Genomic DNA, 69738 nt, shown 5'->3' with positions numbered 1-69738 from the left:
GATACCTGGACTTCTTCTCTGGCATCGTCACTGTCAGTGTCGGCCACTGCCACCCGTGAGTCGCCTTAGAAGTCGGGGTTTCCACCCCAGGAGAATATATGGAGGACAGGCAAATGGCCACGTTGGTGATGCGGGGCCCTGATTAAAATTCTCTCTCCTGAGGCCCATCCCAGCTTATGGCTGACACACTCTCTGCTGTTTCCTGGGTAACAAAAAATCTGAGCACTGCACTTTTTTCTTGACCATGCAAGTTTTAGTCATCCTCAGGGCCCGTGCCATGGAGGGGACCGTGTAATTGGACTGCTGTGCGTGTGTGGCTGCGGGAAGGGAATCTCCGCACTGGTAACTCTTCCCAAGAGAAGGATGAGGAGAGGCAGAAGGAAGAGGAAGAGAGGCAGTTCTCACAGCACACGTGTGGAGCGGAGGGAATGAGGAGAGATGAGAGAGCAGTTCCAGCTAAGGATCTTCGTCAGCTACTCTGAGCCATAGATGAGGAAATGGAGGGTGACAGGAGAAGGGTGCAACATGGGTGGGGATTTCCCTTAGGAATATATGGGCCCATTAATCATGAGGTTCTCTGCTACCTTAGGCATGAGCCCAACTAACAGCGTCTCCTGAGAGTCTCCTCCGCCCACACCTAGAAGGCCACGCACCCTCCCAGCAGGACTGCCAGTACCAATCTTCCCCCCTCCCACCCCACCCCACCCCACCCCTCCTTCCATTCCACCTGCACGTGGCTCTCAGGTTTATTTTGTTGAGCAATCTTTGGCCAAGTGTCTCTTCTGTCTGGGAGTTTATTGGCACACCACACTTTTCTAAAGGGGGTTTCATGGAACACTGACCACAGGAGAGGTTTGTTAGTAAGAGATGCTTGGAAGAAATAAGCTCAGGAAACACTATAAACTATCTCCCTCCTGGGGAGAAACTGTGCAAATGAGACTGTTAAAGGTACCAAGAAGTCTTGCAGTCCAGAAATCTGTTTGATCTTGCATTTCTCAAAACTGGTCAACTACTAACTGATTTTCGAGGTGGGACAGTTACTATTGTTAATAACAGATTGGTGTGTAACAAAACTCAGCCATTGCTGTTCTTTAAATCAAGATCAGACAGCTGCATCTGGCTCTTCCAGGCATTCCAAGCCGAGTCCTACCTGCCTATCTACCCTTAGTTCCCACTGCCCGTCAACATGAGCCTTCTTTCCGAGAATGTGGTTTCATAGTTACAACATGTTCAACTTTCACCACTGCTAAGACCCAGATATCGGAATCTTCTTCGAAGGAAAGGAATATTGACCTTGTGTGCATGTGCCTGACGGATCTGTAGTTCTTGAAAAAAATAAAAAGGGAGACACCCAGGCTTGCATCTAGAGTCTCTAGCTTCCAAACCATTGAACGTGTAATTAATAAGAATGCCTCATTGGGAGAGACTGTAAGCCCAAACTTCCTCCTACACTATGAGTTTCTTTTTTAAAAGATTACCATGTAGGCTCCTTCATTGCCTTTGGAGGCCACGTTGCCAGTCACCTCTGGTGGTTGGAGTTCTTTCTCATGTGCGGATGGAATGTTTGCACTCCGTGGTCAGTGTGTGAGGAACGTGGGCCTGCAGCCTGGGTAACTCTGCTCCTGGTTTGCCAGGAAGGTGAATGCGGTGGCGCAGAAGCAGCTGGGCCGCCTGTGGCACACCAGCAACCTCTTCTTCCACCCACCGATCCATGAGTATGCAGAGCAGCTCTCGGCGCTTCTCCCCGACCCTCTGAAGGTATGGTGCTCCTCAGGGAGGGGAGCCTGGGGATCCCAGGGGAGCTGCCTGGCCCGCAGGGGCATGGGCAGAGAATCTGGTGTGTGACCTGAACAGTGAGCTGATAGCTGTCTCTGGAAGCAATCGAGAAGGAAGGAGTTGAGGAATCGCTGGTGAAACCAGCCAGGGTTCACTTCCTCTGCTCCAGCTTCTGGTCACTTCCTCTTAGCTGGAGGCCCTCCTCCTCCCTCCACTCTCTCCTTTATGTTCCCCCGGAGGTTTTCATCTCTTTGACTCATAACCCCTCCGCAAAGCCATTTGCATTTTTTTTCTTTTACAAAGAGTGGAGCCATTTTCAAATTTAAAAAATATATACACTGAGTGGCCAGATTATTATGATCTCTGAACACATAATAATCTGGCCACCATTCAGTTTATTTAGTCTAAGAGGCACTTAGATATTTTTACGAAGTGAGATTCTTCTGTATCTGAAATGATTGGATTTTTTAACTGAATTGAGATGTTAAAATGTTGACTCAGATTTGCAATGAGTTAATACATAGGTAGTACCTAGGACAGTGCCTGTGTTAACTATGATTCTTATTTCACTCTATTACCCGGATACCTTATTTACTATAGTAGCTGGAAGACATGAAAGTTGGAATAATTGTAACCAAAGTTCAGCCCAGACATGTTTATGGAAGAGCAGGAGTCAGGAAGTCAGCGGGGCACAGCACACGCCTACTGCTCTGGGTCCCCACCCAGGAGGACGCACACCCTTCCGTCACTCCTTTCTTTTGGCCAAGATGGACTGCATTTTGTTCATTTGCTTGTTTTTCCAAAGTCACACACAGCTCAGGCTTCAATTCCCTTCGGGCTGCAGGATCAGGGAGCCTCCTAGTCTCAGGCCCTCAGGTCAGGTTAGGGTTCGAGTTCAGGTTTGGGTTAGTTAGGTTCAGAAATCAAGAGATCTGGTGCTTGGTTCCACTCAACCACTAACCACTGTTTCCCTATCTTAGCATTTTGCAGAGCAAAAGACAAAGCCAATGAAAATAAAAAAACATTTCATGACTGGGACAATCCCTGAGCCATTTTTGCATCTCCAGCACTTAGCAGCTGCTCACTGAAAAGCTGTAGAATGAATACAGTCAACAAGTGACAGAACTGCTAGTCTGAAGGAAACCCTCCTTAATAATCCAGGCTGGGACATAGTCTTTAGTAATTTTGAATTAATGGATAACAAGAAAATAAACTGAAGTGTGAGGCCACATGCCTTTCTTTCCCTGCAGGTCATTTTCTTCATGAACAGTGGCTCAGAAGCCAACGACCTAGCCATGCTGATGGCCAGAGCACACTCAAAGAGCACAGACATCATTTCGTTCAGGTAACCACACCTCAGAATACCCAACTTGAATGGCAGTGACTTACCCCAACACTAAATGTCTAGCTGTAAAATATAGCATGGAGGGGTATGTTTCTAATTTTAGGCTTTAAGGCAAGATCAGTCAAATGAATTTTATGACTGGTGACCCCACCAAATTGGCCTGATCCAAAGTAGGGGTCCCTGACTGCGTAACCAATAGTGTGAAGTCTATAGTGTCACAGATCTCCTGTGGAAGTGAAGGTCACATCTCAGCTCTTTTTACTTGGAAGATGTACTTTGATGACGACATATGCCAAGAATTACTGGTCTCCACTTATAGAAACTCATGACTCTACCATAGGACCGGGGCCCACTTAATCTCTGCTTGTAATAATGAGCCGGTTGGCATTCATAGTGCCAGCTGCACCGGGTTTCCAGGTTTTCTTCTTTTTAAGTTCATACTTCTGTTCCTTTGGGTGACTTTTGAGAACTGATCATTTATTAGGTTAATTATTAACCTTTGATGGCTAAATTACTAACGTTAAAAATAATAGAACACTAAGAATTTTGCTTACAGTTGCCTCCGTCGGGTAATTTTATATAGCACATTTAAACACTATTATAGAAAAGTTTATGCAAAAGACAGGAGTGACATATAGTAAAAGTTGATAGAATGAAGAAATAGTCTCATTCTTTCCACTGTATGGCCATAATTTCTATCTAGATTTGAAAGAAGATTTAATTTCAGCACAATTTTATTACCAAAGCACACCCAATAGTATAGATTTCACATAAAAAGCACATGCAGGGATAGCAGGCTTGAGAAAACATTTGCTATCAAAGAAATATGACTATAAAGAGTTGTGATGGATATTTTACCTAAAGGAACATTCCTGAAGATGTATGTCCAGGCAAGTATTAGCCTATTAAAAATAGTAATGGGGCCACTAGAGTTCATAAGATGTTTGTGTCTCCTCTTTCAAGATAGATGACCATCTATTTGCATAGGATTGGTCTTCATTCAGAGTCCTAGATCTGCATTTTGAGTGATTTTGAATTGGGAAATTGCCCAAACTCATTTGAAGCCAAATAGATGACTAGGATGATTTATACTGAATAGGATTATTTCAGGTTCAAGAAGAAGTAACACCTGTTTCTTCTATGGCAGATCAGGTAGCTTTTAAGGCACTTAAAAAGGAGTCTCCCACAGTGTTGAGCAATAGCTGCATCACAGGAAGAAATATTTGGCTTCTCAAGGTGACTATTTCAAAGACAAATACTCATTAAATATATGGGGTGAGGCAAAAGTAGGTCTACAGTTGTAGTATGCGAAATATAATTTATTCTTATACTAGAGGCCCGGTGCCACCAGTGGGGTCCCTCATCCTGGCCTGCATTTTCTCACAATCTGGGACCCCTCAAGGGATGTCAGACTGCCGGCTTCAGCCCAGTCCCCACAGGCCAGGCTGAGGGACTACACTGGTGCATGAATCTGTGCACCAGGCCTCTAGTAGGCTTGTAAAATCTTTGGTTAACTTCTTCCTGCCCTCCCCGCCCACCCCCATTCCCTCTGAGATTCATCAATCTGTTCCATGTTTCTATGCCTGTGCATTGACCATCTGCCCCCTGGTGGTCAGTGTGTGTCACAGCTACTAGTCAAATGGTCAACGGTCACTTAGAGCCTGATATATAAAATTCATGCAAGGGGCTCAGCCCCTGCAAGCATGGTGCCTCGGCTTTGTCTGGAATGTTGTCTGGATGGTCCTTGCAGCTGTTCAGTCTAATTAGCATATTAGCTCTTTATTATATAGGATAGATTACTTATTAATTATTGTATTATTTTCCATACAAACAGCTGTAAAGCTATTTTTTCTCCACCTGTATAATTTTTGTCTTGTTGCTAGAAGAGGAGTCTCCCTACTTTATAGTAACAGAGTAAGGCAGGTGGTAAGGTCAGAGTTTTTGGCTAGATGGTCTCCAAAATTTCTCCTATCATTTCAAATCTATGACACCAGCAGGAAAGATAAACATGTTAGTTTGCCTGACATGGACTTAGAAGATTTCTTAGAAACTACTGGAATTGCATGAAATGGTGTTCCATTGCATCTCCATGGCCTTCCAGGGTTTTCTCTGTTGTCCTACTCTGTGCTTCACAGGCCAGAGATCAAAGAATAATGAACTTACCTCTGTCCTCCGTCTGTTTTTTCTCTGCAGAGGAGCCTACCACGGATGCAGTCCTTACACAATTGGCTTATCAAACGTAGGGCAATTCAAGATGAAACTCCCCAGTGGGGAGGGCTGCCAATCAGTGAGTTTTGAGACTTTTCGTCTTATTTCTCTAAAGGCTGCTGATTATGTGGAACAATTGATCAGATTTTCCAAATATTGGCCTTAGAAACCAATATAAAGGCCATCATTCACCGGGGGCTTAGTTTAACTTAATTGTCTGAAGACCATTGTGGGGAAGTGTTCCTTAGAAAGACCTTCCAAGTCTGAGGAATAATAAATAATAGAATTTGTAAAATGAGTTTTGCTCTTAAATAAAATCAGGTAGATTTCAATAAATGCATTACGTGCATAGAATGTCTATAAAGTCGCCCCGGTCCCCACCCTTTCAGCATCAAGCACCTAATTATTGTTGCTCTTTCGATGCCCCCGCTCACCAAACCCTTGAGCAAGTTGTTTCAGGCTGACGTTGAAACCAGTTTCCTTTGTACAGGGCCCACATAACTTTTTCTAAGAAAACAATTACCTCTGCAGAGCAGAAAATTAGGTTTTCATCCTTAGTGGGAGAGGAATCTTGATAGCAAATTAAGAAACCCTCTTGCCTTGATTGGCACCATGTGATCCCCCAAACTGGCTGTCTTCTGCTCATGTTTTGCCAAACTTCTTCTCTTGTCCTTGCAGACAATGTGCCCAGATGTGTTCCGTGGTCCTTGGGGAGGAAGCCACTGTCGAGATTCTCCAGTGCAAACCATTAGGAAATGTAGCTGTGCACCAGGTCCCACCGGGCAGGGAGGGCGGTACCTGGTGGAAGATCAGGAGAGATAAGTTGCTTGGAGAGAGGCTGATAGATTTCTGGGGGAAAGTGAGGAAGGAAACCAAACTAGGAAGCAACCCCTCCTTGAATTACTTCTCATGCCTCCTGCCACAGTCCTATCTGGCTGTTAGGAAAAGCACCTCCTGCTCCCACAGCCGAGCTAAACACAGACTGTCACCTGGTAGTTATTTAAAGAAGCCCTATTAACTCCCTTAGCAGTAGCTTTGCTACTGATCTTAAAAGAGAACACGGTTGGTGGGCTCATTTGCCCAGTTTCAATGGGAGGAGGGGAGAGGGAAAAGAATAATTTTAGCAATCTCAAAACTCCAGTCAAGAAGCTCCCCCAGGGACTCAGAACGCCAGCCAAAATGAGAACATCTGTCAACATGTAAGGCCATTCTTGAAAGCTGCTGACATCTCTGGCAATATTTTGAAGGCCTTCTCACATGGAAAGCTTCTGTTTGCCAAACGCATTGTCTTTGCATTCTTTACATGGGGGAGGAGGCAAGGACATGGCATCTGTTCTTTGCTAATCACCAAGTCCCACCTCCTATCTGTCGCCATAGATCAGAACTATAGATCAGAACTTTTTCGGTAGCTGCTCCTCAGTCGTGCCCAAGGGAAGAACTGGATGTCCAGCTGAATGAGCTTGAAGAAAATAGTAGGCGTCACCCCGCGTTGAGAGGGAAAGTGCAAATGGAAGTCTTTAAAAGCAGCTTTGAAAAGAAGAGCAGTCATAGGCATCTTAAAATTCAGATGGGATAAGGCAGATGGAGATAGAAAGATGGAAGCATGAGCATTGGGTCCAGAGGTCATGGGCACAGAACATAAAACCATAGGAATTTTCCAGCTGTCATTCAAACCCTGTACAGATGAAGAAACCAAAGTCCAAACCCAGGAAGCAGAACAGTTAGGACTTGAACCCAAGTCCCTGACTCCAAAGCCAGTGCTCCCAAACCTCTGACACCCTGGCTCACACTACTATCCCAGCAGGGTAAACCCAGGCTTTAAAATAACTCCTGTCCTGCTGGCCGGGGTTGAAGAGACACAGGAAGTCAGTAGACCTGGGTCCCACTCCCCGTCCAACCATGGTGCAAAGAGAAAGCCCCATCATATGCATAAGTTTTCTTATTTGTAAGGTGGAGATAAGAATCCCTGCTCCTTGACCTTTAATCCCAGGACTTCATGAGATTGAGGCAAGAGAATTTTTGTAGAAGAAGGCAGACAGTAGCAAGGCCAAGTACAATCAGACCTGGATATCTTATCTACATGGCATCAAGAACCAAACACACTTGGGTGCACCTCACAGACATCCATATGACTGCAGAACCACCAGCACAGAGCACTCAGAGACGGTCATTTCCTCCCCCTCCCTCCCCGGTGTCCCCCTCTCTCTCTATTCTCTCTGCCTCCTCCCTCTTTGAGGTCTTTTCCTCAACCTTAGGCCAACTAGATAGAAAATACCAGAACATCTCTAGTGGTGATCTCTCTTTTGGCAACTGGAGGCTAATTGATAGTGACCGATGTTTGTTCCTGCTTCCCTGAATTTGTTCTTTATCTGTTTTCCTAACTCATATTTTCAAGAGACAAGGCTGGCACCATATCTTTGAATGGAATTGGAATGCAAAAAGGATTTTAGCCTCTGCTAGTGCTTTTAGGGCCTGAGAAGTCAGGCTTTGTTTCAAAGAGGTTTATTCAAATATGTTTACAAAAACATTCCAACGTGCAAAGTCCTTGGGGCAGAAAGTTCCCAGTTGTCAGGTGCCTCAGGGGGTTCCCTCAGATGCCAATCTTGACAGAAGAATTTTCACCTCAGAATTATGCCATCACTCCCCACACTGACCTAAGCAGTGGTCCGTTTTGTGAGCCTGATATCCTGGCAGGTGGTTATGTGGTAGATTCCATTATCCTCCTTCACCCCCTCCTGAGGAACTTTTATTTCCAAGTGTTCGTTCCAGGCCCTGAATGTCAGATAAAATTCACTGGTCAAATCACACTGACCCACAATGTCCTCAACCTGTTACTGTTCATGTCACTCTGCACCTTTTGCAAGACAAGTTTTCTTTTAATTTTTTTTTCTTTCTTTCTTGGCTCCGCGTTCTGCTTAACTCTTTCTACATCATCAGCTGAGAAAAGAACTCTTCCTTCTCTCCGCTGTTGCTTGGATGGTACCCAGCAGAGCATCCACTCTCCACTGCCTTGACGTTGTCATGGTGACACCACTGCATCAAACCTCTCTCCAGGGCCAGCCTGACCTGGAGTTTCAGCAACGAGCCTGTGAAATGAATAAAAACTCTTATGACAGTGGGTGGTCCCTCTCATCGCTGAGCTTGTGGACAGTGGGGGTGGCATCAGGAAAAGTCTAGTGCAGAGCCAAACAAAACACTATCTTCTCTGGGTTTGGTTTTGTCCAAATTTAAGACATTGGGTTGATTTTTCTCTACCCTTTGATTTTTCTAATTATAAATGGGCCTGATAAACATCCATATTATATCTTTTGGACATATGTCTATCTATCCTTTAAGGTCATCCTAGGCTGTTTTCTCTTCCTTTCTTAAAAATAAATTCCTCATCTCTAGAGGCCTAGATTTATTTGTCTACTATATCCTGCACATCCAACAATGTAACTGATGCTAACCATGTGCTTTCCGAGTTTGCTACCCTTTCCATTACTTCCTTCTTCACACCCCAACCCCCAACTCTAACTAACTCTCTGTCAAGCACGTTTTCCCAAACATCACTTACAGCCTAAAACAAATGTTGGGGCCAGGTAGTGATTTTCTTGTTTTCTCAGTGAAGAGCTGGAGTATAAAATAGATGCATGCTTCAGTGATGAGGATGATGACTGAAGGTCTCTGTTCCTCTAGCCTTCAGGAGACAGGCTGCAGGCATGCCTCTGAATGTTAGGATGGTAGCAGGTGACTCGTCTTCCAGACTTGCACTGTCACTTTCATCGCATCCTCATTGCTCTGGAGATCCCTCTACTGTCCACAGATACGAGTTGTTACGCTCAAAGAACCCATGGTGCTATTTAGATCCAAGTTACAAGTGCAGGTAACAATTCTGAAGGTTCAGTCATATGTGGATGTGTCCAGCCGGGACCTTTTCCAGAGGGAAACGCTTCCTCTCTCTCCCTCACTGCAAGGATGGAAGTCATCCGGCTCTAATAGATTCCTCTGTAGACTGAATTCTAATTGTTCTATAAACACACTTACTAGCTGAAGACTGAGGTACTTCATGACTTTAAAATTGTAAAGCAACTTAAGTATCAATAAAAGGTACATAGAGTTATTCTCAATTAGATTAAATCTCCTCCCACCATCACATTGGAATGAAATCTGTGCAGCTGAGAGGATGGGTCTCCTTAGCGGAAGCAGCCCTCTATAGCAAACTCAATGGCACTTCCGGGCATTTCTCCCCCAGACAGAAAGGACGGACGGAGGGGTTTGTTTATGCCTCTATGGTTGCCTTCGCTGCGCTGCTGGAGCCAAAGTGCAAGCCATTCTGACAAAATGCTCCCCCTCCAGAAATCAACGCCCTCCCACCCTGCTCTTCTGTATTGCGGGGGACTCTGGTCCATTTGTGCTTCCTGTTTTCTTTTGTCTGTGTTTTCCCCGCTCCTCTGGGTGCCACTTGCACACCCTCAAATATGTGGGGGGCTTGTTTCTTTGTCGGTTTGTTATCCACAGACTGCTGCCAAGCTAAAGACCAGTATATCGAGCAGTTCAAAGATACTCTGAGCACCTGTGTGGGCAAATCAATTGCTGGATTTTTTGCAGAACCAATCCAAGTGAGTATATTAGCCTGAGATGTTAACTGAATTTACAGTTATGAGTTTTAACCCATACATTCTAGAGAATTATGAAAGTATTTAACCATTGCTGTGTCCCTCTCCAAAGTCAATTTCTTCTCTTGGTCCCCTTGGAAAAAAGAGAGCCCATGATTTTCAATTGACTTATAAATATACCATTTTCTGAATGTCTGGGCTGAACAGATAGAGAAAACCATTAAACTCCTAATATTCTGAAAAACAGAAAACCCCAGCAATGTTTAGTGCTTAATGCCCACAGTATGAGGAGAGGCCTTCTTACATGGTGGGACAAAAAGTAGATTTGCAGTTGTTTGCATGGAAATAATACAATAATTAATTAGTCATAATACAAGAATAAACCCTGTGGTTCACATACTCACAACTGTAAATCTCCTTTTGCCCCACCCTGTATGACCTCACTAAGTCCCCTCAATTTATTTATTCTCATTCTAATCTCAGGAAAGCAGACAGTTGGATTTTTTCCCAGAAGGCATGGCATAGGAATAATGGCCTCTCTTTTCACCCATGGTTGAAGCAGTTCTAGAGACTGTGTTAAAAATTGCTGGGATTGCAATTCCTGTCAAAATGGCAGAGTAGGTGTCTGCCTCCTCCCATGGCCACAGCCAAGTTCCCACAAAACTGCAGAGCGGTCGGTCGCCTGGAGACCCACTGAAGAGGAGCTGGCAGAAGTGCTGTCACTACAGGTAGAAGATGCTAGAGCAAGACAGAAAAAAAAACCCTTTTATTTTGAGTATAAAAAAGTGGCTAGAATGACTGATGTTGAAAAGCTATCTTCCTTGTCTTTAATACCTTCCAAGGCTGTGCTGCTGTGATAGGCCTTCTGTGCTTGGGCTCTTGCAGGGGGTGAACGGGGTCGTCCAGTACCCCAAGGGGTTCCTGAAGGAGGTCTTCCAGCTGGTGCGGGAGCGAGGAGGCGTGTGCATCGCGGACGAAGTGAGTGGCCCTGGAGTAGTGGGCACGGGGGCAGCAAGATGCGGGGAGAAAACCCTTTTAATGCCCCTCTGTATTCCAGGCAGAGAACAGCCAGGGTGGGTACAAGTTAGTGGAGCTTCTGCTCATTGGCCGGCTGATTGATTCCTGGATTAGTCAGTCTTTTGAACAAGTACAGACAGCAACTTGAAGTCTAGCACATATTGCCATCACCGAAAATAGCTTTAAATTCACGTTTGGGGTTACATCAGGGGCCACTTAAAAACCACAGGGGAAATTTCATCTCGTAATCAAATCTTCCTCAAGTGCTTGTTGCCAAAGAGTATTAACCAGCCTGGCTGCATTCACCTTACCTTAGTAACAAAACTTGTTCGGAAATTATATTAAAAAAGAAAAAAGAAAAAAACCCAGCCTCTAAGTCAGAAGAGGGCCAGCACTGGGGATATTAAAAATATAGTTCCCCCAAAATTCTAAAACAGCTGGAGTTAAGAAGGCCTTGCTGGAACAGCACACTGTCTGAGGGGACGACTTTGGAGAACAGAATTCATAGCTTCTGTGAGCTCTGGCCTGTGTGTGTTTAAAAGAGACGGGTTTACTTATAATCACACCTCATAGTGGAGTCTGTTCAGAAAGTAATGTTTGCCTCCTGAGAATAGCAAGAGGGGGATCTGTGGCCAGCGGACGGCGGCCAGGCTCATTGGTCCTGATTCCTCCAGCAATGGCAGCCGCACCAAGAGCAGGTGGAGAACTCCGATGCTCCGCGCCGGTTTCAGACCTGCCGTCTTTGCCTGAACCATTTTCCTCAACTACTCAAGCCAAGGCAGACTTCAGGCTCCCCTCAAATTTTTGTTTTGTTTTGTTAATCCTCACCCGAGGATATTTTCCATTGATCCAATGATTTTTAGAGAGTGTAGAAGGGAGAGAGAGAGAGAGATCAATTGATTGTTTTCCACTTACACCCTGATGGGAACGGCGGGTGCAGGCAGTGGGAACTGAGCCTGCAACCGAGGTATGTACCCTTGACTGGAACAGAACCATCTGGACCCTTCAGTCTGCAGACCAATGCTCTATCCACTGAGCCAAACTGGCTAGGGCAGCTTTCAAATTTTTTCCTGCAGTTTCTACATGTGCAGCTGGGTCTCTGGTAGCCTCAGAGGGACTGGACAGCCCCACCGCCCCTTTGCAACCTGCCGACTCAGGGTTAGGGACGTCAGCCAGTCAAAGTCCCAGCTGAAGAAAGCTAACCTGTTGTTAAAAAGAAGAAAAAGCTACTCAATGGGTTTGCAACTCGCTCCATCAGTGAAGAGAATGAACTTTGGAGTCAGCACAGCCCAAAGCTGCTGACTTGCCCTAAACAGAGGGAAGGCAGACTGGATTCAAGGGATCTTGCAGGGTTTTCTAAGAGACCTGGCTTTGTCACTTGCGAGAACATGATTGGAAACTAACACAAGGTGACCTTGAGAAGGGCAGATGGAATGACCAGGCAACGCGAAGACCGGCTGGAACTTTCTGAGCACTCCCTGCGTGCCAGGCGTGTTGGTCACGTCAGTCCTGCTAATGCTCCCAGCAGGTCTGTAAGGTCCGGCCCATTGTCATCCTTCCTGATTTTTAGAAAACTGACTTGAACTCCAACCCGGTTCAACCACCTGCCAGGGAGAGTCACGCATTGAGTAGGGCCAGAGCCAGAACTCAAACCCAGGCTCCAAGGCCACCATAACCACGGGGCCACACTGCGGCTCCTGAAGGGACCGTGGTGCAGAAGGCAGAGGGGGGGCAGGAAAAGGGGGAGCGGGACGGGAAACACACAGATCACCTTGAGGAGCGAGCCCTGCTCTTCTCTTCCTTAAAATGAGGAATTTGGAACCAGAGAGAAGACCGGCCTCCCTCTGTACCGGTCCGGCATGAAATCGGTTTACATGTGAAATTGACAGCTTTTAGGCAAGGTGAGCCCAAGCACAGTTCTCTCCACTACTCGTGCTCCCTATCTCCACGCATTAGCATATGTGGGCCTTAGCATGAGTCATCCCTGTTCCCGTGAAAGATTCCGTGAAGCTGACATTTCCTCTGTGACTGCACATGGTGTGCTGTCCTACATCATTTCATGCAATGTCCAGGCAATCTGGTTTTCACCATTTACTTTGATTCTTAGACAGATGGAAGACAACACGAGCAGATTTTCCACAAGCTCTTCCTACATGATCTCATTTGGGCAAATCCAACAGCTTGCCCAGCGGCCCAGAGCTAGGAAGCGGGAGATGCCCAGGCTGGGGCCCAGGTCTGTCCGACCCTGGGACTAAGCTCGGCTCCATTATTTGCGTCCTGTAATTCTAACCCGTGGAGCACCCCCTGGAGAGAGGGGAGCCATAGAAGGACTCCGGAAGGAAGCTCTGTCAAGCACATTCAGAGTCAGCAGCTCCACGCCTTGGTCCCCACCTGCAATGTGTGTGTTAGAGAGACTGAGTCCAACAGACAGGCCAAGAGACTGAGAGCCAGGAAGCTTGGCCAGAAGGCCCTGGCCAAGCCCACACGGCGTTGGTGTGGCTTTGTGCAGTTAGGCACTCGGCCACGCCATTCATTCTACAGACCCTAAGTGTCTGCTTTTACCAGGCACTCGGCGGTGTTCTGGATCGAGGGAGGTGTAAGATCCAGTCCCTGGCATCAGACAGATACTCTGGTGCTGACAGTCTAAGGCGGGAGGCTCCAATGGCAGAGGCGGCAGGTTCTGGTGGCAGCATGCCCAGATGCCTTGACTGGGGGCCCTACTGGCTCAGGAAAATCCACCTAGACCATGTGATGATGAGGAAGCTGTGCTTTGAAGACGAGAGGAATCAGTGGGATGAACACGGGGAGGAGTCTTCTAGAAAGAAGGAACAGCATGAACAAGACAATGAAGATCAACTTTCGGTCCTGAGTTCCATGGCTCAACTGGGTCCTCCTGGTGATGGAATCCTCGGGAAGAAAAGGAGGTGGCCGGGAAGAGGAAGGCTGTCCTATCTGGGCTGGTGGCAGGTGCCCCAGCCCCCACCTGCTTCTGTGACTGCTGCCTCACCCAGCTACCCAGCCAGGGGCAGGGACTGCTCCTCCAGGCTCCTCCCTGCTGCCTTGCACACAGAAGCCGCTAAGTCTTGCTAAATTGTACTGATCCTTTCCACATGCACCGTTTGTGTGGCCCTCACAGCACGCCTGAGACGCGTTGCTATTAGCATTCCTGCTCATTGGAGTCAACACAGGTCCAGAGTGACTGAGAAACACAGCCAGGCACACAAAGCTAGTCAATGGCTTGGCGGCCTAGAAGCTCAGCCACAGATGAAGTGTTTTGTCAGTGATAGTACAAAGGTGGCGATGACAATGGCTGACAATGGCTGGCAATGAGGATCCTGAGGAGGAGGAGACCCAAGGGGGGGGGGGGGGGGTGGTGAAGACCCCAGAGTGAGAAAATCCAGCATTTCCAGTGATTTGGGATTTGCGTCCTCCAGGTGCAGACGGGATTTGGAAGGCTGGGCTCTCACTTCTGGGGCTTCCAAACCCACGGCGTCCTGCCCGACATCGTCACCATGGCCAAAGGGATCGGGAATGGCTTTCCCATGGCAGCGGTTGTGACCACGCCAGGTAGGCCCTCCAGCAGCGTGTGGTTGCTGCTGGCCTCGTGCACCGGCGATGGGAGAGAGCATGCGTATTGAATGTGTTTGGGTTGGAGACTGTGATGGGAACTCACGTGCATTTCCCAAGCCATGAAAAAAGAAAGAAAGAAAGAAAGAAAGAAAGAAAGAAAGAAAGAAAGAAAGAAAGAAAGAAAGAAAGAAAGAAAGAAAGAAAGAGGAGCAGTCTGTCAGCCAGATAGGGGCCCCTCCTGCCTTGCTGTAGGGGGACTAATTCTCGTGCCTCCACCATGAAATGCAGGGTTCAGGCACACTGCCAAGGAGTAGAGAAATGAGCCACCAACCCAAGAGATCCTCGTTAACCAACCTGAAACCAACCCTGACATTGCCAAGGGAATATTCTGGAAGGAAACGCTAACTTGGTCTCGCCACATTAGGAAGCCATAGACTCAAGGTCCTAAGTGTTAGATGTGCCTGTGGCTGTCTCATCCATAAAATAGCTAACTATAGCACAACCTCACCTAACCAGACATGAAACTTAGCTGAATTCTTCATTTTAGAGAGGTCTGACAGAAAATAATTTTTATGAAATTTTCAAAATCACTTCCCCACATGAGGCTCTGAAGGCTACGTACTTAGGTGCCTGGTGACAGCTCAGAGTTTTTATTAAATGACTTTAGGTACAAAAACATGGATGAAGAATGTCAAGTATAACGAGCTGAATATATACTCACCCTGAAACAATCCAAAAATTCTATTACTAAATCCTTGATGTGAGCAATTTCCCCCCCTCTTAATCCCCAAAGTGAAAGACAGAAGAAAAAAAAAAGGCTTTATTAATTAAATTATTAAATTAATTATTAAACTTCCAAATTAAATTTCTCAAATCAAGATTTAAGGCACTTCTCAGTTCACATGGCACGTTCAAGGCTGTGTTAGCCAACTCCCCATTGAGTAGACAAGCTGTTTCCTTGTTCGCCGTAGTTGGTCAGCCAGGGATACCAGAACAAGATACCACAGGGAGCGGCTTAGCCAGCAGACGTTTCTCTCTCCCAGTTCTAAGACCGGGGGTCCCAGATCAAGGCGCCAGCAGAGTTAGTTTCTGGTGAGACCGCTCCCGCAGATGGCCGCCTTCTTGCTCTGTCCTCAATGTCCTGTTTGACAGAGAGCGAGAGAGCTCTGATGTCTCTTCTGAGGGCACCAGGCCTGTGGGATTAGGGCCCACTCTTATGCCCTCATTTGACCTTAATGACCTCCCTCCAGGCCCTACCTGCAAATGCAGCCACGTAGTTAGGATTCCACATAGGGACTTCGGTGGGGCCACAATTCCATCCAGGCCTCCACTCTCTGTGAGTGAAGAATGAGTTGGATATGATGTCGCTTACAACGTTCCCCAAATGTTGTGATGGGATGTTATAGATGGGGTGTCCCCTTCACCCACCTTCACCTTCTCCTCCTAGAGATCGCCAAGTCTTTGGCGAAAAGCGTCCTGCACTTCAACACCTTCGGAGGGAACCCCATGGCCTGCGCCATCGCATCGGCCGTGCTTGAGGTACGTGCCAGCAGCCGTGTGAACGTCACTCATGTCACAAAACGACAACCTCAAAGCCACACATACATTCTCATAACTTTATCATGTCACATTATTGGAGAGGAGGGCTATTAGTTCATGAATTAAAGTCAGATCCCCAGTTTTTATTTTACTAGTTTATGAATTAAAGTTCGACTCCCAGTTATTATTCTGACACCTGACCGTCTTTTCTTAATTATCTAGTCTTGGTGATCAAAGTATTGAAAGGGAAATATATAAGAAACCTCACATGCATGGGAAATGTAAGCTTTCCCCAAGCCCTGAAATGTCTTTGCTATTGAGTGGTATTTTATGGACAGCTAGCAATCGCTGTCTTTAATGTCATTCCTTTAATATCTTTAAATAAACAAGCTCTTTTTCCTTATGTAGTTTAATTTTGGCTCTTTTTTATATATTCTTTCTTGTTTTAAAAAAAATTATTGATATCAGAGAGAGAAAGACAGAAATATCAATGATGAGAGAGAATTATTGATTGGCTGCCTCCTGCATGCCCCCTTCTAGGGATGGAGCCCACAACCTGGGCACCACCAGGAATACAACTGTGATCTTCTGGTTCCTGGGTTGATGCTCAACCACTAAGCCACACCGGCCTGTCTTCTTGCTTTTTTTTTTTTTTTGTATTGTCATAAATTAAAAGTCTACAGACAGCGGATCTGAGTGCTGTGTGACTACCAGGTATTGTAGCTACTGTTTAGCCCCTCTCCATTGATTTTGCCTGGGGTCACATTTGTAGGAAAAGACGTCTTAAATGCCCTCAAATGTTAATAGCTTGAAAGCACTGGCATAAATGGGTTTAATGCATTTCTGAAAGAATGCTCAAGAAGTTGGTAGCAGCAGTTGTTTGAGGGGAGGGAGACTTGGGGGTTGGGGGACAGGGATCAGCAAGGAGGTTTCTACTCTGCAGGCTGTTACACTTTCTGATTTTTTAACTAGTCCCATGGTTCCCCTGCTCAGAAACTGAAGTTCAAAGTATTTTTAAACAAAAAACAAGTAAGAAAGAGCTATCCTTGCTAATTAAAAAGTAACTCCAAATACGATTAAAGGATGAAATGAGCAAGTGTGGATCGGATGTGTCATTTATTTCATTTTGTAGACACCGCCAACTTTTTTTTAAAAGTGCTGTGTCACCTCAACTACTTAGAAAGTAGAGGACTTGGATGAACAGAGAGGTATTAAAAATGTCTGGGTTGCCCACAGTGGTGCAGCGGCTGTCAGTGAGATATGAACACAGCACATGCTGCACGTACCACAGATCCCAGTCTCTCTGTGGGCACATGAAGGTGAGAATCCTGTTGTCTGTCCCGGTGCCCTGGCTCTGGGCCACATGGGGCTCAGCTCAGCTCAGCTCAAGAGGCCAGGGCCCTGCAGGGAGGCCCCTGGGCACTGCCAGCCTGTCTGCTGGGGGCAGCTGGGCGAAGGCCAACAAGCTGCCAGGAGGGCAGGCGTCTGTGGCCTTTCTGCCCCCAGAGCACTTGTCTTCCCCCTCGGTCGCCCAGTGTTCAGCAAAGCCGGGCAATGCAGAGCTCAGGACTGTGGGAGCTGTTACAGACATGGCTTGCACCCTTTCCTGGATTCTCAGCCACCTGAAGATGAGGAAGGATGGGAATAGCCCCGCTCCCAGCACTCACTTTCTCCTCCCAGAATTCTCTCTGTGGCACGGGCCATAGCCACACTGGATGTGGCTTCCATTCGCCTGGCCGGCTTTCTGTGAAGAAGGCCGCCTACACTTACCTCTCCTCACCTCTCCGTTTTGGAACTTTGCTTAATGCAAGGGTGTTCGGGGCTTTCTCTCCACAGGTGATCAAAGAGGAAAAGCTGCAGGAGAACAGTCTAGAAGTTGGCACGTACCTATTACTGAAGCTGGCTGAGCTGCGGGATGAATTTGAAATCATCGGTGACGTCCGAGGCAAAGGCCTCATGGTGGGAATAGAAATGGTGAAGGATAAGGTAGGTGCTGGCCTGCGGCTCTCTTCTCCTCTCTCTCTCTCTCTCTCTCTCTCTCTCTCTCTCTCTCTCTCTCTCTCTCTGGCTTCTGGGGCAGCAACAGGCCAATAGCAAGCATCGGCCCAAAGCTGGCTTCATGCATTCTCAGGGGGAACCACAGGGCGGCAGCAATGCTGGGTGTGCACAAAATGCAGGCAGGCTCTCAGAGTGCCGGAGGGGTGAGGGTGGGATTTGGAAAAGGGAACTGGTCTTCTTGCCACACTAGGCAAAGAGCATCGCTTATGACTGAATATTTAGAACCACTAATGTGGGCAAGGCAGGAAATAATTGGGGGAGGGGGGAAGCAAGTGGTCCAGAGAGCTAGTGGAAGTAAGGGGAAGGGCTGGGAGAAGGTTGTGGTAATGGTTTAGGCAGGGTAAGGATCTTAAAGATCTGTAGGTAGGTGTGTGGGTGTGTGTGGTCACAGGACAGACCCCCGCTCCAGCTGGGGGGTGGGGGGGAAGGCGGTGGGGGGACAGTGAGGGAGGACAGCTCGCAGCAGGTGCCAGAGCTCCAGTCTTCCGCCTGCAGCCGCGCTGGTCTCAGGAACTGGGGAACAGACCGGGATACAAACAAACACCAAATAAAATTGATACCTAATAAGACCCCAAAAACCCAGTCTGGCAACGAACAGCTTCATCCCATTGCCAGAGAGAGGGATAAGAGGGAGCAAGGAACGCGGACTGCTTGGGCTGCTTCCCTTCCTCCTGGGGGTAAGTCCCTAACCAGCCACCACCAGATGGAAATGTTCCCTTCACAGGCCAGCCGCCAGCCCCTGCCCCGGGAAGAAGTCAACCAGATCCACGAGGGCTGCAGACGGATGGGCCTGATCATCGGCAGGGGAGGCCTCTTCTCTCAGGTGAGGGACGGGCGGGTGACCTGTCGCTGTAGGTGGGCACCTCCCTGACGCCCCAGGCTGCTGGGTCACTTTCCAAAGGGTGTGCTGGAGACCAGCCCCTCTAGGCGTCCTGCTCAGGAATTTTCAAAATGAAGTGGCAGTGGCACCTGAGGGCCACCAGGGGCCGCTGTGTCCAATGATTTAGTAGTCACCTTTCTGTGAAGAACAGTCCAGAACCAGCAAACCAGAAGATTTACAGCGTGGGTCATAGTGAAGTCATAACTGTCATGCAATAAGCAACGTGCCTCATGAGTGAGTGCCCTGAGGTCTGTAAGAGAGATCCTGGTTGTTCTTCACTGAGCCCTGGGCTCTGACTTTGAAAACCCTAAACCCCCTAAGACATAGTAGCCCCCGGGGCCGGAGCAACCTCAGAGTGCTGGCAGGCCAGGGGACCCGGGTACAGGGGAGGACTGGTGTGGCCCTGGCCGTGCATGCGGGTTGCTGCTGAGACTGGAGCAATCTGCCCCTCATCCCTCACGCCGCAGGACGCTCACAGGACTGGCTAGGGGCAGAGGTCTAAGGTATAGACCAGTGTTTCTCAACCTTCCTAATGCCTCGACCCTTTAATACAGTTCCTCATGTTGTGGTGACCCCAAACCATAAAATTATTTTCGTTGGTACTTCATAATTGTAATTTTGCTACTTAATTTTGTTAATGAATCATAATGTAAATATATGTGTTTTCTGATGGTCTTAGGTGGCCCTGCTAGAGGTTCTCAAACTGTGACTCACAGGTTGAGAACCGCTGCTGTGGAGCCCAAGACCATTACATTACGATATTTACATTACAATTAATTCATTAACAGTAGCAAATGAATTTTTATACATCGGGCCTAAATGGGCAGTCAGACATCCCTCTCACAACCCAGGATTGCTGGCTCCCAACCACTTGCCTGCCTGCCTAATCACCCCCTAACCACTACCCTGCCAGCCTGATTTCCCCCAACTGCCCTCCCCTGCCAGCCTGATCGCCCCTAACTGCAATCCCCTGCAGGCCTGGTCACCCCTAACTGCCCTCCCCTGCTGGCCATCTTTTGGCCATCAACTTGTGTCCACATGGAGGCAGCTATCTTTACCACATGGGAGCAACCTTCTTGTGTGTTGGAGTGATGGTCAATTTGCATATTGCCTCTTTATTAGATAGGATTTTACAGATGAGGAAAGAGACACAGAGAAGTTAGTTAAACTGCCCAAGTCACAAGCCAGTGAGTGGCAGAACCAGGATCCAAACTCAGGCCATCTGGTTTCTGAATCTGTCCTCAGAGGAGGGTGAAGCTGAGGGGACTAGCCGGGAGGCAGGGAGTCCAGGTGGGGGTTGACGACGCTCCTTGGGCTTGAGCAGTAGTGGATGTGATGGGAGAGACCCCAGAGAACAATTCTGGATGTGACATGCACGGGACTGCATGTGGAGAATGAGAGTCAAGGATGGAGCCCTCATGTCTAACTAGGTTCAGGATAAAGATGACTTCAGCTTCGACTGTGCTCCATTCGAGGGAGTGATGGACATCCAGGTCTGTAGATAAGTCTGTAGCTCAGAGGAAAGGAAGCTGAATATCACAGTTTGGAACCCATCACATGAGTGGTGAGATGAGGACATCTCCTGGGAAGTGTGTCTGCATCAAAAATGCAGGGAGACGAGGCTAGAAAGCTGTCCACCAACATGGAAAGGGTGGGTGGAGGAAAGCGGGTCTGAGTGGTGACAGGATAAAGGGCAGAGAGGTGAGAGAAAGGCTGGAGAGTGTGGAGCAGCAAGGAAGTGGACAAGTTCAGAAGGAGGGACCCACATGCCACGCGCAGCAGGGAAGGCCAGGAAGGTGAGGAACATGCCTTCAAGCTGCACACTTAGCAGCCCTGGCAGCTTGGGTGACGGTGCTGGTGGAAGGGTGACAGGGGCACGACCAACTGGCAGTGGGTTGAGATGTGAACAGAGGGGAGAGGAAAATGGTGACCAATAAGCTTCAACTCGTCTTTTTAGTAAATTTGCATAAAAGGAGAGAATAAGGTTTATCTGACAGCTAGAGGCACGAGGGGACCAACAGATGTTCACTCCATGTGGTTTGATGTGGGTTATGAGAGCCGTCAACCTGCTTGCTTATGGCCTGGGGGAAGTTGAAAAGAAGTTGAAGATGCAAGAGGACACGGATGGTTCCTGAGTGACGGTGGTGGGAGTCCCCAGGGCCAACGGCACAGGTGGAAAATGTGGAGCTGAAGAGCAGACACCTCATTCTCTGAGTGTTCAGGTTGGGAGGATGTTCAGGTCAGGATATAATAACGGATGTGGGAGCAAAGAACTCTCTGGAAAGATCTTGCCTGACAGGTTCTGAGAAACATCAGGCAAGATCTTCTATGAAATAGAGCCAGTGGCGTGGGAGTTGAGCAAGGAGATTGAGAAGCAAAAGGTGTACAATGAAAAGGGGAATCTGACAGACATGCAGGAGACCAGCAGAACCTGGAGGCCCTGCCGACAAGTGCTGTCCGACTGCCAAGCAGCGAGATGTTCTTTAGCACTTTCTTGGCTACCTGTGTTGGCACAAAGTGGTTCAGATATAGCTTTGATCAGGGCTGGGACTTCGGGGTGGGCTTGGGTGCAGCTGCAGAAGGTGGAAGGAAATGCAAGTGCAGTGAGGGGGCAGGTGAGAGAGCAGTTCTCACGATCAACCATGTGCTCCAAGCTGGTTAGAAAAGGAAGAGACCTGATTGGGGCAATAGATCTAAGGAGAATGCAGGGACGAAGGGACAGAAACTTTCATTTTAAGGGAAGACACAGGGGGAATCAGAAATGGAATTATTCCTAGTGAAGAGGAGGCTCCTGGCACCAGCGTGGGTGTGAATGGATTCGGAGAAGCAGAGAAGAAGCTTCGGGAAGTTGAGGTAATCAAGAAAGTAAGAAGCTAGTCTGTTGGGCTGTACACACATGGACATGGAGGTCAACCTCAGTGGTGGCAGAAATGGGGTGTAGATAGGAACCTAAGGTTGCAGCGAAGGAGGCGGAAGGGCGAGGAGGTGAGCAGATGACAAAAAGGGAAAGGAGCACAGCCAGAGGGTACCAGAATTTTTACAAGACTGGGGGTGAATGGCCGGGGCACAGCGTTGGAAAGGAGACCAACCCACCAAGGAAACACAGGAAATGCCACAACAGCAAAGTCTTAGGTTCGTAGGTTAGCGCATTTGCTCACAGTTCCATTTGATTCTCTGACCACCCTATTTTCCTGTCCCCTCAGACGTTCCGCATCGCGCCCTCGCTGTGCGTCACGAAGCCGGAGGTCGACTTTGCAGTGGACGTATTTCGTGCTGCCGTGAGCCAGCACATGGAAAGAAGAGCTAAATGAAATCTAAGGCATAAAACCCACAAGCCTCAAGACCTTCCCACTGATGTTCCAGAGCTAACTTGAGGAATTTCAGAAGCACCAGTATAAGTTGTAAAAGTTGACTGCCTACCAGCCATATTGGTTAACAGAGCCCCTGTACTGCTGAGAAATCCTTCAGCAAAGGATCTCTCTCCCTCGCTCAGAGAATAAACCCTTCTTCACTAGGTTAGCGGTGCTCATTGGGGTCCCCTTTGAATGATTGGCTGGTGCCTGATATGTGCCATATTTCGTGCAGGTGCCTCACGGGAAGGTTTCTTCATCCTTCACTCTTCACCTCCACATCACTTGTTGTGATGGGACTCCTCAAACCACTCAGCCACATTGGGGCCACGAGGCCAAAGCTTATGTGTTGAGGCTGGCAGGGGTTGGGCAGCTGAGTCCTTAGTGATGTCACTGAGCCACTGAGCCACCCACTTACCCAACCTGGACCAACCTTCCCTTGAGGTTTCTTGTTATATGAGATGATAAATTCATGCTATTGCACAGTCTTTTTTTATTATTATTATTATTTAAGTTTTCTCTTATTGCAGCCATAAGCATCCTGAGAAATGAGGCAGAAAACACCCCAATTTTTTAACTTCTTTAAAATGTCTACCAGAGACGTCTTCTTCATTTCCCCTGCCATCATCCCACCCTAAGCTAAACCCTCATCAATCCTATTACAATGGTCTCCAATATAAGAACTTCCCAAACGCTAGTCATTAAGATGCACATTCATCCTGTTTGTTCCCATATGTGTTTACCATCTGGCTTAGAATTGACTCAATATTTTTCTTTAATTTGACTTTTTTCACGTAGGTGTATTTGAGAGCAACCTTCTATAACTTCAATAAATGAAAAATCAGTATTACTTGTCATAACTGGAGGATAATCATAAAACCAGAGTGAACACACAGCAATGTATTAGGTCTAGTAATAATTAATGTCGTTTTCTAAGACTTTTTTAAATCGAATTTATTTAAACAATACAACAAAATTTAATTAACAATATAGTTGCCGTTGTTTTCTACTACTTGTGCCCAACGCTCAGGAAGCATTTTAATCCCTCTGTTGTAAAATTCTTGTGATTTTGATGCAAAAAATTCAGTCAATGCATTTTTGAGGCATTCTTCATTATTAAATTTTTTTCCAAGAAGAAAGTTTTGCAAAGAACGAAACAAATGGTAATCAGAAGGGGCAATATCAGGAGAATATGCAGGTTGAGGGAGAACTTCCCATTCCAACTGGCGCAGTTTTTCAGCAGTGATTCTTGCAGTATGCGGTCGTGCGTTATCGTGGTGAAGAATTACGCCCTTCCGATTAACCAGCGCGGGTTCTTTTTCTCTTAAAGCTTGGGCTAACCTTTCCAATTGGGCACTATACACTGCACTTGTAATGGTTTGGGTAGATGGTAAAAGTTCATAATGAAGAATTCCTTTAAAATTCCACCAAACACACAACATCACTTTTTTCGCATCCAAGTCAGGTTTTGGCGTGGGCTGCGGAGCCTCATTTTTGTCCAACCATTGAGGCCGCCTTTTCAAATTAACGTACAGCACCCATTCTTCATCTCCGGTAACAATTTGCTCTAAAAACGGCAAACGGTTTTGACGAGAGAGGAGCAAACTGCAAATTGTGACTCTTTGATTACGGTTGTTGTTGGTCAACTCATGAGGAACCCATTTTCCAAACTTTTGGACTTTGCCAAGTGCACGCAATTGATTGGAAATTGTTTTTTGTGAACAATTTAAAGTTGTCGCAAGCTCTTGTTGGGTAATTTGAGGATTTTGCACCAAAAGAGCTTGAAGAGCTTCTTGATCAAAATTGGACACACGGCCTCGACCACTCTTGTCATCTAACAAAAAATTTCCCTCACGAAATTTCTCAAACCAACGCTGGCATTTTCTGGCGCTAACTGCATCTTGACCAAGAGCACTACAGATGTTTTTTGCAGCCTCACTTGCTTTTCTTCCTAATTGGAACTCGTAAAGCATGCAGTGCCGAATATGCTCTTCATCCGCCATCTTCTTAGCCCTAGTTTTGCAACAAAAACCAAACCAAACACAAACTTTTTCAAGCAAAACTTGTTAATTGCACTTCACACATTCTGTAGATACCACGTGTTTGAAGGTTATGTCAATACAAGTCAACACCAAGCAAGATTTTAAATGAATGTTTAAAAACGACATTAATTATTACTAGACCCGATAATTCAGCCTGGCCGGAGCCTGTTGAGTACAGTTGTGCTCAGCCCGTGGCTAACTCTCTCTTTGCTCAAAGGGGAGATCAGGAAGTATTTGAGGGGTATGAGAGGACACTGGCAAAGTGTGATCTTCTCCTTGACACAAACAGAAGAGGATCCACAGGACTGAGCAGGAAATAACGCCTCAGCGTGCAGTGCGATGTTTACTGAAGCTGTGCCTGGTTTGCAGCGTGTCCTAATGGTCTACTCTCCAAGGTGTCTGTTCCACCGACACATCCTGCACTCCCTGCGAGATTGCCTCCCTCGAGCATTGGCTTACACATACTGTTACTTTGCACAGAACCTTCCAGGTGCTCCCCATTGTCCCCTGGATAAGATCAAAACCCCTTTAACAAGCCCAGTATCCAAATAAAGCAAGTTCAGTGGAAAGATCATTGAATTAAGAGCCAAAAGACTTGAATTCTAAATTCAGTTCTCCCACTTAATTGCTATCAATGACCCTGGGCAAGCCTCAAGCCTTGAATTTCCTTTTAACCTCACTTTGTTCCCAGGCATATCAATACTTGCCCTTCCTACCTGCTGAGTTGTCTTGGGAGTTGACTGAGGTCATGGATGTAAAAGTGTTTTGCAAGCTGATGAACTATGCAAATAGAAATTTCTTCACTTCCGCCTACATATCGCTTCTTTCCTTCACTACAAAATCTCCCCAGAGCAGTTTTGGGTTTCATTTATACTTCCTTGCCTTCCGTTCATGCCTCAACCACTAGAACTTCATTCCTGCCTCTCATTCAATTTGGAAATTGCCTTTTCAAAAGCCCAATAGGGACTTTGTTATGGCCAAAACTTAGTTTCCTTGCAACATTTTTTCTAAACTTCTGCTCCTTCTTGAGTATGATTCCCTTGGCTTCTACAGTGCGGTCCTTCTATTTTTTATTGATTTTTTACAGAGAGGAAGGGAGAGGAATAGAGAGTTAGAAACATCGATGAGAGAGAAACATTGATCAGGTGCCTCCAGCACACTCCCCACTGGGTATGTGTCTGCAATCGAATCTGGGACCTTTCAGTCTGCAGGTAGATGCTCTATCCACTGAGCCAAACCAGTTAGGGCCGAATCCCTTCTTGATTAATGGTTCCCATTGTGTCTCAGGCTCACACTGGGTCATTCTTTTTCTCCACGTTATCTTTTTTCCCTTTCATATGACTAAGTCTCATGAATACTTGCTACAACATACTTTTTCCAATATGACTCAGTTATACCAACGCTGCCTTAACTTGGACCATCATCATCTCTCCAAAGTATTTAAACTGCCTCCTGACTGGTATCCCGGACTCCTTCCCAGTCAGCCTCTACACTGATAGCAAAGTCACTGACTACAAGGCTAGATATGCGCACATCTCTCATCTCCTGGGGCCTTTGGGGGCTCCCTATTGCCCGTGGGACAGAGTCAAACTCCAGCTATGATGCTCCCACATCGTTTTCCTGCTTTACTCCCACCATTCTTTCCACATCCTGCACAACGGGTCTTTGTTCCCATAAGTCACCTTATGTGGAATGTTCTGCCCCTTTTTGCTGATGGAAATTGTGGGGTAAGGAAGTGAGCAAGAAAGCCAACCCTTACTTCTCAGTTTTCCTTCAAAGCCTTTCTACCTTCAATATTCCTTTTTTTTTTTTTTTTTTTTTTTTTTTTTTTTTTTTTTTTTTTTTTTTTTTTACCAAATAATGTACATGCATACATGCACAGGCCATGGACAGAGAGGCGGGAGCAGGGTGGAGGGATGTCAATAGAGGAGGAAAAGAGGGCATCTGTATTACCTTCAACAATAAAGATAATTTTTTTAAAAAGTGGGTCCCCAATTGTCCATCTGGCAGATCAGAACAAAGCATCACTGTGGGAATGAAGAACAATCACATCAGTGCACACACAGGCACCCTAAAAATAAGGCTGCCAGTAGAATGAGCTGCAAACTGCTTCCGGGGCGCCGTGACAGGTGGATGCTGGCATGGGCCTAGCAGGAGGCCTGCCATCCTGCCTTTGGCTTCTCCAGAACTGCGGGTCGCCCAGCCCAGCCCAGCCCTGACCCGGCTGCCCTTGGGGCATCTCCCCTGGCCCAGCATCCTCTGCGGCCCTTCTGATGGACTGCAGTCCCAGGAACAGGGAGCTCCCTGTGTCCTCAGAGACCAACTCCTCTGCTGGAAGAACTGATAGGAATCCTGCCTCATAATATGCTGAGCCTGCTGCTATCCTTGGGCCACAAAAGCCTGAGCTCTTACTCAATTTGAGAAGAGGAAAGGTGCCCCAAAAGATATATAAACTATATGCCATTTTATCTACATGCTAAAAGGGACTGTGACCTTTCCAGTGCTTGAAATGGTTAGAAACTAAGTGACATTCAAACGGCTTGTAGGGCACAGGATAATTGGAGCCTTTTCTGTTTTCCTAAGGCATGTGGTGTCCGGAAGACAGGAATGACGCTGGCACCCTGGCTGCCCTCTCACAGAAAGTGATTATCTGTACAAATGCACTGCGCCTGGAGCAGAATTAGGGTCACCGGCCTTTAAACAGGGTCCACTGGCTGGGATGGGAATTTTCAAGGTGGCTCCGTGCCCGACTGAAGATCAGACTTTGAAGAAGGGGGTGGATATTGAGGAAGACAAGTGACAGCCTTAATGTGTCATGGAGCATGCCAGGAGCCAAATGGAGGTCTTAACCCTCCCATCTCCCCTCTCAGGCAGGTGTATTTCATTCGCAAGATTTGTACTTTTCTGGACATTTGAAGTATTTCATGAAAACCATAGCAGTCAATGCTCATTGCCCACCACCCAGAATTAACACCTGCTAACATTTTCCTTCAAATCTTAAAAAATATATATATAAAAAATGGACTCAGATGAGGTCCTTTGTTGACACCCCCACTGTGTTCCTCTCCCTTCCTTCCTGAATTACTTTTCTGAATGATGTGTTTTCTATTGATGTTTGTATATTTTCTCTTTATAAATAACTATTTTTAATTGCATAAATGGCATATATTTCATCTCTGGCAGCTCATTCAGTATTTTTCCAAGGGCTAGCCATGGACACTACAGCCCAAGTTCACTCATTGAGCTGCTTGACTGCTTCGCACTTGGTAAACAGGCCACGATTTATCCACTTTCTTGATCACACATTTTGGGGGACTCCGTCTTTTCCCGGACACAGACAGCTCAGCTGTGAACATCCACGTCAGCTCCTTGCACACGTGCACAGGGTCCTTGCCAGCCCTGCTTCTCGGCCTGAAGCAGCACGAGTCTCCGAGGACCCGGCAACCACTGAGCCTCCCTCTGCAGGGCGGGCGGGCGGGCCAGGAGCCACACTCAGAGCCCCGGGAGCCAGTGCTGTGGCCAGGGGGAAGTGATACAGGCATGACCTCGGGCTGCTGGGCCAGCTTTCAGAAACCATCCAGGCACCGGTTTCACTCCCAGAGAAACGCATGTGTCCTCCTTCCTCCACCCTCACCAGCATTGTCTGCTCACACCTTCTGCCTTTGGTCAAAGCAGGAATCAATGATTCAACCATGTTTCCCTCATCACTAATGATGAGCTGTTTGGCCAAGTAAGCTTTTCTTTTATCTGTTTTTCAAATGTAGTCGTTCTGTTGTCTGAGGACCTGAGGGCCCTGTGGGGCAGGGGTTCCACAAAGTCCTTCCTTTCCACCTTCCCACTGTGTGCCGTTCCAGTTCCTTCATATCCTCGAACAGAGTGACTGACTGCAGAAGCAGACAGGCGGATCCGCTGTCTCCTGATAAGCTAGACATTAGAGGTTTTCAAACATGTAACATGAAGCTGTTTTCCGTAATTGTTATGTAACATGTGTTTTAAATACATCCTTTAAATGTAGTGCTTTGATTTCTAATGAGTAAACAATAATCACAGCACACAGAAACCCTTCGGGGTGCTCATTCCTACGAGCATGGATGGGTCTGGAGACCAAGTGTGTGAAGTGCTGCATGAACGGTGCTGTCCTTCGGTTGCTGTGTGTAAGAGATGCCTATGTTGTAATGTATCCTGGACCCTAACCCTTGGTCAGTTACATGTACTGCAAAGCATCTCCCCCAGGCCCGGCCCATGTTTTTACTTACGGAGCTCATTGGTCTAAGGATTTTTCATCTTGAGTCCTCTTTTCTGTGGTGTGCTTTTCCCAATGATACTGCTTCTGTGTTGAAACAGAGTCTCACTGGGCTTTAGAGAACCCCAACTGTGGCACTTTTATGTGTGATCTGACCTCCAGAATAACCCTGCATGATAAGTGGGGACAATACTCTTATGGTAAGAACTGTGTCAGAAACAAGGAAAATGAAGAGTGAGAAGGGAACTGACTTTGCAGCATCATGCACACAGGGTCAGCAATGAGATCTAACTTCCAGTCACAACTGAGGAAGATCCCTTAGAAACTATGGCTGATTTTTGTCAATCTTCACATGGGGCAGAAACAATTGAATGCCTGCAAGCAAGGGAGGTCTAGAGGGCATTTGTGGGACACTCCGTGCCTTTCAAGATGGCGTCCTATTCTTACTGCAGGATAGCATGTGACCAACATGCCTGCCTGGGCATTCATACTCCCATTTTGTAGCCTTAGGCAATTCATCGAGTTCAGGTTAGAGGAAGGTGGAGTGTTCAGATGGAGCCTGGGAGAAAGAGACCAAAGACAGAAAAATGACCAGTGTTTCCCATGAAGGGAGCAAGAAAGAGGAGGGAAACAGCTGGAAGTAATGACAGATGTTAGACAGACACAGAAGGGGAGGAAGGTAGAAGAGCTGCCTGCCTATTTAATCCATCCTAAACTGACTCATCATGGACACGTTTGACCACACTCGTGATGACTCTCCAGTATCTCTTTGGATTTAGTATTCATCTTTGCTACTAAATAGAAGGCATAAATATCAACTTTCTACAAAAATCTTCCATTAAAAATGTTTTACTCGCTGAAACCGGTTTGGCTCAGTGGATAGAGCGTGTCTGTGGACTGAAAGGTCCCAGGTTCGATTCTGGTGGTCAACAGCATGCACATTGGTTGTTGGCACATCCCCAGTAGGGGATGTGCAGGAGGCAGCTGGTCGATGTTTCTCATCGACGATTCTAGCTCTCTATCCCTCTCCCTTCCTCTCTGTGGAAAATCAATAAAATATATTAAAAAAAAAAAAAAGTCCCTATTTAAAAAAAAAAGTTTTTCTTCATTGAATGATGTAAAAAAGAAAAAGACATTTCTGAAAACAGTGATGAAGAAGCTTAAGGCAGAATATCCCTTGCTAATGGATCAGTATAAATTCTGCACCATCTGCTACGCTGACCCATCACACTTCCCAGCAGTCACTGTGCCGAGGACAAAGCGCCGTGTGAATTAACTGGCTTCCACCTCCGCAATGCAAATCAGAGCGAGAAGCCAGGATGCATGTTGGTAATTACCAGCAAAAGCTCAAACCGAATCAACACAGCCATACCTTGGAGAGACACTGTTCTTGGAACACAACCATGTATGTTCAAATAGTCTCTATCTTTCATTGTCCTGGAGAGGGGAAATACAGAATCAACAATAGGTTCTTTAGAATTAATTTTAAAGTTAGAACCAGAGTCATGGTATCAGGTGGAAAAATAAATCTATGGTGATTTTAAAACAACCTGGAATCACTGACAAAGGCATTCCATCACATGAAAACACTTAATGAGAAATTCACAAAATAAAACAGGTGCATTCGTATGTGTTAAAATAATTTAATTCTCCCTGTACATCTCTGTCCACATGAGCCAGCAGGAACCAAGAGCACGCACTTTACAATATTTACCTCTTTTGAAATATTCAAGTCCATTCAGATGGCAAAGTAGAATTCAATCACTAATGAAATGTTTAAAAATATATATATTAAACAGAAAAATGTTTTTACAAGATAAAAAATAATCTTCCACAATGCAATCAATTGCAGATCACGGAAACTTTAACTCTTTAGGTGATTTCAGTTCAGTTTTTGGTTTCAGATCTAGAGACAATCAGAGAGAAAAGGCGCTGGCAGGAAGCCTATCTGTTTTTGCGTTTGTCTTTCTTGGTTCGACTACTCGTCACGCCGTTTAAAGACGACGACGACGAGGGCGCTCTCGCGTGCCCCGTGGCCTTTAGGTGGTCAAACAGTTTATTCCGGGAGGGGAACTCGCTGCGGCAGGTGGTACAGCTGATCAGAACGTCACTCTGAGAGGGGAAAACCAACAAGAAAAGCAAGTGTTAGCTGAGAGCAGTATGTGTTCATGTCCAGATTAAATAAAAACCAACGCAAAATTAAGACCTTTCAACAAAACGGACAGCTACAAGACAGGCTCCACAGGGGCAGCAGTTCCTGAAACTTAAGCCGCATTAACCAGCACCGTCACCACCTTATGGGTCCTGAGAAGTGCCATGGCGTGGCCCCCTCGACCAGTCCAAGGCTTTGGAGTCCAGAGTAGCGGCCAGAACAGGAACTGGTCACACAAGCTGGTATTTCCCATCTGCTCCTCACTACTTAAAGGAAGCAATGAGAGGGCACATGGATAAATTCAACTTTTGTCCAGGAGAAGTGCTGACAGATTACCAGAGGCTTTTCTGTGGCCAGGAACCCAGCCCACAAGGCGCCGACGGCGCTGCACCAGTGGAGGATGCTGACTGGAGGTGACTAGCAGGTGCAGAGGGCTCGCCGAACACACTCCCACCTTTGGAAATGGAACTAAGACTCTGGACTACGGTGCTCACACTCCGTAAGCCTCACACACAGACGGAATGGCCTACCAGGGCGTGCGGCTCAGCGGGCGCTCTGACGGGTTTCTTGGGATCTCTGGCTTTCTTTCCCCGGGCTTTAGGAACACTGCAAATGAATGGAAGAATTCAGCATGATCCAATCATTGCCACTCTGCTCCCAAGATTCAAACGAACGACATGCACTTTAATGGCTAATTCATCCATATAACGATCATGTAAATTAATTTCAACATTCCAAATTAACAGCTTTAAAGAGCAACTTCAGAGATGACATTTTATATCAGATTTGTCACAAAAACTAAGAAATTTACCTAAAATGGCTGAAACATAAGCTAAAACGAGACCTGTCAAATTCTCTACATTTTCATACTATGTGTTTTCATTAAAAAGCAGAGCATTTAATATCCCATGTGTTGAAGCAAACTGGTCACAGCCAACCAGTACTCCTCACAGACAGACAATCTGGCATTAAGTGCGGTTCCCACAAGCACTCCTTCCTGGACCTGATCCCATCTGGGACAAACATCCCAAGTGTCTCAATGAAGTGAAATGAGAAAAACAGAGACACTGTCACGCACTTTTGTAAAATTACATTTGTTCACTGGAAAAAACTCCCTTTCACTGAAAGACCGTGTCCTTTCTGCCGGCCGGCCGGTGGGTACCCCTGGACCCTTTCACCCAGAAGCTGCCAGCCAGACCGCCCGTCCACTCCTGGTCCACTTTCCCTCCGAGCTGTCCTCTCCCCCATCTTCCGGATGAAGGATAACTTGCCCCAGGCATTTCATACCCCCTCATGTGTGCTAGCCATATTCTCCGGATAGAATCCCAGTGCCACTGCACAGAACAGACGGCCTGGCTTACAAGGGATGAGCTGTGACAATGCTGCCCTACTCTGCCTCAAGCAGAAACCAGGAGTCTGTGTTAGTTAAGAGGCCTGTTCAAGCACACACCAGTTTACTGCGCTTCACAGGTGCTGTGTTTTTACAAATTGGAGTTAAGACCCTCCACCAGCAGAAAGGTTTCAAGAGGCTTTTCTGTGGCCAGGAACCCGGCCCACAACGCGCCGACGGCGCTGCACCAGTGGAGGATGCTGACTGGAGGGGACACGTTACCCGGACTCAGCCAGCCTGGAAAGCACCAAGAAAGGACATGATGGCACAAAGGCTACCGATTAAAGCCAGAAATTAGCTAAGTATCATCACACATATGCCACAAACATATCCAGGAGCACCTGGGGTAACATTCCCAGAGAACAGTTTATCGTTAGGAAAGAGGGCAGCTGATCCCTGAAGCTCAAATCGAAAAGCTTTATTTTTTTTAAAGTACTTTGTATACATGCAGGTTTTTAATGAACTTCTCACTAGGTTACCAGCATCAGAGGAGCCCTCAGAAGGCAATGGACACGTGTGTGTGTGTGTGTGTGTGTGTAAGAGAGAGAGAGAGAGAGAGAGAGAGAGAGAGAGAGAGAGAGAGAGAAAGATAGTATAGGTGAGTGTATGACACTTTGAGCGAGACTGTGTGTATGTATGAGAATGTATGTGTGTGTGAGTATGTGAATGTGAGACTGTGTGTATATGTTAGTGTAAGGGACTAAGTGTGTGTGTGTGTGTGTGTGTGTGTGTAAGAGTAGGAGACTATGCGTCGGTATTCACACTGACCCTGACACTCCTCAGCAGTGAAGTCAGATGGACCAAGTCCTGAACAGAGAGCAAACTGTCTCAGCGGCGGATTCCGGTGGGGATGCGCCAGCTGAGCGGGGCACAGCCTCACCAGTAGTTTGTACGCACGTGAGGTCAGGGATTACTGACCCAGGAATACATATGAAACCAGCGAGATAAGGGATCAAAACTGGGTCAAAGTGACCGCTTCTTGCTTTCGGCCAGGGCGGAAATGTCTGCGTGTCCCCTGGCATTCTCTCCAACGCCCTTCATCTGTACCCAGTGTCTGGATATACACACACTGACCGGTACGGCCACTTCAGCCCGCAGTCATGGGAAGAAGCTTCTATTTGGTGTGTGAAAAGACATCCTCTCCACCAGTGTTAAGGATGTAGACAACCGCATGCTCTTTGGCCTACCTGCTGGCTTCACTTTTCGGGTCCTCACACAGCTGGCCAGCCTCTGTGACACTGACACTGTCTTGGGGATCAGCTTTCAATTCTTTGGCACTGTCTTGATTTAAGTTGGTAACTTCTGGTTCAACTTTTACTCCTTCTCCTGTTCCATTCTCATTGAAATTATCATCATAATTCTAGGTTATAAACACGTGTGCATTACAAGATAAATACCATGATAATACTAGCTCTTATGTCATGCAGCCAACTAGTTATAATAAAGAATGATAATGTCCTATTCCCCCTAGATATATCTTCAGGCAATAAAAAGCAGATAATTTTAAAATATGAAGTTCTCCCTCTCTGATATTTCACCGTTCTCTTTATGCCATCCTATTTAAGGGATGTGAGCATCCATGGGTTTTGGAATCTGGGGAGTCCATCACACACAGATCCCAAGAAGAGAACTGCCATTCTTGAATTTGGACCCCAGAATTAAATACTTAAACTAGCAAAATTTCCGAGTAAGTCAACATTCTTTCAATAACCACAACCATTGCAAGCTTCTAACCAAATATTTCCTCTATAAGATTTTCATTATATTGTCAACAGAACAAACTTGATTATACAATGAAAAATCCCAGGTGTCACATGTCCAGATATTTTTTAAATAAGGTCACTCAGCTAATTAGTATTAGGAGAATCCCACATGCAAAACTGTAACACACCCTGACAGCAGTAATTAAACAATTAGCTGCATACACATAAGGGGGGCTTAAAAAAGAAAACATCTTCAACTCCTTTTAATCATTTTACAATTGACATAAAATTAGAGCAAATTATTAAGGAGAGCAAAAGTCCCTCTCCTTAACACAGATGATACTGAACAAGAGCATGACAACTCTCTATTTGCTATTTAATGGTAACAAGACTTTAACATACCTGTGCTGGTTTCTGCTTCTTTTTCTTCTGTTTCTTAGAAAGCCTAAGAGCAAATATAAATCAAAATGTCAAATTCTTGATTCTATAAAGACTTATAAAATAAAAAGGAGAACAATGAAGGACTAGTGATACAGAGAGAAGTAAAAAAAATTAAAATCGCAAATATCATAAAGCATTAAAAGGAAAAGAAAATGTTCACATTTTAGAATATTGTTAGTGGCTCAACGGACAGCAATTAGCATATCAATTACATAGTCCTAATAGAGTGTGTAAAATCATACTGACATCAGGTCTTTACCCACTTCCATACTATAAAGTTCCCTCGCCAGAAGACAGCAGGAAACACAAGCATAACGGAGTGGTGTCTGGGGTGGAGCAGCCCCCACCGGAAGCGCGGGGTGACAGTACACCTAGGAAACCTTTGCAAGTACTTTTGTTTGGGTGCGTCCTCCGCCTCGTCCTCAGAGTTGGCATTCCACAGATTCTCATCCGTCTGAGACCCTGAGAAGCTCTCTTCCTCCTTCTCCAGCTGCTGTTTCAGCAAGGCCACCATCTCCCGATGCCGCTTGGACTTCTCGTGATTCCGCATGCTGCAAGGACAAGCCCCTGAGTAGCTGCGCAGGCCTGTGCCAGGTGTGCCCAGCGCGGCGGGGGTGCCACCCGGTTACCGCACCCCGTTCTCATCAACCAGGCAGAGCGCAGTGGCCATGCGGAGGGCACCGTCTTCCTAGACCTACGGGCCTGGGAACCAGCACCGCCCTCTTTCCTGCACCCAGAATCCGCCTCCTTCTGTCCTTTCGTATGTTCTTCCTCTTTTCCCCTCAAATTCTCTATTGTTTTTATTTTCTAGTTCTAAAAACTCAAGCTTTTTCCTCTATTTCCTCTTAATCACGGTTTGCTACGGGCCTGGAGTGATGACTGAAAATTACAAAACCAACTATAGCTTTGAAGGAGGCGCCTGGATTGGAGACAGAGACGTGAGGCCTTGAAGAGTGGACCTCCTCCTGCTTTTGTCGGCAGCTGACTTTCACCTTCTCTAGAGGCGCCCCTTCTCACTCCCACCTCCTAAAAGCGAGTTCAGACACGTGTACCCTGTGAGACTCTGTCCCAGGACCACTGGTAACACCACACACACAGAGGTGACGGCACGTAGGCCGTGAGGGCAGATACGACAGAAAACAGGACACTTGTGTGTCAACGTCCTCGCCTGTTCCAATTCCCGTCTGCTTGTTTCCGTTGCTGCTCTCCTTCCACTAACACCTCCTGCAGACCAGGCTCCTCGGAGAAACGGGAACATTTCGTGCCAGAAGGAAGTGCTCAAAATGACTGGCCCGTCAAGGACACAGGAGCAGGCTGGGGGGACGCTCACTGCCCGCTGCTGGGGAAACTGGAGCCCGAAAAGGGCAATAATGAATCCTAAACCCTGACAAATCCCTGAACCAGACTGACAGCAGGCAGGCCCACGGGGGACTGAGGCTCTGGCTTACAGCAGAAAGCCACACGGCGACGATGTGACATATGTAACAGTACATGCCCTCGACCAGAGCCCAGATCGAAGTGAGCAAGATGCCATACAGGACACTAAGGGCCACCAGAGAAAGGAGGAGCACGGCAGAAAATGACAAAGTGCTGTCAGTGGCACCCACTTCCTCCAGCTGTCACTGCACTGACTATGAGAACGTGCTGAGGGCCGAAACCGGTTTGGCTCAGTGGATAGAGCGTCGGTCTGCGGACTGAAAGGTCCCAGGTTCGATTCTGGTGAGGGACATGTACCTTGGTTGCGGGCACATCCCCAGTAGGGGGTGTGCAAGGGGCAGCTGGTTGAGGTTTCTCTCTCATCGACGTTTCTAGCTCTCTGTCTCTCTCCCTTCCTCTCTGTAAAAATCAATAAAATGTATTTTTTTAAAAATGTGCTTAGGGCATTGCACGTGTCACGTACTCAGACCTGTGTGAGCGAGAGCCCAAGCACATGCAGACGGGGAAGCTGAGCAGCGGTGAGAGGGGTGCCCCTGTCCTTGCACCTGGTCTGTAAGTTCACTGCTCCTTCCAAAGAAACAAGGCTTTTGAAGGCTGCCTTCCCTGCTGCCGGTTCCTGCCCGCTCCTAAGGGCTCCCCTTCGCCCACTCCTCTCACTGCCCCGTGGCCTTCCCGCAGGCTCAGCCAGAAGGACCCCTCTGACCCCCAAATCCTCACTTCCATCCTCTGGTCCCTTTTCTCTTTTCTGCACGTATTTTGCTGCTTTTCTCCTCGCTGATTCTATATTTCCCCCGCATTCTTTACTCTCTTCACACCAGTACCCATCTTAATACTGTCCCCACCGTTCCGTAAGGTCAGGCCTCCGTGCCCTCTCTCCTGGGAGCAGGCCTGTGCTTTCCCTGCCCCCTCGCTCTTTCTCCCTCAGGTGTAGTACCTATATTATGCTAAGCGAAATGAGCCATTCGGAGAAAGATAAATATCACATAATCTCATGCATATGTGGGATAGAATGATCAACATTATTTGATGAACAGGAATAGATCGATCCAGAGACAAATGGTGGGGGGAGGGGTTAGAGAGCAGCCAAAGGACTTGTCTGCATGCACATTAGCATAACCAATGGACACAGACACCAGGGTGTGGGGGCTTGCCGGGGGTGTGAATGGCTGGGAGAAGGGGTCAACTGGGGAAAAAGGAGACGTATGTAAAGCTTTAGACATAATAATAACAAATAATCAAAAAGAGATCAAGGAACAAAAATAATAATAAAGCCCAACTCCACCCCACCTCGCCCTCAGGATTGTCCCCCAGCGGGCCCTGGTGGAGCTCCCGAGCTGGTGGCCGAGGCGGCCTGTCCGGAGCGATGGCTGGAAGTGAGCCTGCCACCAACAGAGATCGCGAGCTTCGGGCGGCCTCTCTGCCCACACTCCTTCGCCAAAAACAGCACATTTCTTTCTGAAGACCGCGCACACGTTTACAAAGCAGTGCCCACAGGAATGCTGGCATGACAGATCGATCCACAGGCTTACCGCGGTACAAACAATCTGCTCCCCAGGACGGCTGGGAGGACGAGGGGGCTCCTGCCAGCGGCACTTCCGTTTCGCTCAGGATTGCAAAGCAGTACACTTGCCTCAAAGGAAAGGGTGAGTTCAAAGACTGTAAACTTACGCCTTTTCCGTCTTGAAGGATTTGTCGCACGCTGGGCAGTACAGTCCCTCATACAGCTCCACGCCATCAGCCTCGTCGCTGTCCCTCCCTGCAGGAAGGAGGCTGCCGTGAGAAGCCGGTTGCACTTACAAGGCACTAACAAAACCTTTATTTCCTCACCAAGACCAACAATGATGGCAAAGGATCCGAGCTGACCCTTTCAAAGCAACACCAGAGATGAAAAAAATCCCTTTAACTTTCTATTTCTTTTTATAAGTCTACTCACAAGACAAAAAATTCTCAGAACCCTGGGAGTGAGCAAAGGTTCAGAATATCAAATGTCCATAGTTCTACCACAAACCAATTTTTTCAACGAGGTGTTTTTAATTTACCTCTTGAGCTAGATTTGGTACAAACACATTTATATAACTGCAACCTATTTTTATTTTTAATTTTTTAATATATATTTTATTGGTTTTTTACAGAGAGGAAGAGAGAGGGATAGAGAGTTAGAAACATCGATGAGAGAGAATCATCGATCAGCTGCCTCTTGCACACCCCCTACCGGGGATGTGCCTGCAACCAAGGTACATGCCCTTGACCGGAATTGAACCTGGGACCTTTTAGTCCGCAGTCTAACACTCTATCCACTGAGCCAAACTGGTTTCGGCTTGTAATCTATTCTTAAATGCTTAAATAAACTTAACTTACAACATTCTGTCATTATTAGACGTCATAAAATAGCATATTACACTGGAATAATTACTATCGATAGAGTCCAAAAATCTAAGCAATTAAAAAGTGCAATGAAATCTTTGCACAATACCATATTCTATGTTTATAGGAAATAATGTTAAAAGTGATGTTAATATGGTTTTGAAGGACAGTATCATTAAAATCATTAAGTGATCAGAATACATCCAAAGTTCAGTATACGGTATTACTAATATGTATACTTTCAATATATCATATACATGAAATAAACTTTGATTAATCAAATAGTTAATAAAAAAATGCTGGATTTGAAGCCAAAATCTGGATTTAAAATGATCATATGCTCCCCAGGCATATGCCATAGCTTCTGGAGTATTAGTTTCTTCATAAAGAAATGCAGTCAATTCTATGAGCAAAATCCACATTTAAGGGCTATTGTGGGAGGATCAAGCAGCAAAATCATGTATGTGAAAGCATGTTATAAATTACTTAACGCTACATAATTACACCCCCTCACATTTGAGAGTGCTTTATAATTTTCCTAACATCTTCACCTTTACATCTTATTCATTATAAAACATCCCATTTCCTAGTCATTTTGAATGATTGAAAGTCTGTCATTTTATCCCGGGGTTTATTAGTCTGAAAAGCACTTCTGTAGGTATTTCAGTGCACCGAGTGCCTTCTACAAAGTCAGACACGAGATGAAGGATCTATCTATAAAAGCTCCTACAAAACATCCGCTTTTCTGGAAAGAGCTGCATGAAAACGTGACCTACTACCTAACTGCATTTTTTAAAATAACCAGTCAGCAGGCGTCACACCTGTCAGTATGTCCACTTATTTATCAACACACTCAGGCCCGATGCACACATTCGTGCAGGACGAGCCTTCCTTCCCCGCTGCCGGCTCCAGCGTCCCTCTGGCACCCGGGCTGCCCTCACAGCCCCGTCTTCGTCCGGAAGGTCGTCCAGAAAGACACCCTGTCTAACTAGCATATTACGCTTTTATTATTATGGACGTATATGGCCAGAAGCACAAAATGTTAAAACATGGTCAGAAAAGAGTTGTTAATCAAATTACCGGAATCAGCCTGCTTCAACAGACGGCCTTTCCTCGGTCCACACAGTACCGTTTCTCATGTTAATTATCTGTCACACTGAAAAACTGGGAGATGGCACGTAACAATCCAGAGTCCTCGCTTCACTTAAAACCAAACAGACGTGGAAACTCGGGCCACAGCCGCTGGACGATGGTCCCAGGACTTCCTCCCTCCGAGCTCCCATCAGCTGTCTTACCCCTTCCCTGGCCCCGTGAGCCGAGTGCCCCGGGCAGAGAAACGTCATTTCCCAGAGTCCCCCTGCGTGCAGTTACCATCCGGCCCGTCTCTGGGCTCCTGCTCCTCCCCTTCGTCCTCCTCGGAGCCGTCTCCGAACTCCTTCTCGTAGCGCGCCTCCATCTCCCGGAGCTCCTTCTCCAGGTCGGCCATCGTCATCCAGCTCTGCTCCTTGTACTGCTCCGCCAGCCTAGACACAAACAGCCCGTCTCCGCACTGCGCTCCCCGCTCCTCAGCTCCGAGTCCACCCCAGGGGCGCCTCCCTACCGTCCCCCCACCCAACACACACACCACCTTCACACCTGCGCTGAGTTCAAGGGCAAAGTCACTGTCAATCTGTTAGCTGTCCTGGCTGGTTCTAATTGCTTGACTAGATAATGGGTTTGGAGACATAACTCTTAGCAACTTAAATGGTTTGAAGTGATGTTAAGTTGTACGTGTTAAGTGCTAATTTTCAAAAGATGAGGGGTGGGGCAGGAAGAATTTTTAAGAATTCGATTTTTAAAGAATGCTATAATGCTCTAGACACAAAGCTTTTACAGTAGCTCAGAACAGCACTCTCACAGCACTGTGTGACCTGGATAGCTGTGAGTACACTGACTGAGACCAGTCCTGGGTGGTGGTTAAAATCCCCGCCCATGCCGCAACGGGTGTGGCTCAGTGGTAGAGCGTCGGTCTATGGACTGAAAGGTCCCGGGTTTGATTCCGGTCAAGGGCATGTACCTTGGTTGCGGGCACATCCCCGGTGGGGGGTGTGCAGGAGGCAACTGGTCGATGTTTCTCTCTCTCATCGACGTTTCTAGTTCTCTATCTCTCTGTAAAAAATCAATAAAATATTGATATATTAAAAAAAAAAAAATCCCCACCCATGTGATTCATGGCGAGGACACAACCAGCACTTGCTTCCAGAGCTGCTGGGAGAAAAGCCCTGAGCTGGGGCCTCAGTCACTGTTAACTTTCACGAGCTTCTAAAGGACCCCAGGAATGAAATAGCCAAACACTTTTTCCACAGGTGAAAATCCCTGTATGTCAGGATGACTCCACCACCGTGGAGGCCCTCGGCAGGCGCCCCCTGCCGCTGCCCTGGACCCAGGCCCCGCGTACTTGGCCTGCTGCAGCTTCTGCTGCCGCCGCATCGCCTCGGCCTTGCGCGCCTTCTCGGCGTTCTGCTCCTCCACCAGCCTGCGGTGCGCCTGCACCCGCTTGTCCCTCTTCCGGATGAAAGCCACCAGCTGCCGCACAAGCTCGTTCTTCTCCTTCCTGGCCTTGTCCCGAGTCTTTTTGTTCTCTTTCTCCATGGCGCGCTTCTCCCAGCGGTTGGAAGCTTGTCGGGTGTCGTATTCCTCCTTCCAGGCGAAGCTCTTCTGGGTGCAGAAGCTCTGCCAGTAGGCGTAGAAGGGGTGGACCACCTGGCGATAAGAAAACCGGCAAACGCTCGTTTCTGCTCACACCTGTCTTAGGACGGCAGCGATGTCAGGACACAGAGCGTCTTCCGTCCCTCGTATGTAAAACATCACTATTAACCACGAAGACAATCCTCTTAAGGCTTTAACAAAGTCAGTCACTATTCAGTGTGAATTTAATGAGGAAATTAACGGGGTGGGGTGCTGGAGGCTAATTCCAGCCGGTCATAATAAATGCAGGAAGTTCATCAAAAGGTTGGTGAACCCTAGAGCTTCAGCGAGTCTGAAAGCATTCCCCCAAATACGCATGTTGCCTACTGGAATGGCTGAGAGCTTTTCCCCACACTGAAGATCTGCATATATTATTGCCGAGGGCATTTTAATCTGCACGTTACTGCCTCCTGCTGGCCAAACAGCTGAACAGCCAGGGCATTTCCCCCAACCGACCATGCCTACTGCATACCGAACCTTGCCTTTGATATGTATATCTGCTTTGCTATAGGGCAAAAGGAGGGAATAAAAAAAGCCCTGGGTCCCGAAAAAGAGAGAACTTGATTACCGAAGCTAAGCTCTCTTCTGGCTCCCCAAAATGCCTTCCAAATTAATATTTCATGTCTAACCTTTCTCCAGATTCCTGAGCCCTTCCAGATGCTCGATAGCACCCAGCAATAGACCACAGTCAATGAGGAGGGAAAGGTAAAAACAGGGAGGGCTAGTGGGGAGAGAAAGGAAGGAAGGAACAGGAGAGGAGCGATTTTTAAAAATAAGGAACCAGGATAGGAGACACACTGATCCACACTAAGTGCGCAACAGCCGTGCAGGACCCTCACCGTGTCGTAGTCGCTCTGGGAGTCCCCAAAGGTCGGGAAGGCCTCCGCATCCTCTTCCAGCATCGATTCCAGCTCTTCCTTCGCAATCAGTTCAAACACGTTCCGATACACCGCGTAAAAGCCCTGACACAGGCAACAGCAACACAAATTCCCAACTCTTTATAGTCTAATCACAGAATGAGATTCTAAAGTGCGACACAAAAAACTTTACTGCCAAGAATTACAACCCCAAACTCTGTCCGTATAAATACATTCCATTCCAACGGGAGGTTGTCAATGTGCGGAGACTTTAAATAAGAAGGCAGTGGTGGTTTTTCTGCGTTTTCAGAAGGAACAGTTTCACTTTTACAGAATTCTCTATGTGAGGGTCTCACTAAGTGCTCGGTACGCAGTGATAGGGGAGTCCGCGCCTTACCTTCTCGTCGTCTCCGTAGCCGGAGTAGCAGGTCACAGTGAAGAAGTGGAGCAGGTCTAAGCTGTCATCCTGGTACTCCCCATCGAGCCCCCCTTTGAGCAGGGCCTCCCTGTGGTTATCGTACCTGAGCGGCGGAGAAATGAGCAGCGTCAGGGAAGGCAAATGCGTAAGAGTTCAAAAGGACTTCCTGCTCGGAAACAGCCAGATTGCTATTGTAGTCCATCTTAATGTGTCCAACCCACAACCAAAAATTTCAACATGAGAAGACAATCTATCATAAAACTGCTGATTAAAACTCTGACTAGGCCCTAACCGGTTTGGCTCAGTGGATAGAGCATCAGCCTGTGGACTGAAAGTTCCCAGGTTCTATTCCGGTCAAGGGCATGTACTTTGGTTGCAGGCACATCCCCAGTAGGGGGTGTGCAGGAGACAGCTGATAGATGTTTCTCTCTCATCGATGTTTCTAAGTCTCTATCCCTCTCCCTTCCTCTTTGTAAACAAATCAATTAAAAATAATTAAAAAAAACAAACAAAAAAAAAACCTCTGACCAGCCCATCATCAGCATATACAACACTAGCTCATGGGAACAAGGGACTTCCATGTGTCAGGGAATTTCCATGCCACTCCCTGTAGGTGGCTGCACTGAGCAGGGCGGGTGGACATAATCTTGTCCACAGACTTCTTCCACATGTGGGACCTGAGAATTTAGTAGCATGAACCAAAATCACCATTGCTGTCTCCGTAAACAATGAAGTAGCTTCACACACATACAATTACCCACAGAACAACGCTGTCAAGTTTGCTGCAACAGGAAGTGAGGCTCGGTGACATTAAACAGCCTGTGAGCAGCAAAGCTAGACTTCAAAGCCAGGTCCGAGCACTGGAAGGACTGAGTGCAGTACCGCCTGCACACTGCAGCGGAGGGAACGGGCTGGGAGGAGAATGTGGGCTCTCTCAGTGATTTCCATATGAAAGGTAATTTTGTAAGAACGCCCTTTACTGCCTTTCTCTCTGGAGGCCAGCCTCGGGCACACTGCCCCCGAGGGCAGGCTCTCAGCACACGCACAGCGCTGAGCGAGCAGCGGGGCCTGCAGGTGGAGCCGGGCTCAGCACTCTCCCGCTGTAGCAAAAGGCCCAGCAAAGCCTGTGCGGAAACCATACACAATTACCAGGGCCTCCTTAATAAAAGTGTGTCACAGGTGTAGAAGCTTAATGCGATTTCTTCAGAGTGTAGTTGTAGGGGAAATATTACAATTCTTGCAATAAAACACTATATATTAGGTCTAGTAATAATTAATGTCGTTTTCTAATACTTTTTTTAAATCGAATTTATTTAAACAATACAACAAAATTTAATCAACAATATAGTTGCCGTTATTTTCTACTACTTGTGCCCAACGCTCAGGAAGCATTTTAATCCCTCTGTTGTAAAATTCTTGTGATTTTGATGCAAAAAATTCGGTCAATGCATTTTTGAGGCATTCTTCAATACTAAATTTTTTCCAAGAAGAAAGTTTTGCAAAGAACGAAACAAATGGTAATAGGAAGGGGCAATATCAGGAGAATATGCAGGTTGAGGGAGAACTTCCCATTCCAACTGGCGCAGTTTTTCAGCAGTGATTCTTGCAGTATGCGGTCGTGCGTTATCGTGGTGAAGAATTACGCCCTTCCGATTAATCAGCGCGGGTTCTTTTTCTCCTAAAGCTTGGGCTAACCTTTCCAATTGGGCACTATACACTGCACTTGTAATGGTTTGGTTAGATGGTAAAAGTTCATAATGAAGAATTCCTTTAAAATTCCACCAAACACACAACATCACTTTTTTCGCATGCAAGTCAGGTTTTGGCGTAGGCTGCGGAGCCTCATTTTTGTCCAACCATTGAGGCCGCCTTTTCAAATTAACATACAGCACCCATTCTTCATCTCCGGTAACAATTTGCTCTAAAAACAGCAAACGGTTTTGACGAGAGAGGAGCGAACTGCAAATTGTGACTCTTGATTACGGTTGTTGTTGGTCAACTCATGAGGAACCCATTTTCCAAACTTTTGGACTTTGCCAAGTGCACGCAATTGATTGGAAATTGTTTTTTGTGAACAATTTAAAGTTGTCGCAAGCTCTTGTTGGGTAATTTGAGGATTTTGCACCAAAAGAGCTTGAAGAGCTTCTTGATCAAAATTGGACACACGGCCTTGACCACTCTTGTCATCTAACGAAAAATTTCCCTCGCAAAATTTCTCAAACCAACGCTGGCATTTTCTGGCGCTAACTGCATCTTGACCAAGAGCACTACAGATGTTTTTTGCAGCCTCACTTGCTTTTCTTCCTAACTGGAACTCGTAAAGCATGCAGTGCCGAATATGCTCTTCATCTGCCATCTTCTTAGCCCTAGTTTTGCAACAAAAACCAAACCAAACACAAACTTTTTCAAGCAAAACTTGTTAACTGCACTTCACACGTTCTGTAGATACCACGTGTTTGAAGGTTATGTCAATACAAGTCAACGCCAAGCAAGATTTTAAACGAATGTTTAAAAACGACATTAATTATTACTAGACCGATATGTTCGTTAAAAAAAAACACTCATTTTATTTATCTTTGATGAGTGAGTGAGTGAGAGTGAGAGTGAGAGAGAGAGAGAGAGAGAGAAGAGAGAGAGAGAGAGACAGAGTTAGTTGTTGTCCCACATATTGATGCATTTACTGCATGTGCCCTGACCAGGGATCAAACCCACAACCTTGGTGTATCAGGATGATGCTTCCTACTGACTATCCTGGCCAGGGCTGTATCTACTTTTTAAAGATTTTTTAAAAATATATATATTTTATTGATTTTTTTACAGAGAGGAAGGGAGAGGGATCGAGAGTTAGAAACATTGATCAGCTGCCTCCTGCACACCCCCTACTGGGATGTGCCTGCAACCAAGGTACATGCCCTTGACTGGAATAGAACCTGGGAACTTTCAGTCCACAGACTGATGCTCTATCCACTGAACCAAACCAGTTAGGGCTGAATCTGTTTTTTTAAAGACAAATCAGCATGCTTCCTTGTCTGGCACCAGAAAATTAAATGCCATACACCAAAGAGACCCCATTTAATGCAAAGTCACTTCCTAAGTACCAAAGTTAAAACTATCTCATTGCCAAGCTATCTGCATCATGAGCTATAAAATCTCAGCTGGAGTAGGGAGTTCCCTCCTGCTCAAATACTGTATTTTATATGAGTAGGTGACAGAAGTCTCAGAACACACCAAAAACCATTAATGATTTAAATTTTTAAAGAACCTCTCCTGACAATTCTTCCCAACAAAATGCACAGGGCAGGAGGGACAGTGTGCATGCTGCTTACCACGCTCTTTCCTGAGGGTCACTCAGCACATCGTACGCTGCTTGGATTAACTTAAACTGCTCAGCTGCTTCTGCGGCATTATCCAGATTTTTATCTGTGAAAATAAAGTCACGGAAATTCAGTCATCAAAAAAGGAGGACAAAATCTAAAAGGGACTTCACCCATCACAAACGCCAGAAACCACATGAAGAGTGTGCAAAACAAAGGAAAACTAGGGGAAAGCAAAGAGGTTCTGGACATCGGTTAATAATCAGAACTAAGTGTGTACCCGTATAGAAAGTCCATGCTTCCCTGAGCCTGGTGCCTCCCCAGCACTCACCTGAGCACTCACCCTGAGCACTCACCCTGAGCGCTCACCCTGAGCACTCACCCTGAGCACTCCCCTGAGCACTCACCCTGAGCACTAGCCTGAGCACTCACCCTGAGCAATCACCATGAGCACTCATCCTGAGCACTCACCTGAGCACTCACCCTGAGCACTCACCTGAGCACTCACCCTGATAACTCACCTGAGCACTCACCTGAGCACTCACCTGAGCACTCACCATGAGCACTCACCTGAGCACTCACCCGAGCACTCACCATGAGCACTCACCATGAGCACTCACCCTGAGCACTCACCCTGATAACTCACCATGAGCACTCACCATGAGCACTCACCTGAGCACTCACACTGATAACTCACCATGAGCACTCACCCTGAGCACTCACCATGAGCACTCACCCTGATAACTCACCATGAGCACTCACCCGAGCACTCACCCTGAGCACTCACCATGATCACTCACCATGAGCACTCACCTGAGCACTCACCCTGATAACTCATCCTGAGCACTCACCTGAGCACTCACCCTGAGCACTCACCTGAGCACTCACCCGGAGCAATCACCCGAGCACTCATCCTGAGCAATCACCTGAGCACTCACCCTGAACACTCAAGCTGGGATCCGCAAATGGAAAACCCTGAGTAGCGAGCACCTTCTTTTTAGGAGGAATGAAATATATATATTTACACTAATAAGAGTAACATGTTAATTGACAGTACCTTCATGACACCCACCAGCCAATTAGGAGTATGCAAATTAATCCAACAAAGATAGTGGGTTAATTTGCACACACAGGTGATGAGCGGCTGGGGTGGGGCGGGACGCTTGTATCATGGGAAGGCAGAAAGGTGGCTCCAGGCTGGGGCCAAAAGGTGGCTCCAGCCAGAGCGAAGGCAGTGCAGGCAGCCAGGGGAAGGCAGGCTCATTCTTGCACGGGTCTTCGTGCATCGGGCCTCTAGTCTATATATTAAGGAAGAACTAATATTTAGTGCTAGATTATAGTTTCTGTTCACAACCTGTAAGATTTTTCTTCCTTATTAACATATACCAAAATTAAGTTTTAGTTAGCTATACTAATTATTCTTCTCTTAGCTGTGTCTCCTTAACCTTGGAATTCAGAAAGCCTCAGGATGGCAGCCACCTTCAAGACGACCCCCAGAACCCCCACCTCCCAGCATCACACCCTGTGTGGTCCCCAGGGGTGGTGTGTCTGGCCAACAGCAGCGGCAGGCGTGAGCAGCGGCATGGTGGATGGCACGGTATGGTGACTCTGAGACGTTCTGATGAAAGACAGCAGTTTCCTCTGTGGGCTCTCACCCCCTCTGGGCTCACTCCGGAGCAGCCAGCTGCCATGGCATGAAGACGCCCAGGTGGCCGATGGAGAAGCCAGGTGGTGAGAACGGAGGCCTCTGGCCACGGCAGCCAGCGGCTGAGTTCTGCCAACACCACGTGAGTGAGCTTGCAAACAGGTGTCCCAGACAGTGAAGACACAGCCTCTTACAAAACCCTGAGCCACAACTACCGAACTAAGCTGTCCCAGAGTCTGCTCCTCAGAAGCCGTGTGAGTCCATATGATGAATGTTTGCAGCGTTTGTGGTTTTCCACCCTGTTTCTGGTGGTTTGTTACATAGTAATAGATAGATAATACACTCAGAAAGTAAAATATTTGAATCCACTGTAGAGCACACCAGTTCTTTAAGCTGCAGCTCCATAGTTGCCGTGTAAGAGGCTAGAGGAAAATATGACAAATGTGTATTCCCTACAATGGTCTGGCAGCCTTCGACAAGGCATCCTGCCTCCTCCTCTTGGTACCACCGCACGGACACCACGTCCTTCAGGTGGTTGGTCGTCCGCTCAACAACTAACAGTGACAACACTTTCTCATGGTAGCAATTGGCCATGGCTCTCTTTGCTAAGATGCTTTAACACAAAAGCTCTCAATATTATTTTAAAACTACAGGCCCAGTGCATGAACTCGTGCGCAGGGTGGGGTGCCTCAGTCTGGCCTGCGATTGGGGCCAATCGGGGCCATCTCGCCCAGTTCCAATTGGGGCCCTCGGAGCCAACCATCCAGGGGGAGGGACCTCAGGAGGCTGGCCAGCTGTGGGAGGTTGGCTGAGGGAGCTCATTGATGACCAAGAGGCAGCTCCTGCATTGATCATCTGTCCCCTGGTGGTCAGTACACGTCATAGCTACCGGCCAGTTATCAGGTCCTCACAGTTGCTTAGGCTTTTATATAGTATATACATCATAGTCCCTTAGAACTGAAAGGAGGACAGAAATCCCCACCCTTGTAGTCTACTTGTTTGTGAGAATACAATGCAAGTCTACATCCATGTCCACAGCACAAGCCCATCTGACACAATAAACATCTCTTTGAGGCTACAATGCTTACACTCTGTGCAAGGACACAAGCTATTGGTCAGGAGGATGGAGCAGGTCTTTGAACGTTTCATAAGCAGCTGGAGCTACCATGATGGGCCACCTCTGGAGTGCTTGGTATGTGAGATTAATAAAGCGGCTCTGGGTTAGCCACTGCAGTCAGCTTCCTGTCACCTGCAGCTAAACACAATCCTAACATGCCTTGATGGTGAGAGTCCAGCTAAAAACAGTCACGATTTCTACGTCTTCATCAAATCACTAATAAAAACCTTGTCAGGCAAGTACAAAGCAGAGTTGAAAGGAAGCTGAATGGCAGAAGGCAGCGAACAAAACAGGTGACTGCCTGGGAGTGGCAGGCGGAGGCTCTCCTTCACCTTTTAACCAGCACAGAACTTGGCTGTCCTGCCTCTTCCCACGCCCTCCTCTCCTCCCCAAAGAAGCTGGAGAAAGCTGAAGCGTTTGAGTGCATAAAACCCATTAACGTGCCGCCTGAAAATAAGATCTAATCTCTTCCTGAAGCGTCCTTCTTAAATAATTGTTTTCAATCTGTCATATGGCTTTTTATTTCCACTAAATACACCTGACCTGGCTGACAGGAAGGTTGAGCTGAGATTCAAAAACGTGAGAGCAAGAAGTTTAAAAGCCCTAATTTAAAAAATGGGAGGCCCACGTGGTATATTATTCACCAAGTGCGAAAGCCACAGCCATTGCAAACCAGCCATCAAAGTTTAGAAGGCGTTCTCACGTTATCCTTTGTGCTTTTCTCTTCACCCACATGCTCTTTTCCACTCCCTTCCAAGCCTCTATGCAGTGCCTTCTGGAACATTCCATGGACCGTGCCTCTTACGCCAGGCTCCCTGAGGAGGCTGCTTGCTTTGCTTCCCTCTCAGACTCCTTCAGCCACAGCCTTCACCGGGCAGGTCTGTGCGAGCGCTGGCGTTCTCCTGGCCTCGGCTCCTTCACTCACCGGAAGACAAACTCTCATTCCCTCACGATCCATGGACCACCCCACTTCTTCCTCTCCCGACTCCTCACCTCCCAACCACTGCGCTTATGCCCGAGAATCCTGGCACTGGCTCAGTTTCCATCCCCAGGTCCTGGTGGTCACCCTGAGGCCTTCAATGCCCCTTGACCTCCAGGCTTGCCTGCTCCAACCTACTCTCCCCACTGCAGCCAGAGAGATACTGGAAAGACACAAACCTATCTTCTCGCCCCTCCTTCCAACACCTCACTGGCTTCCCAATGCTCCTGGGTTAAAATCCAACCCCTAGCCGAAACCAGTGTGGCTCAGTGGATAGAACATCAGCCTGCGAACTGAAAGGTCCCAGGTTCGATTCCGGTCAAGGGCATGTGCCTTGGTTGTAGGCACATCCCCAGTAGGAGGTGTGCAAGAGGCAGCTGATAGATGTTTCTCTCTCATTGATGTTTCTAGCTCTCTCCCTCTCCCTTCCTCTCTGTAAAAAATAAATAAAATGTATTTAAAATATATATAAAAAAATAAAGCCCAACCCCTAGTCCAGTCCACCGCACCTTCCAGACCGGGCCCTACTTCCCTGGCCTTCCAGGACTCTGCCATGCTTGCTCTCCCTTGCCCCTCCACCTGTCTTCTCTGTATGCCTGCTTCAGGTCTCCTCCAAGATGTCCATTCTGGGGAGGCCCATCTACCCCCAAAACACACAAACCCAGGCCAGGTCGGGTACCTGTGCTCACAGGCACCTGCTACCTGCCTTCACACTGCCCTTATCTCAGCGGACTGGCATGGCCTGTCTCCGCTCCTGCCTGTGGCAGCAGGCGGGGCCGCTCCAGTCTCTGTCCACTGAGCCAAACGTGCTAAGCCGGCCCATACTTTCAGACTTCAGCCAGGCTGTCCACTGGACCCCTTTTGCCCATCACGTGCTCGCCCTTCCCCGATTCCATCCTCGGGGACCCAGGCTCCTCTCCGAGGGGAAGCCTCACACCCCTCAGGACCCAGACAAACTCCCTCTCCTCCTGAACTCCTGGGGCGTCACCAGGTACCCTCTATGTCCCGCTACCGACTCCATTTGTCCTGCTATTCTGTTTGCCCCAGAATTTAACTCTTTTCTGCGCGTAAGGCATGTTTTCCCTGCAAGACGGAGGCTGCCTCTGTCTTAGCATTTCAGAACCTGCAGTGGCTTGCATGTCCAGGAGACCAGAGCCGTGCTTATGGATCGGCGCTTATCGATCAGCAAGCCCTTTATCAACCTGGCAATGCTGAGCTTCAGCGCCTGCCTTCGCTCCCCAGCCCGGGCGGTCACACAGACCACACACAAGTCACACATCCCGCCGGAGCACACTTCCGAGTTAACAGCACACAAACTTCACGGGGGGGAGCGATCCCGGGGCCGCTGCCGGGATGTCAACGGGACGGGAGCCCTAAGTTGCACTGAAGGAGCTGGGACTCCGGGGTCAAGCTCAGGGCCACGCGGAGCCGGAGCCGCAGGGGATCGGCGGGGTCGGACCGGGGGACCTCCCGGCACCTCCTCCGGGCTGACCCCGGGGCCCGCGAGGCGCTGGGGGCCAGGGAGGTCCCAGGGGCGGTCTGTCCCCCCGGCGGCCGAGCGGGCTGTGGGCTCGGCGGGCGGCGCCTGGGAAGGGAGGGGCGCCGGGGGCCGCAGTGCAGCCGGGGTGGCGGGCGGGCGGCGTCCCCCAGGGCGGGAGGTCCGGGGCCGGCTCCGGGCGGAGGGCGGGGCCGGCGGTGCGGGCGGTAGTTACCCGGGTGCCATTTCAGGGCCAGCTTCCGATAGGCCTTCCGGAGCTCCTCCTCGCTGGCGTCGCGCCGCACCCCCAGCGCCTCGTAGTGACACTTCATGGCCCGCGCGGGCGGGGGCCCGGGGCCGGGGCCGGGGCCGGGGCCCGGGGCGGGGCAGGGGCCCGGGCCCGGGCCGGAGGGGGGGTGGCAGCCCTCGCTGTCCTCTCTCGCGGCGGCGGCCGGACGCCAGCAGCGGGCCAGCCAGCGAGCGCGGCGGCGGCGCGGGGCGGCGGAGGCGCGCGGCGGGGTCGGGCGGCGCGGGCGGCGGCACGCGGATGCGCGGAGGGGGCGGCGCCGGCGGCCGCGGCTCCGCATGGGAGGGGGGCGGGCTCTGCGCCGGAAAAGGCTGGGCGGAGAGGAGGCGGGGCCTCGTGAGGAGGCGGGGCTTCTGGAAGGAGGAGGCGGGGCCTCGGGAGGAAGAGGCGGTGCCTGAGCGAGGAGGTGGGGCCTAGGTGAGGAGAGGCGGGGCCTCGGGCGGAAGAGGTGGAGCCTAGACCAGGAGGCGGTGGAGAGGTGGGGCCTGGGCGAGGAGGTGGGGCCTAGGTGAGGAGGCGGCGGCGGGAGGCGGGGCCACGTGGGTGTCATTGTGAGGGGCACAGAGGGCGGTCAGGAGGAGCGCACTAACCGGGCGGCCGCCCTGGGGGGTAAATGGGTGGAAGAAAACAGTGCAGCACATCCGGTTGTGGTGTTTATGTGATAATGTCTTCACTGGGCCCCGTGTTTACAGGTGAGGCGCTCATTCCGGAAGTAGCCCAGTAGTTTGCTCAAGCCTTCGCAAATAATCAATGCCAGAACTCGGTTGGACTCAACAATAAAAAAGCACCAGTTTTTTTTAAACTCTTCAATCCTCTTCAGCTGCCATTCAATGAGACTATTTTCCATTCAGACCAAGCATAGGAATAACATCAAATAAGATGACTTGAATGAACTAAAAACATTTGAGAAGCATCAACACTTAAAATAACATACTAAATGTTTTACCACCAATATGGATGAAATTGTACTGACCCCTTCTCCATCACTCATTAATCCTAACTTTCTGGCTTCTAATCCTACATTTCCAAGATTGGTTTAGGTTAAGAATTGCAGTTAAAGCATAGTATTTAACCAGGTCTTCCAGATCGAACAGATACAATGTACCGTATTTTTCGGACCATAAGACGCTCTGGACCATAAGACGCACCAGTTTTTAGAGAAGGGAAATGAAGAAAAAAAGATTCTGAAACAAAGTGTCCTAAAATATTTTATGTGCATTAAAACCCAACATCACAGTCATAAACACATGTAATCAACCCAGTAAACAGCAGCATTTAGAACCATTTTAGAGCCGGGCAAGCACACAGAGACCACACAGAGCCGGGCAAGTAAAAAAACTTTTTTTTAAAGTATATGTGTAGGCTATATTTGGACCATAAGACGCAGGGACTTTTTCCCCCCACTTCTGGGGGGAAAAAAGTGCATCTTATGGTCTGAAAAATACGGTATTACAGGATGGAAGATCTGTACACCTGTTTCAATTTGACAAGGTGTCAAAATAGTAACCTAGTTCTCATTAAAATGCACCAACACAGCAATTGTAAATCACGTATGGCTGGAGAAGGGTGGGTTCCCCAACACTTCTGTAAAGTTGGGGTGCTGGAAGTTTAGGAAGATATATCCTCTCCCTGCAATCAAAACCAACTCTAAACTTCAAGCGTATCCACACACTACTATCCAATTAAACCCCCGGACTTGTGCACTGGCCAGTTTTCCAAAGAAAGAAGGTACCATACAACCTTGTTTTTAAATTGGCAGTGCATAGGAATTGAGACGTTTGAACGCAGGCAAACATTGGAGCATTCCCCCATCTGAGAATCTGTGTTGGGGGTGGGTGGGGAGGGAGTAAGAAAGAACTATTTTCTTCCTTCAGTTACATTTGCTTAAACCTCTGAGTCACTTGCCTTTTTCCTTCAAGGGATCTATTTTTGCCTATAACATTGCATAGAAAATTCAACTATTACACTAGATATAAATTTCAGTCTAAAGGAGCATCTGTATTAAATGGGTTGGCTTCTCAATGAATATGGACTTGGGCGATGAGGAATTCTCAACCAAATGAGGCTTTCATATAAATGACCATTAAAGAGAATTTTGGGAAAGGAAAACGTGGAAACTGATGAAGTTATTAAACTGGAAAGCCCATAGAAACTCTGCCACACACATATCAAAAAGTATTAAGTACTCAAACTCACATCTTACTATGTTCGTAGCCTGTAATTTTGAGACGTGGGTGTTTAAAAAAAAAAAAAATCCTGAAGTTATTTTTATATAAGGCCAGATTTATCAATAAAATCTGACCTGAATTATCTGCATAATTTAGAAGACTTCAGTAGCCTCATCATTTAGACTATTTTCAGATCAAGTAGCCTAATTATAGTCTCAGGAAGGCGTTTTTTAGTAGAAAATTAAGAGAAAATGGAATGAGGAAAAATTTATCATCCTGTCTATATTTAAAAAAAAAAATTTTAAATTAAACTACAAGTGATGAAACAGAAAAGACGTCTAGAATGAACTTACTATATAAGAGCTCTTACAAATTAGGAAAAATTAATGACAATAACCAACACCCCAAAACAAAAGTCTTAAGAACCAATACCTAACGAAAAAACACCAAGAAAACAGTATTTTTTAACTATCCAATAGACAAAGATTATTTCACCACTGCAAAGGTAAAAGAAAATGAATGCTCTAACTTCTGGTGAGGTATAATATTTAGGGGAGCAATAAGAACTTTTAATGTTCTGACCTGAGTCCTACTACTTAGAGGCTGTTGTTAGAAGGTACTAGAATATATGAACGTTGTACAAAATAATTTGTATATAGGAATGTTTACTGCAAGCACCTATACAAGAAAATATGTAACTGAACTACTTAATAAAAAACTGACATGTGCTATAGAGTAGAATACTGTACAATTACTAACCATATTGTAAAACAGACATGGGAAAATGATTGTGAAATTAAAGTGATGACAGACCTCCACAGCATGACTTAATTTTATTAGTTATGTAGTATCTATACAACTTCTGAAGATACATATATATCCTTTTGCTGCAAATAATTCAGAGAAATTCAAATATTCTAGTACCTCCTAACAACTGCCTTGTACTTCTTCCTTTTACTATCAATAAGTAATTTATACCCACTGCTTCTAAAATTTAACTTACAAAATGCTTTCAATGAAAGAATTCGATTCTCAAAACCTAAGCATTTTTGTTGTACCTTTTTGAAATGAGAAAACAAGAACAGACGTTGGCTTGTCCAAGGGCTCATTAATTGGTGACTCAGGGACTCAAACCTACTAAGATGCTTTCTTTCCTCCCAGTCAACCCCTACCTCCCCATCGGAAACTACGCTCCAAGTGCCTAATGCTATGTTTACTAGTAACCCAATAAATTGTTTACAATCTAGCTTTGCTAAACAAACAAATAAAAAGTTTTAATCTAAGAGGACAGGCCTAACTCTTAAGTGCTCTAAATTTTTAATAATAGCAAATAACCTTTGAACAGAAATTTGAGTTCTAGGGATATTTTATTTAGAAAAACAGATACTGAAGCCACAAAATTTTAATTTTTTCTTTTAAATGAAACACTAATTAGTTGTAAATAGTCCTGAATAAAAATATTCACACACTGAATACAAAATAAATATGAAAGAACTGAAAAATTAATTATCCATCGATTCATTTTGTATTTCCACTGTTCACCTTCCGTTTCATTTTTCTTTGTCTTTTGTAAACCCTCTTCTTTCTTGCTTTCAAATCAACTTTTGGCTCTGGTTTCACCCACTGAATTTCTATGGGCTTTTCCTCAGCTGGTGTAACAAAAACATCTGCAGTGGGGTCATGTGGAAGAACAGTCTTTGGTTCTTTCTTTCTCAGTTTTTGTGCCTCTTTAACTTGCTGTTTCTCCTTATATTTTGCAGCTGTGATGGATCGTATAACACGTCGATGCTACAAAAAAATAAAAAACACATTCGATGTTTTCGAAATATGAATAAACATTTTACATATGGTGTCAAGAACATAAACTTAGGAACCTATTTCCCTTAAATTCAGGAGCAATTAAAAAAAAAAAAAAAAAAGTAACTTGCAAGACTGCCTGCACCAAACCCAAAGTGAGTTTCGCAGTTAAAAGAATAGTAGTGACCTGACGAAATTCTCTTGGCCAGAGTTTTGGAACACAGAAGACCACTAAACAAAAACAGCTTACCATGTTCGGGGACTGGTAGTGAGGATTTTCATATAAAGTTGGTCCTCCAAAACTTCCCTGGAAAATCTTTATGAGATTTAAGACGAAGCGAGGTCCTATTTCTACAAGAGCAGCATCTTCCTCTATGATCTTTAAGAAGAAGAAAACATTTCATTTTGGTTTGGGTACACTCTTCCTAAAAGGTATACTGGCTATAACCTCACTATAAATGTGCCTAAAAAAACTGAAAATAAAAATAAGGTAGAAGTTAAACCTGGCAAATGTCAAAACATCAGCATTTCCTGAAATATATTAGGTACAAGTAGTTATCAGGAGAAAATATAAAGGCTTTTAAGTATTCTTTTAAAAACGAGTAACTTAAATTTGGTTCATATCCTGCTTCTCACAATGCATGGATCCTTGAAAACCTCTGGTTAAATGTTTGTAAAATTGCAATTACTGTAACAAAATGTATTGAAATATACTACAGGGGACCCTTTAAAAATGTAAATCAATCCCTAAACTGTTTTTGTAAACCTAATCAAATGAAGTTAAAGGTATATAGAAGTATAGTACAGGGTCAAATTTACTTTTGAATGACTGATGAAGGCCACTTCTGAACTACAAATATTAACACTGTATACTGGTTCAGACTGTCTGCCCTCAGAGGTAAAGAAGGAAGTATGTTGAGCTCCCGATATAACAACCCATGAAGAGCCCAGTCTGCTTCACATGCTGCCTGAAACTTGTGATGTTTTTCCACTGCCCTCCTCTCTGCAGGTTTATTATTATTCTGCCAAATTCCTCCTTCAAGACTTTCAGACTCACCTCTCTTCCTGAATGAGTCACTGTGACTCACCTAATAGTGCTCATTAAATGCCTTATATAGAGACTGTTTTTTAAGTCTTAACCCTACCCCAGGGAGATCCTAACTTCGCCTACATTTTACTGTATCCTTTACAGCATCTAGCACAAATTTAGAATTCCACTGCTTCTTGGATCTTCAAACTATCTCCTTTTTAAAAAACAAAATAAATGGTCAATATGTAGTGGTATTGTTTGTCCTAATTTATTTCAAAATATAAAAATTAATTAAAGCTAACCTGAAAGTTCCGAAACCATATCCTATTATCCAAAACAGTGAAAGTAAACACGTGGTCCACGAACGGTTGGCTTTTGGGATGGTAGCGTGGTGTACTGAAGATCTAGCGAGGGAAAAGAATGTGTTAGTGCCTTATTCTACGATCCAACCCACTTTAGTTTTAGATCGCTGAGTTAAGAAAAAACCCAAAGAAAGTTACGGATTTATAAAATATCACCAAAAGTACTTTCTATTTACCTGAATTAAGAGTTCTTTTAACAAAGCATAATGTGGTAATTCATCAAAAGCCTATAAAAATAAAGTGAGAGTATTAATTGTCAACAGCAAAGTGCTTTGTTTAAAACTGTTGTTCACTAAACTGACTTATCCAACAAGCTATATCCTCAAGAAACCGCCACGCAGAGTGAAGTTAGACTTCTTACGCTAACTGCAAACTTACAGGGTCAAAGGACAAAAGGGGCCGAGAACCTTTCAGACAGTTTCCGGTCATCTTTAGCTCAGCGAGGGTATGAACTGGAAAAATTATGTTAACAAGAAAAATAGTCATAATTTTGGCACAATTATTCCAAAAGGTTTGCAATGTTCTCATAAAAATTTAAACTGAGTCAACTTACTATTTTGAACTAGGAATTTAGCAGATGGACCATGAGGTGAATTTGAAAGCCTGAAAAATAGGAAGGAAGCCTTTTAATTAGAATTTAGAATGTAGCAAATGCTTACTTTGTATTTATAGTTTAAAAGATACTATAATGTTCATACAGTGTTTCCCCAAAAATAAGACCTACTTACAGGTTTCCTTCTGAGAAATATAAGGCACACCCTAAGCTAAACATGAGAGCTTTGGTCCACTGATTCTGAAAGAAATGGATTCACAAGAAATTCACCAGGAAATTCAGGAATTGGATTGTTATGATGATGTTCCAGAAGATGATGACATGATTGTCATTGAATAAATGAGTAAATTCTTGATACTGTAGGATTCACAGTTTGTCTGGTTTGTGTTGACAACTACCGTATTACCGTACCGTATACAGGTAATAAATTTCCTTTATTTAACAATAAATGTGTACCATATTCTTCTTCATGGAAAAATAAGACATCCCCTAAAAATAATACCTAGTGCATCTTTGGGAGCAAAAATTAATATAAGACACTGTCTTATTTTCAGGGAAACAGGGTAACATTCCTTTTTTTTTAAGGTTTCACAACTTTTGTGAAATCAAGTGAGTTCACTTCATCCCCTGGCTCAGTCTTGGAAAAAAAAAAAAAAGACTGAAAGGAGTCTGTAAGAGGTACAAAGAATCATTTAAAAGAACAATCTTAGTTAATACATTCTCTTACCACATATAGAGATCTTGTTTCTTCTTAGCTTCAAAATAGATACATTTATTGCAGTTTTTCATTTCACAAACCTAAATGGAGCAAAGTATAAAGAAATGAAGTAGATGAGATCTAAAGCATCTCGATGCAGTTAATACCAATATTCTTAAAAAAAAAAAACTTAAGCAAATTAATGAGCTAGGGTCTAAATCTAGTGACTGTATTTATTCATAAAAAGAAACCTTTCCAATTCCCTTTAGGTATTCTGCCCCAGGTAAACTAGACTCTCTGCCTGTCCTGGCGTAAACATCTCTTCTGGGCCAGCTTTTAAAGTAACCTGGCCTCATTCTGACTGCTGGGAACCTCTTCTTCTGACAGCTCATGTACAAGCTACAAAGATGGAACAGATGCCCCTGGGAGACTGCATGCTATGAGCCTCACTACTCAGGAATATACAGTCCTGACAGAACCAAACTCATCCTTTATAATGGTTATTCTGATTTTTAACTCTTTCATTTTTTTTTTAAATTTTAAGATCAAGAAACTTAGGGTTTTCTTCTTCATTTATACTATCATTTCTGTGGTTCAGTTCTATAAAATCACTCAGGGATTAGTGAAAAACCGAAGTGAACAAAACCTATTTTAAGTTGAATTAAACTTCAACATCTTGAAGGTTTACAGTTACACTTGAGAAATATACAAAAGCAATACCGGAATAAAGTCCTGTAGTATTGTAGTAATTCATAAACTACCTGATGTAGTATTCATAAACTCTAAACTTTAAACCTAACTTCAAAGTTCATAGGTCCAAAGCTTTCCTTTCTGGCTTGGAATGAACACGGCAACACTACGCTGACCATTTTCCAGTCCACCTCAGCTGTGGGCCCTGCTTTCTCCTCCTGTGTTCACTGCTATGTTAGGCTGTGCTGGCCTGCCGCCCCCGGAGCAGGCAAGCTCCCTGGTGGCACGGGGCTGCTCCGTAGAAGTTTCCACAGCACCTAATGTCATGATCTAGCACAGGTTCAAAAATGTGTGCTGAATGGCTTAAAAGTCTAACGGCTGAAGTAAAGTATCTTTTAAAAATTCTTCTAGTTTTTAAAAATCTGCTTTAAATGTAAGGTTAGTCTCTTCAACAACTTTGAAAATTTAACCTCATTACTACTTTGCAGTATCTTAAGAGCAAGTATGACAAACATCATTTTACTTAATACTGGCAAAACGCTTTCTACAATGTGGGGTTTTAAAAATACTTTTATCTTATACATGTTGAATAATTCTGTGTGTGTACCCAAGAATGCACTTCTCACTATTCTAAACATGAGGAAAAAAGAATGAGCTAGAGTCCTTGTCCTCATGAAATATCAACATGGTGTTGAAACAAGATAAATAGAACGATTAAGAATACAGAAGCACTAAACTATAAGACATAGACAGTGAGTACTATAACAATGTAGAAGGTAGATTACTGAAGATTTAATAAAATCCGAGTATCTTCTATAAAGCAATGTAAAAGTCATTGAATAATTGACTTCCTAAATATAGTGTTCCCAGAATACTTTAATTACTTTCTAAAATTACCTCATTAATCACAAATAACTTATCTTTGCGATCCATTTTAGTATCTGTAAGGAAAAAAAGAAAAAACAAGTAAATACAAGATTCCTAAGCACCTTCAATCAAATCACACATGCTTTTAATGCAATGTTATCAATATTTAAAATGATTAGATCTGAAAACACAACCTCTTGGAAATCTTGATTCTTTTTAAAGGTGAAAATGAGCACTGAGCCCTGGCCAGGTGGCTGGCTGGTTGGAATGCCATCCTGTGCACCAACAGGTAATGTGTTTGACTCTGGCTCAGGGCCCACGCAGGAGGTAAACAACTGATGTTTTCCTCTCACAGCAATGTTTCTCTCTTTAATAAAAAGTAATTAAAAGTAGTCCTCGAGAATTATAAACAAAGATCTAAGCAGTTTCCTAGACTTTATGTATTCTATGAATCCCTTTCAAAAGTAAAAAAATTCTCACAACTGAACACCATGTTCTAGGACTCCAGTTATGAAAAACTCAAACTAAAACTTGAAGTAATGAAAATTTCTTTTAAATACGAATCACAGTTGCTAAAGGAAACTAATAAAACAAATGATTTCATATTATCACAGGAAAAAAGAAAACTGATACTAATTAAAAATTTCTCTTATTAGTTTCAGAGATCTGAAGATGTAGCAGCAGACCCGAGTTCAAGTTCAAGAAACATTGATTTAAAGAAAGACTTAAGTTATTATCTAGAATCAACACAGACACAGAAACAGCTCAATGGTGGCACTAGCAACAGTTCCAAACTTAAAACTAGCTGTTATTCAACTGCCTGTAAGATACCTCAGTGCTAAAAAGATTAGCTGGGCAGTGAGAAGGGGGTTGAGTGACACCTAAAGATGCCTGAAATCCTGCTTCAGGTCCATTCATCTTTAGATGAGGACAGTTGTTTGTAATTTAATGCAGAAAGCAGTCCTGAGTCATTTAAAATGACAAACTAGGATGGCTAAGAGCATTACTATGGAGGCATTTCTTCTGGACCTTCAAGAATGTTCCAGGAATCAGGATATTTAAGAAAGTGAAGAGAATCTATAATAATAAAAGTGCAATATGCTAATTTGACCAAATGTCCTTCCTTCCGAACAAAACCATAGTGGGAGGGGACCAGAGCCAAGGAACTTGCACATATTTCATGCATTGGGCCTTAGTGTTCAACAAAGTTTGCAAAGAATTTCTGGCAAAATGTTAACTGGAAAAATCTCGGCACTGAAAAAGATACATTTTTCAAGAGTACTGGTTCTTTATCTCACAAGATTGAAAAACTGATGTGTGACTTGAACTGGAAATATATTAATATGCACGTTTATAAACATAAAATTGCAAGTATGACACAAAGGCACCTGCTTTAGAATGAGGCATCAGCATTCTTAAGTCTTGCATTAAATGTCTTGTTCTGAAATTTATTCCTCTGGAAGAAAAGATGAGAATCCGTTCCTTATTTTTCCACTTGCCCTAAAGAAAAATAAAATGTTAAAAGATTCTTAAATCTGAGTGAACATACCTCGTTTGTTTACAAAGACAACAGCTTCCAAGTAGCAAGCCAAACAATCCTGACCAACTTTGTCAATCTCTCAGCAGTATTCAGACCTAACTGCCACCCAGAAACCCCCTGCTTGGCTGCCTTCCCTGTGGATTTCCTTCAGTGTCTCCAATCCCTCCTCCTGACTAAAGATTCTTCCTTAGCCTCTTTTACTTCTGTCTCTCCAGGACAGTTCTCATAGTCATTCCCATAGCATGAAAGTCAACTCTTCAAAACGGTAAAGAACTGTCCAGTTCTACTAATCTCAAATTCCATTCTGGAACACTAAATCACAGGTCTGGCCAATTCCCGTGTTATTTCTTTTTCTGATGCTGTCACCACCATTTCAGTCCCCCAGGCTCTGAATCTTCCTGGCCCTTATTCTTTCACATCACAAGCACTGCTAAGTGCTGTCACTTTCCTTTTTAACAGCTCTCGATCCTTTCCTACACCCACTGCACTCCTTCAATCCTCATAATTCTATTCTTACTGCCAATCCCTAAATGGCCAGCCCCTCCAACAGACTAGCAGCAGCTCAACCTTCAAGCTCAGTTCCAACCACATCCTACCTCCTAGGTTTTTCTAGACAAAGTCCAAAAATGACGTAGCTTTACCAATGAGTTCTAAAACACATTTATATTTTCCCCTCCTATTGTCCTAAATCTACCCTTCACTTTAGCCAATTGGGTTCTACCTTGTTTTATTTTTATTTTTTTAGAGTATGTTTATTAAAGCTGTGGAGGAAAAGAAGGGCTTAAGACAGACGAAGCAATGGGAGATAGAACAGGTGGAAACGCTTCGGCTCTGGAGAAACATGATGGGGAAAGTATGAGCCGAGGTGGGGCTATGTGAGCTCACAGCAAGTCCGAGAAAAGGGGGCCTTGAGACAGGTTCAGGGGTTAGCCTGGGATGAGCTGTTGCTGCCCACTGCTCCCCTGGTTCAAGTCCCCTGGGGCCCTTACAGTTCAGGAGATGTGAGCTCCTGAGAATAAGAGCACCTGGTTTAGTTGCTTTCACTCTCAGCATTTCTCATACTTCAACACCTCTGGTCAGTTTCTTCTATCTCCCTTGTACAGTTCCCTCTCATTTCTGAATATCAAAATTCTGCCCTTACTTTGAGATCCTGCTCAGAGGCTAAATAGTTCCTTTATGATCCCTTACCCTATTATCCTCGGGGAAAAGTACTAATCGCTATCCTCAATAGCATTTTTCATATCAAGACTTGCTGATACCAGATTTCGTATCAGATCACTGTTACTATCATATTCTTTCTTGGTCCTTAAGGAAGAACGAGAGCACCAACATTGACTGAAAATAGACTACATTCTTCACAAAGAGGCGATCACCTTTCCTTCCTCTGAAAATGCAGATGAGGAAAAGCCCATAATCTCACTGTTAATAACAAGGCTAGAGTTTAAACTCATCTTTCATTCCTCGGAGCTAAGCCCCTTCCTAGTGCTTGCCCCTACACCACACAGGGCCATATTTTTTATCACTTACAGGTACTAGAGCATATGCTAAGCCGGGGACACAGGGATTAATAAATCAAAAGCACCTCTTGTCTGCACAGTATTCGATCTAGCTGTTCACTTCCTTTTGAATAAAAACCACCAACGTAGATGAGTTCTTCCTTGGGTTTCCTTCTAAACCCCCACATTTCAGGAAAAAGGAGGAGGCCGCGATCTGGCTCTGCAATCCCAAGGCCGGGGAAAACCTGACTCCGTAGAGTGCCTGCCACTGTGGCTGCTGAACGCCAGTGAAACCCACCGCCTGCGCCCGCGCCCGCGCCCGCGCCCGTTAGCTGCCCCCGCGGAGTTAGACACCAGACGGGTCAGCGCGGGCCGGGGGCTCCGCGGATGGAGCGTCATCCCGACCCCAACGGGGTGGCGGCTCCACTCCAGATGGAGATCCGTAAGGGAGGCAACGGTGTTTCCCTCACATGGATGTTTCTCTCCCCGCCTACAGACCAACAGAAACATCCTGGGTGAGGATTTAGGAAAAACAAAACAAACAAACAAACGAACAAACAAAAAACCCTAAGTCCCAGTCCCAAGGACGGTGCTTGCTGGAGGAGCCCCGCAGTTGGCTACGGCGGAACCTGGGGAGAGACCGGTGATGGTAAGGGACATAGCCAACACCTGGAAATCCCTCTAAGGGGGGCGGGGACGAGAAACTGCTCCGGGTGCTCCGGGGTCGGCTTCCCGCGGCCCGGGAAGAGCGCTGGAGGCCGCACAGCCGCTCGCCTCCCGGGGCAGCCTCCTGCCCGGGGGTGAGATGTGAACGCGGGGGCCGGGCCGGCCGAGAGAGCGGGGCACAGCGACTCGGGAACCCGCGGTTCGGTAGGCGGCCCCGGGGAGGGCGCAGGGCGCAGGACGCCGGCCGCCGGGGAACCGGGAGCAGCCCTCTACCTTGCACACGGGGCCTGGGATGCGGTTCCTGTCCTCTTCCCCCGCCTCCTCGGCCTGGTCGCGCTGCTTCGCTGCAGGCCTGGCATCCTTCTCGCTCTTCCTCGGCCTCTTCGCCGGGCCCGCCAGGCCTCCACGCCGCTTCCTCTTGGTGGCCGCCATCTTGCCAAGCCGCCTGCGCGCCGGGTCTTCTTCCTTCCGGCGCGGCCTCTCGCTCCCACTTCCCGTCTCTATGGTCCAGCGTGCGCTGCGCTCTGGGTCCTCCGCCGGCCTAGGACGCCTTCTTCCGGTCGCCTCTCTAGGCTTCGCCCAGCTCTATGGTGACGGTGGCCGAGGCGGTCCCGGCGATCTGAAAGCCGTGGCGGGAGCTGGTCCGCGTCCTCCCGGTTTCCCCGGGAGCTGCGCCTCGTCTGCCCGGTGACCTGGCTGGGGGAGGCTCCCCGGCGTCCGGACCCCGCCGCGAAGGTACGCTTTCCGCGCCTGGGGCCCGCGATCCCGGGACCGGCAAACAGATGCCCCGCTTCCCGCTCTGACCCCCGGCGCTGCGGGCTGGGGATCGAGTTGTCTGGGACTCGAAGTGGGTCTTCGGAGAAATCGCGGCCCGTGCCCCCCAGTCGGTGAGGATCCTTGGCCCCCGTTTGACGTGCCGAAGCTGGCCGTCAGCACTGTTACTTACTGGTGACCTAGTTTCAGGATGCACCACTTTCCAGGCATTACCGTCCTCTTCCTAGAGACCGGGGAGCCGCCCGTCGTGTCCCCAGAGTCCCAGGGGCGGTGGGGAGGCCGAGGTGGGGTGCAGCCCCGCAGGCCGGGGCGGGGGGCCCGCGGCGGTGACAGGTCTCGCTGGGTCTCCCAGGGGTGCGCGCCCCCCGCCGCGGACCATGCCCCTCGTTAGCCAGCGGGTCCCGGACGAGAGCGGCTACAGCCTGGTGGCCAGCCTGGACAACGTGCGGAACCTGTCCACCGTGCTCAAGGCCATCCACTTCCGGGAGCACGCCACCTGCTTCGCCACCAAGAACGGGATCAAGGTGACGGTGGAGAATGCCAAGTGTGTGCAAGCGAATGCTTTTATCCAGGTGGGTCCGTTAGACATTCACTCCGCACCCAGTGTAATGAGATCCAAGGCTTTAGTAGGCGTCATGTAAGTTAGAGAACGACAGGTCGTTTGCTTTTCGTTTTTTGTTTTGTTTTGTTTTTCCCCCCTCTCCGTAACAAATTCTTTCCCCGTGTTTTAGAGAGAGCATGGTTAAAACTAAAAATGTCCCAAAGCTTAAGAGTCCAAGCACTCCTGTGAGTGTTTTATGTAGTTAAACTCATCTAATCCTCACAGTAGTCCTATGACTGTGGTTTTCAACCTTTCTAACGCCGCGGCCCTTTAATACGGTTCCTCATGTTGTGGTGACCCCCAACCATAAAGTTATTTTTGTTGCTACTTCATAACTCTAATTTTGCTACTGTTATGAATCGTAATGTAAATATCTGTGTTTTCCGATGGTCTTAGGCTCTACAGCAGCGGTTCTCAACCTGTGGGTCGCAACACACGGCTAGCAGGGTCACCTAAGACGATCAGAAAACACAAATATTTACGTTATGATTCATTAACAGTAGCAAAATTACAGCTATGAAGTAGCAACGAAAATAATTTTATGGTCGGGGGTCACCGCAACATAAGGAACCGTATTGAAGGGTCACGGCATTAGAAAGGTTGAGAACCACTGTCCTATGAGATAGGCTGCTATTCCCATTTCATGTATGTGGAAACTGAGGCACAGCTTAAGTGATTGGCCAGCGGCACCATAGCTTACAAGTGGCTGAGTTAGGATGAGAACATTTGTTTTCAGAGTGTGTGCTCTTTACTGCAACCTTTTATTAGAAAACAGTTTCCCCTCTATTAGTTATAATGTGATGTATTTGTTCTTACAAAGTTACATCTGTATGGTGCAAATTTCAGATTTAGTTCAGCATGTTTTTGAACATCTAAGTGCATAGTATGACTTCAGGGATAAATGAGACATAGTTCTTATTCTCAAAAGAAATTGAGAACTGTCACTCAGGCATTATCAAATTGTTTGGCAATTTTCCAGGTGACCTCAGCTGTATTGATGGCTCCAAACAGGAGACTGGAGAATGGGGGGGGGGGGGGGGGGGGGGGGTTGGGAATAGTTTAGATCCAAGAAACTAGATGAAAAGCCCTACATAAAGTTGTGCATGAACCCAAATCCCCATTATACCGTTAGCTATTGACTAGTGTTATTCTTTTTAAAAAATATATATTTTATTGATTTCAGAGAAAAAGGGAGAGATAGAAACATCAATGATGAGAATTATTGATCAGCTGCCTCCTGCACGCCCCCTGCTGGGGATTCAGCCCAAAACCCAGATATATGCCCTTGACTGGACCGAACTGGGACCCTTCAGTCTATAGGCCCATGCTCTATCCACTGAGCCAAATCAGCTAGGACTTGACTAGTGTTATTCTAATGGATGATAGTTTAAAAAGCTTAAGATGTGTTGATTGATAATCAGAAATTATTTTCATGGGATTAGCATAATATTGGTTTTTTAAAAAAACATAAAAGTGAAATCTAGAACCTTATGTGTGAGGTCTCATTCTTAAGTACACTTATTTTTTTCATGTTTACTTTTTTTCATAGGCTGGAATATTTCAAGAGTTTAAAGTTCAGGAAGAGCCTGTTACTTTCCGAATTAATTTAACTGTCCTTTTAGACTGCTTATCTATTTTTGGATCAAGTCCTATGCCAGGTGAACCATTTAATTATTATTATAATAAATAACTATTTTTCTGGACATAGAATGGCCAGAAAAAGACAGAAAACGTTATTAGAATATAAGTACTTATTATTCTCTAGAAAATATACTTTAATTTTATACTGTACTTTCATTATTAGTTATACATTTTCTTATCTTTTTTTTAATCCTCACCCAAGGATGTTTTTCCATTGATTTTTAGAGAGAGCGGAAGAGAGAGGGAGAGACAGAGAGAAATATCGATGTGAGAGAAACACATCGATTGGTTGCCCCCTCCACGAGCCTGACCAGGGCCAGGACAACAGAGGAGCCTACAGCCTAGGAATGTGCCTTTGACCGGAATTGAACCCAGGACCCTTTCATCTGCAGGCCGAGGCCCAGACTGGCTAGGGCATTAATTACATTTTTTAATGCAGCTGGTTTTTCCTAAAAGCATCTGCCTCCCCCCACCCCCTCCTCACTGTGGCCCTCCATCTTCAGGAAGGGAGAGGAGCTAGAATGTCCTGTCATACTCCTCTTCCTGTCTAATGGTTTTCAGAGTTAAAACCCTAACCACCACTAACCACCCTCTCTTTTCCTCCCAATTTGATCTTAACATTGGGGAAAATGTAAAGAATGTCTCCCAAAAGAAAAGATTGGAAGGATCCTTAAAGCCAAGCATGTCAAACTTGTGGCCCGCAAGCTGAGAGTTTGACATGCTTGCTTATAGTGAATACACTGGCAGCATAGTACAGATATCATATCACAGCAATCCACTGTTGTACAAATTGCACCTTCAAGAAGCAGCATGCTCTCTCTATTCTGCTGTATCAGACCGTGTACTCTCCCTCCTGAAATTGTGGGTACATGTGATCAGTAAGGCATTTTGGAGGTGTTTTGCCCAGCTGGAAAGGATTTCAGAGTTACAGTACATTTTGTTCCCAGTTTTCTCGCAGTTAGATTTGGAATTCCCTGATGACAGTATGTACATCAGGGCAGATGTGATGCTTTCTTATAGAGAGACATACATTTCTGCTAGAAATTGGGCAGGCTAATGTGTTCTTGAGAAGCTTTATGTGACATTTGACGAAAATCTGAACCCAGAGGTATACAGCTAAATCCAAAATGTGATGCATTTCCATTGCAGGGAACTTAACTGCACTTCGGATGTGTTACCAAGGTTATGGTTGCCCCTTGATGCTGTTTCTGGAAGAAGGAGGTGTGGTGACAGTCTGTAAAATCAATACCCAGGAGCCTGAGGAAACGCTGGATTTTGATTTCTGCAGCACCAATGTGATTAATAAGATTATTCTGCAGTCAGAGGGGCTCCGTGAAGCATTTTCCGAATTGGATATGACGAGTGAGGTCCTACAGATCACCATGTCTCCTGACAAGCCTTACTTCAGGTACTAAAGGGCAGTGCGCTTACAACTAATGTCCTTTACTCCATTTCCTGTTGACACATTCGCTGAGGATGCAGGACTTACAGAGTGTTATCCAGGGTTCTAGAATTTTCAGAACTCTAGCAAGCTTTTACTCTCACACTTTCATTGATCAGAACACTTAAGACCAGGAAAATCAATTCACTAGTTCATCTTCATAGCTGCATAGTTAGGCAATGCTGGTTTCAAAACGAGTAGCTCAGTCTCCTAATTCAGAAACTAGTGGTCTTTTCATTGTTGTACTTTGTACTACTTAAACTGTTGTAGAAATAATGTCAGAATATTAACGAGTAAAGGGTTTTAAATATCTACTTTAGAAGAACTAAAGGCCCCTCTCATGCATTAGACAGTCAAATATTTGGCTCAAAATCTGTTAAAATATTAACCAAAAGGGAAATCAGTGGAACCCTACTGGAACAGTGATATGAATTAAAATCCCAGGCACGTAAGCAGAGCCTGTGAGAGGGTCCCCACCCGTGTGACCTCTCTCGGCATGGGTAGTGGGAAGGCTCCTGGCTGTCTCCCGTCTCCCTGTGGGAGGTGGTTCCGTGGTGGGGAGCGGAATGGCTCCTTAAATGTCGTCTTTGTTCGGACCTGATGCGGCTTACTGCTGGACCAATGAATCCACGGCTTTCTCGTTTTCTGCTCTAGGTTGTCTACTTTTGGGAATGCAGGAAGCTCCCACCTCGATTATCCCAAAGATTCTGATCTGATGGAGTCCTTTAATTGTAACGAAACCCAAGTTAACAGGTCAGTTATGGTGATGTAGATGCAGTTAAATACCAAATTTCTATTAAATAAATTTTTTAAGATTTTAAAACTTTCAATCTGTTGGAAAAAGTAGTATTTTTTAAAAATGAACATTAGGTTCTGGATTTACTTGGGGATTTGGGGTTATAGTGGATGAAATTCTTTTTAATGAAGAGAAAATATTAGCAAATTGACTAAGTATTGGATTTCATTGTATTTGCTACATGGTATTGCTGGCTAACTTTTGTTCTGAGTTCTGAGCACTGCTGGACATGTATCCAAATCACAGCTATTTATTTCCTCTTCTGCAGATACAAGATTTCTTTACTGAAGCCGTCTACAAAGGCATTGGTCCTGTCGTGCAAGGTGTCTATTCGGACAGATAACCGAGGATTCCTCTCCTTACAGTATATGATTCGGAATGAAGATGGACAGATATGTTTTGTGGAGTATTACTGCTGCCCTGATGAAGAAGTTCCTGATTCAGAAGCTTAAGTATGACAATGCACTGACATTTTATGTCTGCATTCATGATAGGTCTCGTTCTCATTCTTAATGATTTCGTGCTGGATTTCCCAATGGAAGAGGCACGGAGGAGACCGGAGCAAGCTCCCTGTGTAAGTGGATGTTTTCATGTAGTCCCAGATAACCCAGTACTGCGGTCCTGCTTTTTTTGAACTCAGGAATTATTATGAGCCAAGATGAATAAATTATATATTCTATTTAAGTAGGACATTTCAAAAGGCTGAAAATTTAAGGTTTGATGGAGCCATATGTGAAATGTTCTTTTATTTATTAGAAATCTTTTTTTACTATTAGAAAAGTAAAGGCATATGGGTATTGCTTGTTAGTTGGAGTTCTGGAGAAAATATCTTAAAGCAGCAGTTCTTAAAGGGCTGTGCCCAGACCAGCACCATCAGCATCACCTGGAAACTTGTCAGAAACTCTGCGTGGGCCAGCAAAGCTCAGAAACTCTGCGTGGGCCAGCAAAGCAGCCCCCTGACTCCGGAATTCTGATGTATGCCGAGTTTGAGAGCCACTGTGTGAAAGGATACTTTAAAAAAAAAAAAAAAAGGCATTTGATTGCATCCAAGTGTCTGTTTTTCTATGTGATTTCTTCACAAACTTTCTGAAACTTAGGCATCACTAAACAAGTCTGAATATATGATTTATTTTTAAAGTATTCATTTTGAAGAAATGAAAAAGATATGGCTTCAGAGTTATAGATTTTCTTGTTCTCCAAACTGTCCACTGTAGTGAGTCCTGCAGTAAGTACTTATTAATTCCTTCTGTTTCCCTATAAGAGTTTCTTAACTAAACCAAGGTGGAGAAAGCCATTGAGAGATTTTGTATTTCTTGGGTAATTCACAATGAAATAATTTGTGAATGTAGATATTTAATAAAGTAGCATACTAAAATTATCTGACCTGTTTTCTAGTAGGAAAAAAACACATATCTAAAATGAAGTTTCTGTATCGGGCGACAACAGCACCACTGATTGGCCTTTTGGGTGGGATGGTCCTTCATGGGGGAAAACTCACCCCATTGCAGGATTCATGAGCCTCCCTGGTCCAGACCTACTGAGGCTGCCATTGTGACCACCCTCCCCCCAGTAAAAGTGGCCCCTGCTATTGATGGCTGAGAACCGTTAAATATTCCCCACAACTGGAGGGTGTATTTGGTATGCTGTCCTGTAAAATGGGCCACA

At 46.0% G+C, this 69738-nt stretch overlaps 4 protein-coding genes across 8 annotated transcripts in view; 2 read left to right on the top strand and 2 right to left on the bottom strand.

The window, feature by feature from the left end:
- Positions 1 to 22507, top strand: part of AGXT2 (alanine--glyoxylate aminotransferase 2) — a 27832-nt gene extending 5325 nt beyond the window's left edge. For 2 of the 3 annotated variants that reach the window (XM_036410723.2, XM_036410722.2), the window contains exons 3-14: positions 1 to 55; positions 1635 to 1758; positions 3027 to 3121; positions 5315 to 5408; positions 6008 to 6101; positions 9830 to 9930; positions 10813 to 10905; positions 14379 to 14511; positions 15962 to 16053; positions 17890 to 18039; positions 18836 to 18934; positions 22195 to 22507. The exon at positions 1 to 55 is cut by the window's left edge and continues 127 nt beyond it. In XM_036410723.2, coding sequence (XP_036266616.1) covers positions 1 to 55; positions 1635 to 1758; positions 3027 to 3121; positions 5315 to 5408; positions 6008 to 6101; positions 9830 to 9930; positions 10813 to 10905; positions 14379 to 14511; positions 15962 to 16053; positions 17890 to 18039; positions 18836 to 18934; positions 22195 to 22302 — 1238 coding nt within the window. In that variant the 3' untranslated portion in view covers positions 22303 to 22507. The remainder of the gene's footprint in view (positions 56 to 1634; positions 1759 to 3026; positions 3122 to 5314; positions 5409 to 6007; positions 6102 to 9829; positions 9931 to 10812; positions 10906 to 14378; positions 14512 to 15961; positions 16054 to 17889; positions 18040 to 18835; positions 18935 to 22194) is intronic. The other variant, XM_045571593.1, reaches the window with a different exon arrangement.
- A 7746-nt stretch (positions 22508 to 30253) lies between these two features.
- DNAJC21 (DnaJ heat shock protein family (Hsp40) member C21) lies at positions 30254 to 51149 on the bottom strand. Of its 3 annotated transcripts, none has more exons than XM_036410721.2 (12): positions 50883 to 51149; positions 45442 to 45535; positions 42095 to 42218; positions 41680 to 41802; positions 40551 to 40855; positions 39485 to 39636; positions 37418 to 37505; positions 34705 to 34863; positions 34274 to 34316; positions 33356 to 33528; positions 31309 to 31384; positions 30254 to 30738 (listed from the first exon to the last, which is right to left on the bottom strand). In XM_036410721.2, the coding sequence occupies exons 1-12, from the start codon at positions 50977 to 50979 to the stop codon at positions 30571 to 30573; spliced, it is 1602 nt and encodes a 533-aa protein (XP_036266614.1). In that variant the 5' UTR covers positions 50980 to 51149; the 3' UTR covers positions 30254 to 30570. The 3 variants fall into 3 exon arrangements, with proteins under 3 accessions (XP_036266614.1, XP_045427484.1, XP_045427485.1); XM_045571528.1 differs by lacking the exon at positions 50883 to 51149 and adding an exon at positions 48163 to 48238; XM_045571529.1 differs by lacking the exon at positions 50883 to 51149 and adding an exon at positions 46936 to 46960.
- Positions 51150 to 53200: 2051 nt separating this feature from the next.
- On the bottom strand, positions 53201 to 63404 carry BRIX1 (biogenesis of ribosomes BRX1). The gene is made up of 10 exons (XM_036410725.2): positions 63094 to 63404; positions 60507 to 60618; positions 59149 to 59192; positions 57592 to 57662; positions 56865 to 56914; positions 56690 to 56763; positions 56488 to 56538; positions 56252 to 56353; positions 55170 to 55298; positions 53201 to 54910 (listed from the first exon to the last, which is right to left on the bottom strand). Exons 1-10 carry the CDS (start codon positions 63250 to 63252, stop codon positions 54641 to 54643), a joined length of 1062 nt encoding a protein of 353 aa, XP_036266618.1. The 5' UTR covers positions 63253 to 63404; the 3' UTR covers positions 53201 to 54640.
- A 34-nt stretch (positions 63405 to 63438) lies between these two features.
- On the top strand, positions 63439 to 69448 carry RAD1 (RAD1 checkpoint DNA exonuclease). The gene is made up of 6 exons (XM_036410726.2): positions 63439 to 63555; positions 63947 to 64166; positions 65745 to 65853; positions 66986 to 67244; positions 67932 to 68030; positions 68342 to 69448. Exons 2-6 carry the CDS (start codon positions 63972 to 63974, stop codon positions 68523 to 68525), a joined length of 846 nt encoding a protein of 281 aa, XP_036266619.1. The 5' UTR covers positions 63439 to 63555; positions 63947 to 63971; the 3' UTR covers positions 68526 to 69448.
- The last annotated feature ends 290 nt before the right edge of the window (positions 69449 to 69738 follow it).

This window comes from Pipistrellus kuhlii, unplaced genomic scaffold (genome assembly GCF_014108245.1).
Source record: "Pipistrellus kuhlii isolate mPipKuh1 unplaced genomic scaffold, mPipKuh1.p scaffold_m20_p_4, whole genome shotgun sequence".
Classification (NCBI taxonomy): Eukaryota; Metazoa; Chordata; class Mammalia; order Chiroptera; family Vespertilionidae; genus Pipistrellus; species Pipistrellus kuhlii.
The sequence above is the reverse complement of the archived record's forward strand: the minus strand, read 5'-3'. Positions and strand labels throughout refer to the sequence as shown.

Bases quoted from the DNA above. Each gene is read 5' to 3' on its own strand.
- BRIX1 (XM_036410725.2), bottom strand. From the start codon at position 63,252: ATGGCGGCCACCAAGAGGAAGCGGCGTGGAGGCCTGGCGGGCCCGGCG. The intron at 56,539-56,689 runs GTAAGTTTGCAG...TTATTTTTATAG, and splicing joins CCCTTTTGTCCTTTGACCCT to GCTTTTGATGAATTACCACA. The intron at 56,354-56,487 runs GTAAATAGAAAG...TTCCCTCGCTAG, and splicing joins TAAAAGAACTCTTAATTCAG to ATCTTCAGTACACCACGCTA.
- DNAJC21 (XM_036410721.2), bottom strand. From the start codon at position 50,979: ATGAAGTGTCACTACGAGGCGCTGGGGGTGCGGCGCGACGCCAGCGAG. The intron at 40,856-41,679 runs GTGAGGGTCCTG...TCTTATCGCCAG, and splicing joins CCCAGAGCGACTACGACACG to GTGGTCCACCCCTTCTACGC. The intron at 39,637-40,550 runs GTACGCGGGGCC...GTTTGTGTCTAG, and splicing joins CAGAAGCTGCAGCAGGCCAA to GCTGGCGGAGCAGTACAAGG.
- RAD1 (XM_036410726.2), top strand. From the start codon at position 63,972: ATGCCCCTCGTTAGCCAGCGGGTCCCGGACGAGAGCGGCTACAGCCTG. The intron at 64,167-65,744 runs GTGGGTCCGTTA...TTTTTTTCATAG, and splicing joins AAGCGAATGCTTTTATCCAG to GCTGGAATATTTCAAGAGTT. The intron at 68,031-68,341 runs GTCAGTTATGGT...CCTCTTCTGCAG, and splicing joins AACGAAACCCAAGTTAACAG to ATACAAGATTTCTTTACTGA.